The 72,089-nt window shown below is 42.9% G+C and overlaps 2 protein-coding genes across 3 annotated transcripts in view; both read right to left on the bottom strand.

Moving 5' to 3' along the window:
• The window catches only part of LOC309392606 (vomeronasal type-2 receptor 26-like), an 8,706-nt gene extending 7,471 nt beyond the window's left edge, over positions 1-1,235 (bottom strand). For both annotated transcript variants that reach the window (XM_081954033.1, XM_081954034.1), the window contains exon 1: positions 1,184-1,235. The gene's annotated coding sequence lies outside the window, so the exon portion shown is untranslated. The remainder of the gene's footprint in view (positions 1-1,183) is intronic.
• A 39,449-nt stretch (positions 1,236-40,684) lies between these two features.
• LOC309393759 (vomeronasal type-2 receptor 26-like) lies at positions 40,685-55,770 on the bottom strand (the record flags this gene model as incomplete). The annotated part of the gene is made up of 6 exons (XM_081956256.1): positions 40,685-41,595; positions 43,577-43,703; positions 44,218-44,240; positions 50,197-50,260; positions 54,572-54,698; positions 55,712-55,770. 6 exons carry the CDS (start codon positions 55,768-55,770, stop codon positions 40,685-40,687), a joined length of 1,311 nt encoding a protein of 436 aa, XP_081812382.1.
• Positions 55,771-72,089: the final 16,319 nt, after the last annotated feature.

The raw sequence follows: 72,089 nt of genomic DNA, 5'->3' as shown, positions 1-72,089 counted from the left end.
AGGTAGTTGTTATAGAACTGTCTAGAACTTATTATGTTTCTACAAGAAATAAATTGAGATTATAATCTTACGTAATTTACTGCCTCAAAAAAAGTTGGAAGTCTTTGCTTTTCTGTTTCTTCTTCTTTTCCACACTATTTCCCCCCTTTCCTAATTGTTTTTATTTCTATCTCTATTTTACATTGAGAAAATAATAATAAAAGTTATTTAAAAGAGAGTATATATGAAAATGAAATGGAAAAAAGGCAAATGCAGCCATAAGAATCTCAGGAAGTGAACCTTCTGATGTGGGGAGACCCCAACTCAAGAACCAGGTTCCCTTGCAGGCACCACACCTGGAGGAGAATTTGCACAAAATGTGGGTCAGGTTTAGGGAAGGGTAAAGAAGCCAAGGGAGAGGTCAAAGGAGCCACCTTGAGGAAAAAGTAAGAGCTGGAAATCTGGATCTGGGTGCTTTTCCAACTAAGGCAATCTCAAAATTGGCGAAAATATGATCTTCCAGCAACTGAAAGATGTTACACCCAAACTTAAGATCTGCTCATAAATATTCCAGAGTGTCAGACATGGGAAAATGGACTCGGTTACAAGAAAGGAGATTCTGGTTGAATGACAAGAAAAACATCCTACAAGATGGAGCAGTTTTAGAGCTGAACTAGTGAATGAACTTTCAGTCTCCTCTTCTGATTGTCTTCATGAAAAGATTGAGCAGCCATCAATCAGAGAAGCTTTGACTAAGATCCCTGCAGGGAATCTGTTGGCTAGATGGTCAAAGGGACTGCCGTGTCTTCAAGTATGAAGGCAAAGTTCAGCAATGCTAATCGCAAACCAAAGTATACAGAAATGTATTTCAAACTGCACGCAACCCATTTTAAAGTTAGCAGTGCTCAACGTCCAAATCAGAGGTGGGTTCCTCCCGGTCCGCCAGAAGTAATAGTGAAAATCTGGCATACCCGACCAGACCGGTAGTAATGGTGGCCTGGCCATGCCCCCCACCCCTCAACCTTCATCAGAAGCTGTTTTTTTTTAAAAGTCCTTTTTCCCTGCCGGTTCGGGCACGGGAAAAGAGATTTTAAAAACTAAGAGAGAGAGAGAGAGAGAGAGAGAGAGGGAGGGAGGGAGGGAGGGAGGGAGGGAGAAGAGAAGGGAGAAAGAAAGAGAAAGAAAAAGAAAGAAGGAAACTCACTTTTTACTCGGTAAATTCAGCAAAGGAGAAAAACAAATGCTGTCACTTTAAATCAGAACTGAGCATGCCTGGCTGTGGAATTCTGGGAGTTGAAGTCCACAAGTTTTAATGCTGCAAATTTTAAATGGAAAAGCTGCTCAAAAGGAAGTTTGCAAAGTGACATTCAGCAGTTTGTTTCTGAGTCAACTGAACAACAAACTGGACGAAAGGTAGGATTCTTATATGGTTCTATGTTTTTGAAGTTTTGGGCTTTGTGTTTCTAAAAGGGTTTGGATCATACCCTGCTTGTGAAGCTAAACTTTCTATAGGCTCATTATCTTATTATCTCTATCTGGCAGGAATGTGGAAGGAGCCTTTCTGGGAGTAATATTTTATTGTGTGTGGGGGTGTTGGTTGCTTCCCTCAGAGGGAAAGAAAGAGAGGGGGGAGGGAGGGAGAGAGAAAGAGAAACAGCACAGCAATTTAGGGCTAGAAGCCTACTAAGAGGTCATCTAGTCCAACCCCCTGCTGCGACAGGAAATCTTACATTGTCTGGATTATTTTGGTACCTCTAACAGAGAGGAAAATTCCAGAAAAGAGAAGGAGTTTACTAGGACAAGGCTGCCATGTAGAGAAAGGCAGAGATAGTCCTTGACTTATGATTATAATTGAGCCCAAAAATGTGGGTGCTAAGCAAGAGCATTGTTAAGTGAGCTTCACCACATTTTACCCAATCCATGACATCTCCTGGTGACCGCCAAGCCCACCCAGTCACATGACTGCCATGCCACGCCCACAAAATAGGCCATGCCCACAGAATAGGTAGCAATTTTTTTTGAAACCCACCCCTGGTCCAAATATATCTGTCAGGATGCCCACTCTTTGGAACCTTATCCCTGAGTGAATACATTGGTCAAAACCTTTGCCTATTTATACCACAAGGAGGTCCAGATGGTTCTTCTGCAGCTCCTTTGGATACTTCCGAAAGAGTTCCATGGATCCTGGCTTACCCCTACTAAGTTCGATGGATCCTGGCTTACCTCCCATGGCTGCAGCCTTGGAGCCCCCAGCCTCTCTTTGATCCCCTTCCTTCTCCTCCTCCATCTGGAGGAATATGCAGCCTCCAAGGCATGGGCCAGAATGTTCATGAAACTGGAATAATGTCTAGAATAAAAGATCAGCTTCCCATTCCTTTTCCATTGCGTCTCCAGTGGGGCTATTTGGGTGCATCTTCTCCGGCCTTTGACAGAAAAGACGGACTTTGAAAGAGAACAGCGAAAATAATGATCTTGAAACTGGGGTTCCATCAGGAAGTAGCGTTCAGAGGTATAATCTTTTGGCCTTTTTTTCTGCTGACAAGAAAATTTCCAAATACTATGGACGTATTTCAAAAATCTGTCCTTTCTCATTAACACATAACCCAAGACTATCATGATCCAGACTTTCCCTTCAATGGGTCCTGGCAAATCTTGAAGTCTTAAATGGAAAAGAAGAATTCTGTCCGAAATAAAATCATGTTCTATGAAGTGAACAAAGACGTTGACTTGTCTCCACTTAGAGAGGGCCTCCCTGAGGGCTGCTGCATGTCCAGTTGTTGAGACTCGTTGTGATATAACCACACAAATTCCATTGCTGACAAGCACAGGAGTGAAAGTCCTCATGAAATTCTCTCCCTTCTCTGTGTCTGAAGTAAAGAGGCCAATCAGGGTCCATCTGAAATGGAGGAGCAGTTGGACAATTGCTGGGTACTGGAATCCTTCTTTGGGGAGCAACAGGTGGAAAAAAGGGAATTTGCTTTTATCACTCAGAGCCTCTGAAGCTATTTCAATCCTGAACTGAAAAAGCAGTGAAGAAAGCTGTGTTATATTGGGGGTCAGATCCAGTTCAAATTATTAGCTTTTAATAACTCCAACCTTGTTCTCATGAACATACTACAATAATTTATTGTTGATGAGCGATTAAGCCATATCAAAATGCATGACACAGAACATTAATTAGCCTGAGATAAAAAACATAATGCAAGAAAAAATGAAATATAAAGAATAAGAATAAATATAATTCTGTACCACCCCTACCATTTACCACATATTCAAGTCTGATATGAACTGTTTTGCTCAAATAAGGAGCCATATTACATGTAATTTTTGAATTCTGACTGCACACTAAATATGTTATTTTTTATATGGATCCCAATGTGCAATCGAAGATATTGTTCTCTCTATTTCTTGGAAAATGGACATTCCTGTAATAGACATGTTAAGTCCTAATATAAATTGTCAGTTGTACAATCCAAGATGTCTTTAATTGAAGCTTTGCTTGTTCTGATTGAATTTTGGTTTTGCTCAGTTTCTATAGCTTTAATTTTAGATCCATAATAATGTTCTTATTTTAAAGAATTGTTTTTTAATATTAATTCCTTGATCAGCCTGAAGGGCAGCAGCTGAAGCCTTTTTATTCACTCCAAGATTCTTCTCACATGCTGTGATTGGGTTTGTTCTACAAGCGATACATTTTAAGTACCAAACCTCAGCGCCACATAAAGGCTTGGGAGTAACTTTGGTATTATATACTTTAATAAATGGAAAGAGGGTTTTTTTTTTTTTTAGGTTAAGCATTTAATTCACTTGTGTCCTTTCTCTAAGTGGCTCCTTTGATGATGTGGAAGCAACATCCAGTGTCAGATAAAACTTCCCCAGGTAAGGAAAGGTGCTACTTGCTTTATTGGGGACTGGAAGGGACAGGAGGCTAAAACATATGAAGAACAGTTGCAGGAACTGGGTACGTCTACTTTAATGAAAAGAAGGACAAGGGGAGACATGATAGCAGTCTTCCAATATCTCAGGGGTTGCCACAAAGAAGAGGGAGTCAAACTATTCTCCAAGGCACCTGAGGATAGGGCAAGAAGCAATGGGTGGAAACTAATCAAGGAGAGAAGCAACTTAGAACTGAGGAGAAACTTCCTGACAGTGAGAACAATTAATCAGTGAAACAGCTTGCCTCCAGAAGTTGTGAATGCCCCAACACTGGAAGTCTTTAAGAAGATGTTGGATAGCCATTGGTCTCAAGTGATGTAGGGTTTCCTGTCTAGGCAGGGGGTTGGACTAGACGACCTCCAAGGTCCCTTCCAACTCTGTTATTTTATGCTGATCAATTGGCTCACCACCAAATAGAGGTCTATGGCTATTATGTTGCTTTCCAAAAGATTTTTGAATTTAATTGGTCAATTGTTAAAGAATTATTATGTCAGTGGGAGCCACATCGTCTTAACAGCCTGCACAATCCAACATACAAGAATGATAATAGTATCATTTTATTAGTGTAAATCAGGATGTTCCAACATGTATTTAGCTCCTTAGACATGTGTATTTCAGGATCCTTCATTAGTGCAGATTAATCATTGCTATCTAGACTGAATAACAAGTGTTTAAATATGCATTCCTTCTATGCTACCTTTTGGTAAGTATCGATCCTTCTTGTGGCTCCATTGAGTCCAAACCTCCCTCTCAAACAAGGGCTTGGATCAGGGCCAACAGGCTGAATTTTAAATTAAGGGCAATCAATTTCCTCAAAATTTTCCCATTACTGACTGATACATGGTGTGGTTAAGAATTTGAAATCTTCTGTCAATATTAAATTAAATTATTTATTTATTTATTTATTTATTTATTTATTTATTTATTTATTTATTTATTTATTATTTATTTATTTATTTATTTATTTATTTATTTATTTATTTATTTTACCGTGCTTCTAGACCACCCCCTATCCCGAAAGGGACTCGGGACGGTGTACAGTCCATATAAAGAATATATCAAAATACAATAAATAGAAGGATTAAATATGTACAGTTAAATATGGAGGAGGTTAAAAAATAGAATTAAAAAGAACTGTACAGAGCCAGTATATATAAATATAGTTTTAAAACCCCTAGGACACACACAAATTAAATTAAAAACAATACCCCTAAAATAACCAGTTAATAGTATGTTTACCAGGAGGAACAGTTGTAATTATGCCAGGCCTGCTAATCGGAACAGGTGAGTCTTCAATTTTTGCCGGAAGGAGCGGAGGTCAGTGGTGGTTCTGATGTCGGGGGGGGAGGTCATTCCAGAGGGTTGAGCCCATCACAGAGAAGGCCCTACCCCTTGGTGTCGCCCGTTGGCATTGCCTAGTGGACGGCACCAGGAGAAGCCCCTCCCTGTGTGAGCGAATTGGCCGCAGGGATGTATGTGGGAGGATGCGATCCCGCAAGTAACTAGGTCCTGTGCCATGGAGCGCTTTAAAGATGGTAATCAGGACCTTGAAACGCACCCGAAAAACCACAGGTAGCCAGTGCAGCTCGCGCAGGAGAGGTGTTACGTGGGAGTACCTAGTACTCCCCATCACAGCCCGCGCGGCTGCGTTCTGAACTAACTGCAGTCTCCGGGCACGTCCCAAGGGCAGCCCCATGTAGAGAGCGTTGCAGTAGTCCAGGCAGGACGTCACCAGCGCATGAGTGACCGTGCGTAGGGCATCCCGGTCCAGTAGGGGGCGCAATTGGCGCACCAGGCGAACCTGGTGGAACGCCCCCCTTGCCACGGCTGCCACATGGTCATCCATTGACATCCGGGCATCAAGGAGGACGCCCAAATTAAATTATTAATATATGCATTATTTATTATACACATTTATATAACTTTGACAACGTATAATCTTCTTGTTCTGTAAGGAATGCACTTTTCTTCTACCTCTTCTCAAGTTTACTTAAAAGGAATGTAGCATATATTTTAGCCACAATATCTATTAGATTCACCGGCTTGTAATTCCTAGAGTCATTTTTATTCCATTTTAGATAGATGATTGATAGACAGACAGACAGACAGACAGTCAGACAGACAGACATAGGAGAGGGGGGCAGAAAGAGAGAGAGAGAGGGAAGAGAGAATGTGTACTATAGCCAACTTAAATTGAACAGGACATGGCAGGTATTGTTTCTATGTGAAAATGAATATGCTAATAGAGGACCGCAAAACTAGGAATATTTTTGGAATAGTTGAATAGTCAATAGAATATCCTCTCAAGTGACCTTATTGTTCTTCAGTTTTTTAGGATAAATTTGAACACAAATATATTAGGGTAAAAATAGTTGACAAGTTTACTAATATAGTCAAAACCAGCTCTTGAATTCAGTGGAGAAGATATGGTTGCATCTATCACTCACTCACTTTATCAATCAATCCATCAATCAATCAAAATACAGCTGAAAGGGACCTTGGAAATCTTCTAGTCCAACCCCCTGCTCAAGCAGGAAACCCTGTGCCAGTGGTGGGATATGACCGATATGCCCCAGTATGGGCGTACTGGTGCCTGCTGGGAGCACCAGGTACCGTTCCGGTACAGTGCTCCAGAGGGCCCGCCCGCCCGTCCGCCTTACCTGTATTTGAGCCAATCGGGGCTTCCACGCATGCACATGGGGCATATGGCACCTGTGAGATGCTCTGCCGAGCAGCTGGAACGTCACAGAGCACTGCAGGCAGTAAGGACACATGCACGTGCTGTGTGCATGCATGTGGTGGACACCTGGCCCCGTTGCACCATACCAGTTGCACTGGGATCTGGAACCCACCGCTGCCCTGTACCTATGCCATTTCAGACAAGTGGCTCTCAAGTCTCTTCTTCAAAAAAGCTAATAAAATCCTTGGTTGCATAAACAGAGGCATAGAATCAAAATCACGTGAAGTATTAGCACCACTTTATACAACCTTAGTAAGGCAACGCCTGGAATTCTGCATCCAGAATATGATGATGAACCCACAACCTCTGATGGCAAGCTGTTCCACTAGTTAGTTGTCCTCACTGTTAGGAAGTTTCTCCTTAATTCCAGGTTGATTATTTTCTATCCATTGCTCCTTGTCCTGCCCTCAGGTGCTTTGGAAAATAAATTGACCCCTCCTTCTTTGTGGCAGCCTCTCAAATACTGAAGTACTGCTATCCTGTCCCCTCCGCACTCCTTTTCTCTAGACTAGCCATGTACAAATCCTGTAACCAATCTTCATCTGTTCTAGTTTCCAGGCTTTTAATCATCTTAGTTGCTCTTCTTTGTACTTTTTCCAAAGTTCAACATCTTTTTTTGTAATGTGGTGACCAAAACTGGATGCGGTATTCCACGTGTGGCCTTACTAAGGCTTTATAAAGCGGCACTAATACTTCTTGTGATTTTGATTCCATGCCTCTGTTTGTACACCCGAGAATTGTCTATGGAGATTCTCAGTCATCCAGGTTATGGTTGCCCCAAAGGTGCTTTTTCAAGAGGCAGCTGGACTTTTGGGGTTTTCTTTGAAGACATTTTACTTCTCATCCAAAAAGCTTATTCAACACTGACAGGATAGTGGGGAATGGAAGAACTTATACTCCTTGCTGACAGCTCCTCATTTACATTCTTCTAGTGAATTGTTGAGGTCATTTGGAGTTTTAACCATTTCACCAGGGTCACCTGAGTGGTGCAAATGGGTGAGGAGCCTTTTTGGAATGGTTGAAAGGACTGTGCTGTAGATTGGAGATGGATGGTGTTGTATCCCCCTCCCCCTCTGTTGAGAGAGGGCCATTCAATGTTGTCTTTTAAATGCAGGTGGACTGCTGAATCTTGTCCTGATGGGTTTGTTCTCCTATGTTGTGCCATGTTTATGAAGTGGTTGTTTGTGCTAAAAGAATGCAAATGACCAGCTATCTGCAAGGAGTATAAATCCTTTCATTCTCCACTATCCTGTCAGAACTGAAGAAGCTTCTTGGATGAGAAGTGAAATTACTTCAAAGAAAAACCAGAAAGTCCAGTTGCCTCTTGAAAAAGCACCTTTGGGACAACCAAGGATTGTATTAGCTGTTTTGGCTGTTGCTGCACACTATTGGCTTATATTCAAGTGATCTTCCATTAGGACTCCAAGATCCCTCTCACAGTTACTGTTTTTGAACTAGGTTTCACCTAATCTGTTCTTGTACCTTTGGTTTTTCCTACCTAAGTGTAAAACCTTGCTTTTCTCCACATTAAATTTCATGTTGGATAGGGTCCATTGTTCAAATCCGTCAAGCTCTTTTTGGAGCTTGTCTTCTGGAGTGTTTATTCCTGCCAGCTTAGTATCATCTGCAGATTTGATGTTCCCCTTCTAATCCCTCATCTAAGTCATTTATGAAGATACTGAAGAGTAGTGGGCCTAAGACAGAGCCTTGTGGTACTCCACTATTTACTTCTCTCCATGTAGTTGTAGTACCTTTAAGGACAAGTCCATCTGGTGGTGATGCTATCTATCCCACATTCTTTTTAGCTTATGGAGAAGTAAGTTGTGGTCTACTTTGTCATATGCCTTGCTGAAGTCTAAATATACTGTGTCCACAGCATTTCGTTGGTCTACTAATTTAGTCACTTTGTCAGAGAATGAAATAAGATTGGTTTGATATGAAAAACATGATATGAATGCTGACTTTTAGTTATTACTTTGTTTTTTTCCTAGATGTTCACAGATCAGTTTTTAGTTTATTTTTTCCAGTATCTTCCTGGGTATTGATGTTAGGTTGATTGGTCTGTAGTTTCCTGGGCCAGTTTTTTTCTTCCTTTTTGGGGGATGGGAACCACATCAGCTCTTTTCCAATCTTCAGGTAATTTCCTGATGTTCCAGGATGTTTGAAATATTTCGTACAATGACATCTGCCAACTCCTTCAAAACTCTGGGATGTAATCCATCAGGTCCCAGTGATTTATGTTCATTAAAACAGACAAGGTGTTCTCTAACAATTGTCTTGCTTATTTTAATTTTTATTTCTAATCTGTCTTTTACAGTCATATTTTTGGAAGGTTTCTTTTTGCATGAAGACCGATGTAAAGGAAGAGTTATGGAGTTCTGCTTTCTCTCTGCTGCCTTTTATTTCCTTGCCATCTTCTCTCTTAAGTGGACCAACTGTTCTCTTGACCTTTTTCTTGTTATTTATATGTTGAAAGAAACTTTTTAAAATTACCTTTGACTCTTGTTGCAAGCCTTTGTTCATTCTGAGCCTTTGCTTTCTTGACTATGTCTTTGCAGATTCTGGTTATTTGCTGATATTCTGCCTTAGTTGTGTGTCCTTCTTTCCATTTTTTGTACTTGTCCTTTTTGACTTTCAATTTGTCAGAGAGATCTTTGTGCAGCCATGCTGATTTCTTCTTGGGTTTCTTGTTTTTCTTTCTCAGCAGTATTGTTCTGGTCTGGGCTTTTATGATCTTATTTTTCAGAATTTCCCATGCTTCTTGAATTGTTTTCCCCTTTAGGATTTTCATCCATGGAATTTTTCCTAGGCTCCCTCTGAGTTTGTTAAAATCAGCTCTTTTAAAGTTTAAGACACTGGCTGGGTTATGTACCATTGCTTGTGTTCACATTATTTTGAAAACCAACATGATGTGGTCACTCTCGCCCAAAGTTCCAGCAACTTCAACTCCCTCTATCACTTTTTCTCTATTAGTATGAATTAGGTCCAGTATAGCTTTTCCTCTACTTCCTTCCTCTACCTTTTAGATGACAAAGTTGTCACCTAAATTGGTTAGGAGTCTCCCACTTGCCGCAGAATTTGTCTCCCAGTTGATATCAGGGTAGTTAAAGTCTCCCATTACTACTGTGGTATGTTTCCATACATTTGTTAATTGATTAGCAAATAGTTCATCTATTTCTTCTGCTTGGTTGGATGGCCTGTAGTATATGTCTGTCGTTCTTTTTCATTTTATATTGACCCATATGAATTCTAGGAAGTTTTCATCCTTGGTTTGGTGTATGTCTGTAGAGATCTAGTGATCTTTTATATATAATGCAACTTCACCTCCTTTTTTGTTAGATCTGTTTCTTTTGAATACTTTGTATCCTTCCACCAGTACTTTCCAGTCATGAGTTTCATCCCACCAAGTTTCAGTAATGGCAAATATATCATATCTGCCTTCATGTATTAATACTTGGAATTCACCCTGTTTGTTCCCTAAATTTTGAACATTTGTGTTTATGCATTTGAGTCATTTATGGGTGCTGGGTATGTTTCTTATATCTCCTACTTTGTAACTGGGATTTCCAACCTTCCTATCACTCTCTACTTCATTATGTTTTTCTTTTCTTATTTCTTCTTTCTCTTTACTCCCTACCTTCCTATACAATTGATTATCTAGTAGTTTGTGCTTGGAATTAGGTTTCTAAAGGTCTTGAAGATTGGCTCCCCTCCCCCTCAATAGTTTAAAGCTCTTCTGATAAGATGAGCCATTCATTTTCCAAATATATTTCTTCCACTTCTTGTGAGGCTCACTCAATCCCTTGACAGTAGCCCTTCATGCAGAGAAAGAAAGATATCTATCAGATAGAAAAATATACACAAACTTGTAGGACTTTATAGATGCCTGCTAAGGGTGATATCTGGGTGGAGATTTCCTTGTTAGTTCCATCCAGAAAAGCCAGAAGGTTCTCCTTCCTTCCACAGCTGTAGTTGGGGACATTGGCTTCTCCAGTGGAGAGAATGTCCAGCAAAGCATCTGAAGTGCGCAAAGGGCTCAAAGAGTTGTCATGGATGTTGTAGCCAAGTGTGAGATTGTGCAGGAGCTGGGAATTCTTGCTGAGCAGTTGAAAGGTGTAAATGAAGTGTAAGATATTTGTAAAACCAACAGAAGCACTACTGTAAAAATAAAGTTCATGTTATTATCATCATCATCTACTATAATAACAAAATACCTTTTTTAAAAAAATTCAATCCTCTTTGCGTCCACAATCCTACTGAGTCTTAAGGAGTCTCTATTGATCCAAAGTAATAATCAGTTATACAAATATGGAAATGGGCTGTGTTGAGGAACAACTTTAATTTCAATCACTATTTTAAACAAAGTTCAGTATTCAAGTGATGAATTCAGATTTAACTGGGAGAAGAAAATAGGAAAATAATCTGGAGTTATTTCATCTTTGAATTCGAGTCTCTTTCACAAAATCAGACAAAAGGGAAAGCCATCAAAACAATAATAATAATAATAATAATAATAAATATTTATTTCTTAGCCGCACCCTCTCCCGAAGGACTCGGGGCGGCGTACAATGAAACATATGAAATAAATATGTAGACAAAACAGACATATAACGTATACATATACCGAGACACACACAGGAGGAGGTCGGCTGATACATAAAAACAATTAAAATACAGTATTTAAAAACCCCTAGATAATTAAATATAGTTAAAATACCCAGTTAAAAACCCATCAGGAGCGATATGGTTAGATCAAAGTTGAGCCAGGCCAGCTGCTTGGAATAGGTGGGTCTTAAGCTTAATACGAAAGCATTCAGATCCTACAGTATAGCCATAACTGAAATAAGAAGAAAAGGAGAGAACTGCAAATAAAAGGAATGCAACTCCATTGCCCTGAAAGACTTACGGATGAGAATGACTAGAAGGATCCATGTTGAAAGGCAACATTATAGGCGATATTAGTCTTTCAGTTGTGAATATGCCAATGAGATGGTCTCCTGGCCTGTAATAGCTCCATGGATAGTCTCCATCCTTCAAACTCAGAGGGCATTTCCTTCTCAGCTTCCCAGAGACCGACTGGGATAGCAGCAGCATCAGAAGCAGAAGCAAGAAGTACATAATTCATAGGGCTTTGTTAATCCCCTCCCCATTTCTAAACAAGAACAAAAAGAGCTGGAAGAATTCAAAGCAGTCTCAAGAGAAGGAATATCCGGTGCCTTTCCTGATTTAGAGATGAACCAAGCTTTACCTGGAAAAGAGAGAACATTCAAGAGCACAGCAACTGTCTGAAATATTTTGCCACACAGAGCCTGACCTGAGGCATTTATCCTTTTCTGACACAAGATGCCTTCCATGTTGCTTCACTTTGATGTTTACATCAAAGACAGTCACTGGAGAAGTAGCAGAAAAACATGTGAGTGAAAAACTACAGATACACCCCTGGGGATATTGTTCCTTAGAGGTTGTGGTGCTTCCTGTCAGGACATGTCTGGAAAGAGATGCTGGAGGGAGAGAGTTGAACAAGAGGGGAATTGACTTCTCCTGTCCTTCAAGATGGTCTTTTGTCTCCAGAGATGGCTGGGGAAGGTCGCCCAGAGCTATGAAGCTTTGTGACACTAAGGGTTGAGGTCACTTTCATGCTGCCTGTCTTGTAATACCAAGGAAGCCGTCAGCCCCCTTGAACCCTGCCTCATGTTGAAAGTTGGGCTTGTTTGTGGTTTTCTTTTATATCAAAACTCCATATAGCTCAACAGTTGTCTCAGCTGGAACTTGGTAAGAAATAAAACATATGAGGAACGGTTGCAGGAACTAGGTATGTCTAGTTTAATGAAAAGAAGGACTAGGGGAGATAGGATAGCAGTCTTCTAATATCTCAGGTGTTGCCACAAAGAAGAAGGAGTCAAACTATTCTCCAAAGCACCTGAGGGCAGAACAAGAAGCAATGGATGGAAACTAATCAAGGAGAGAAGCAATTTAGAACTGAGGAGAAATTTCCTGACAGCTAGAACAATTAATCAGTGGAACAGCTTGCCTCCAGAAGTTGTGAATGCCCCAACACTGGAAGTCTTTAAGAAGATGTTGGATGGCTATTTGTCTGAAATGGTATAGGGTTTCCTGCCTAGGCAGGGGGTTGGAGTAGAAGACCTCCAAGGTCCCTTCCAACTCTGTGATTGTATTGTATTGTATTGTATTGTATTGTATTGTATTGTATTGTATTGTATTGTATTGTATTGTATTGCATTGCATTGCATTGCATTGCATTGTATTGTAAAATATTGTCCTCTCATTTTTCTCACCAGCCTCTTTGAATTTTTTTAAATTCGGAAATCATCAGTTCAGTTATTTTGTCTTCCAACCATCTAAACTTTAGAGCTTCCCCTGCTTGTTTCAAATATTCACTGCACGATCTTCGTGGATCAATATTTTGGTATCAGGAAAAGGGATTATTATTATTATTATTATTATTATTATTATTATTATTATTATTATTATTATTATTATTATTATTATTATTATTATTATTATTATTATTATATACTTTATTCATTGAACATGAAACTCAGCCAACTGAACATTCAAAAATGCATTACAAATACCATTGACAGGTGCTAATGGTTGATACGGTTTGCTGCCAGTGTCCTAGGTATCAACCAAGTACCTTCTTAAAAATATAAGATGTTCCGAGTAGCACACTTTTTTGCAGTTCCTCTGGTGTTATTGCAGGAAGCTGCAATTTGTTGATGTATCTCGTAAAATTCTTGGACATGGTGCCAAGTGCCTTGACGACAATGAGTATCACTGTTACATGCTTCATCCATAGCTGTGTAGTTTCGATGGCCAGGTCGCGATATTTCATTATTTTTTCTAGTTCTTTTTCTTCAACTCTGGCATCTCCAGGAACAGCGATATCAATAAACTGTACACTTCGGCCCTCTACAACCGTGATATCTGGCATTCATATTCAAAAGTCCCATAAGATCTTCACCTTCTCATTTTCAATAACTTTTTCCACTTTATGTTCCCATGACTTTCTGGATACGGGTAAATCATATTTTTTACATAATAACCAGTGGATGTTGTTATTATTATTATGTGGTTAATCTTTGGTGAGATTCACAGCCTTTGGGGCTGGTTGGTAGCCTAACAGCTCGAGTCCTAACCAAGGACTAGGAACTCTTAAGGTAACATCGGAGGATATAAGTTGTTCCAAGTAGGGTGGTTTTTTGTAGAGTCAGAATGTTCAAGTCAGGTAAATTTAGAATTTTCAAATAGCGAGGTAGCCCTTTAGGTATTGCTCCAAGGGCTCCAATTACAATTGGGACAACACATGATTTCTTTTTCCAGTCGCTCAACCTCAATTTGTAAGTCCCGGTATTTTGTGATTTTTTTCTTGCTGTTTATCTTCAATTCGTGCATCACCAGGTATTGCAATGTCAATGAACCATACTTTTTTCTTTTCAATTATTGTTATGTCAGGTGTGTTGTAGGCCAAGTGCCTGTTAGTCTGGATTCTGAAGTCCCACAAGATTTTGCCTTTCTCATTCTCTAAAACCTTCTCAACCTGATGGTAGCAGTGGTTTTTGCTGTACTCAAATCCAAACCTTTGGCACAATTTCCAGTGAATAATCTTAGCAACAGTGAATAATCTTAGCAACAGTGAATAATTTTAGCATTGTAGGTAGTCAGTTTGTGAAATTTTGCTGCACCGGTCAACTGTCTCATCTTTCTCATTACAGAGGCAACATTTGCTGTTGGTGGTAACATGTTGAATTTTTGCCTTCATGCAGTTTGTGGCTAAGGCTTGTTCTTGAGCTGCCAAAATAAAGCCTTCTGTTTCTTTTTTCAGTACTCCTGATCTTAACCAGTCCCAAGCTAGTTTTTGGTCAGCTTTGCCTTCAATACCTATCAAGTATTGGCCATGCATAGCTTTGCTTTTTCAATTTTCAGCTCTCTTCTCAATTACTTCTTTCTTATTTTCAGCTTTTAACTTAGTTGCCTTCAAAAGGCCTCCTTTATTTACTTCCTTAATCATTGGTTCTTCAGTTTTCTGGATATAATCATTCAAGCTGTGTCTTTCTTCTTCCACAGTCTGCTTTACTTGTAGGAGTCCTCGACCACCCTCTGCTCTTGGTAGATACAATCGGTTAACATCACTTTTAGGGTGCAAAGCATGATTCATTGTCATAAGCTTCCTTGTTTTTCTGTCCAAATTGTCCAACTCTATCTGGGTCCAGTCAATTATTCGTGCAGAGTATCGAATTACAGGTATAGCCCAGGTATTTATGGCTTTTATGATGTTTCCTCCACTCAGTTTGGACTTTAATATCTTGCGAATTTGTCAAATGTACTTGGCTGAGGTTAATTCCTTGACTTCATTATGCATTAAGTCAGAGGCCTCTAAATTCCCCAAGTACTTGTAGCCTTCTTCTGGTTTTACTGCCTTTATCATTTCTTCATTCTCAAGTTGTATCCCATCATCTTCTAGGACCTTGCCTGCCTTGGTTGTCATTGTTGTACATTTGTCAATTCCAAACTGCATACCAATGTCTTGGCTAAATTCTTTTGTGCTTTCAATTAATAAATTCAGTTCAGCTTTTGTTTTACCAAACAGCTTCAAATCATCCATGTACACCAAGTGTGAAATTTTCAGTCCTAGCTTTGCAAGTTCGTATCCACAGTTCACCTTCTTCAAAATGGTTGTCAGTGGTAGCATTGAGAGTATAAAAAGTAGGGGTGAAAGGGAATCACCCTGGAAAATGCCTTGTTTAATTTCAACTTCACCCAGTTCTTCTCCATTAGCCATAAGCTTCATTTTCCAGAGGTTCATTGAAGTTTCCATGAATTTTTGTATGTTGCTGCTAATGCCAAAGATTTTCAGGAATTTCTTGATCCAGCTGTGGGGAACTGAATCAAACACTTTCTTATAGTCTATCCAAGCCATGAACAGCTTGGTTCGTCTTTTCTTTGAATTCTTTAGGATTAGCTTATCAATCAGCATTTGGTGCTTTGTTCCTCTTGAATTTTTGCAGCATACTTTCTGTTCTACAGGAAGCAAGTCATTTCTTTCCAAGTATCCGTAAATTTGGTTTGCAATGATACCAGTAAGGAGCTTGTATGTTGTTGGCAAACAGGTAATTGGCCTATAGTTTCCAGGGTCCTTTCCTTTTTCTTTCTCTTTTTGGATCAAAAATGTCCTTCCAGTTGTCATCCATTCATCATTGTCAGGTGTTTTTAAGTTCTGGTTCATTTGGGCTGCCAATCTTTCGTGCATACTTGTAAGTGCCTTTAGCCAGAAACCATGTAGGTCATCTGGTCCAGGTGCACTCCAATTCTTCACTTTCCTTGACTGCCTTTGCACCATTTCTTTTGTTATTTTCACATCTTCCATTTTATGCACTTTAATAGAATCCTCAATCTGTTTGATCCATTTTGCATTTCTGTTGTGGTTCTTGTTGTTTTCCCACAAATTCTTCCAGAATTTCAGAGTTTTCTCTTTATCAGGCTTTTCATTTGTTGTTACTCCATCTCTTTCTAAGCTCTTATAAAACTGGTGCTGATTTGCTCTGAACTGTGAGTTTTCCTTGAACTGAGTTACTCGATTTTCATACCGTTTAATCTTTTCAGCAATGGCAACAACTCTCTGCTTCAGCTCTTCAATTACTACCGCAATCCCCTTATTCTCCAAATTGTATCTTGCTTCCAGGCTGCTTTTGACCTTCTTGTTCTTTAGCTGACCTTGCCTTAAGTTCTTCAAGTTGCTCAAGTCTCCACGAAATTTTTTGATCTTCAATTCCAACCGAATTTTCCACTTAGGCTTCCCCTTCTTGCCTCTTTGGTTCCTTTGTATTTTCAAACCCAATTCATTGGTGGTTATGAAGGCTGCTGCATACATCAGCTGGTTTGTTTCAGCTAATGCAGTGGTTTGAATGGTTTGCACAGCCTCATTGACCTTTTTTTAGTACATTTCTCAATTCTTTCTTGGTTCAGCTTTGGCAAACGTGTTCTTTCAGCATCTTCCATTTGATGCTTTATTTTCTCAGCTAATTGAGCACCATTTGTTGATGCTTGCTCTTCAGTGCTTCCTTGTTCTTTATCTTCATCCATTTCAGCAGCCTTTTCCTCCCTTTCTTCCTCAGTTTGCTTTTCAGTCTGCAAATCATTCTTGATGTTACTCTTCTTTGTTGGTATATTCAGACCATTAGTTGCTTTCTCTTCGATTCCTCTTAATTCTGCTGTAGTGAAAAATTTGTGGCTCAGAATTACACGTCGCTGGTCCATTAACCTTTGTTCACTGATATCACAGTCTGTGTGGTTCACCTTCCAAATCTGATACATTTGTTTTTGAAATCCACGTTTTTCTGGCTCAGACTGATAGTAAGCTTCCATAATAGAGATGTTTTCTTCCCTGGTCTAGATTTTTCGCTTTTTTGCTTTTTCTTCCAGTAGCTTGTCAGCTCTATGCCCTGGTTGCCTAGCAGAGGGATCTGAGCCCTGTAGCTCATTTTGCACAGAATGCCCAGTAGCCATAGCATCCAACAGAACCCTTGTTAATCCGGGCGACGGTTCAGCCGGCATAAACTTCATTTTTCTTGTATTCACCATATTTGAATGGGTTGTGGAGCAAATTGTGTTGTGCCCTTCACCTAAAACCTGTCTGATATGGTTGCACCTGTTCAGCATAGCCCTTAGGATCACTAGAGTGCACAAGCCCCTCCACTGCGACAAGGTAAAGTTCCTCGGAGGGGTTATTATTATTATTATTCACCTGCTGCAACTTCCTGATGACCAATTTTGGGATTTGTTTAGGTCTGATTCAGATGCTGCAATTGGACTTGGCCCCTCTCTTGCCTCCCCCATTTTATGGTGGGACCACCTGACCTCCTACCAAAGGTCAACATAGCCAGAAAAGCGTAAAGGGGACCCAGCCTGAGACGCTGGGATGGGTTGGCTCTCAGGGAAGGGTTAGGGTCTCAGTTTGCAGGGAGCCCTTGCAGGACGGCAGGAAACCTGGGAATTAAATAGCCAACATTGCTTGTTCTTTCAATGTCTGGACAAAGCTTGATGGAGACTTGCAGAAATCTGTCCATGTGTCTTCAGAGGATCAACTGGGGACTTTGAGGCTCTTTCTCCTGCTTGGAGCCTCACAGATGTTTTTGGATGCTGGTTTCCAGAATTCCCAGTTAAGCCAGCCCTCAGAATACTGGGGTTCACAGATGGGTTGCTGCCTGTTTGGCCCAGTTCAGCCAAAATGGTAGTGGAATTCAGCTCTGGGTTGCAGAACCGGCAGTGACCTAGTACTGCCACACCCCTGAACTGGTTCCCTCACTGCTGCTGGGCCACCCCCATTTTGTTTTTTAGGGCCTGCGTGTGCGCAGTTCACTGTAAATTGTAGTAAAAGGGGCAGCAACCCACCCTTGCTGGGGTTCTCTCTCTCTCTCTCTGCCCAAGGGAGACCGGAGAAACCCTGGGGGCTTCATCCCCCCAAAATGCAACCCTTGGACCATAAACCAAGTTAGTCTCTTCCCAGGAATGGGGGTGGGTGGGGGCTGCCCTGGATCCTCTCCTCCTTCCTGGCCATCCTGGGCCTTCTCTCTGGATCCGGGCTTTGCTTTCTCCTGGATGGAACCTGGTGTCATGGGTCCAAACCAAGCCAGCAAAAGAAGAGGCCGCACTGTGAGCAGAAGGGGCCTCTTTACTGGAGTCTCAGCTTGGCACGTGGAGAATAATGGAGCAAAAGGGTTTCTAGCCAGCATTACTGGCTTCTGCTATACAGACTCAGCACCCTCCACCCTCCTGTTCCTGGTGCCTCCGGGGCTGGCACCAGCAAGCCCTCTTCAGGCCTGGGTGGCTTCTGAACTGACCTTCTTGGCTCCTCTCCCAGCATGAGTCCCATCACCCGACACACACCTGTGGCCCCATCCGTCCCCCTCCCCCTACACGTGTGTGGCAACTCTGAAATGGCACATTATGGCCACTTTGAATGGTGTGCTGTCTCGGACATTGGAGGGGGATTTTGCAGATCTGCTTCCCTTCCCCAACACGAGGCTTCCCTTGGTCACCACACTATAAATAAGAGGTTGAGACTCTAGAAAGAGTGCTGAGAAGAGCAACCAGGTTGATTAAGCGGACTGGAGGCTGAAACATACAATGAAAGGTTGCAGGAACTGGCCATGGCTAGTCTAGGGAAGAGAAGGACCAGGGGAGACAGGATAACAACCTTCCAATCAGTGACGTGCAGTCAGTGGAAGCAGGGGAGGCAGAGCCTCACCGCTCTCATCATGAAAAGAAAAAAAAATCTCCCCTTTTCTCTTTCATCTCTTTCTTGCGCGTGCAAGCAAAATACCCCAGGATCACGGTGGCGGGGAATGCAATTCCTTCCACTGCGCTGCGGAGAAGAGCCACAGGAAGGAGGGGAATGGGACCACATGTGGAGGAGGCTCCTCAGCGCAACTGCGATCCCCTTCGTGTTGGCTCAGGAAGGAGGGAGATGGGACCACGTGTGCAGGGGAGGGGGACCGCGGCTCGCGCTGATCTGAGGCTGGCGCTGAGGAGCCTCCTGCACATGTGGTCCCATTCCCCTCCTTCCTGAGCCAACATGAAGGGCTGCCTCCTGCACACGTGGTCCCATTCCCCTCCTTCCTGCGGCTCTTCTTTCTGCTGCACCGCGATCCTGGGGTATTTTGTTTGCATGCTTGCAAAGATCAAAGTTGTCACAGTCCTCCCTTCATGATGATAATTTAATGACGTCCCCAGCCTCACCAGCCCTAAACCTCACCGCACGTCACTGCTTCCAATATTTGAGGGGCTGCCACAGAGAGGAGGGGGTCAAGCTATTCTCCAAAACACCTGAAGGCCAGACAAGGAATAATGGATGGAAACTGACCAAGGAGAGATTCAACCTGGAAATAAGGAGGAATTTTCTGACAGTGAGAATCAACCAAAGGAACAGAAGTTGCCTTCGGAAGTAGTGGGAGCTTCATCACTGGAAGCTTTCAAGAGGAGACTGGACTGCACATCTGTCAGAAATGATGTAGGGTCTCCTGCTTGGGTGGGTGGTTGGACTAGGTGACCTACAGGTGACCTTCCAACTCTGTTAATCTGTTGATAGGTTATCCCCTTCCCTTTTTTCTTAACTCTACTTTAAAGTTGATTTTGTTCTTAGAAACTGGCCACACTATTGCATCAACCCTTTTGTGTGGTGCCTTTGAGCATTGCTTTCAAAATAAAATATTTTTTGGTTTCAACTCAGCAGGCAGCTATTTCAGATCTGTGACATGCTCCGGTATTAACTGGCCTCTGGGAGTTTTGTCTTTAACCACAATGCCAACAAACATCACACTTCTTTTGATTTTCAGCCACAGGTGCCGTGTATTCCCTCTGGGGCCAGTTTCAAGCATGGAGACCCCAAACCTTTCAGTTCTAGATGATGAATTTAATTCCAACTCTTCCTCTATTATTATGAATCACATGGGGATTATTTTCATTTCATTTCCCTCCAGAGAATTTCCCAACAACTAGTTCCCAAGAACTAGTTGAATTATCCAGGGATCCCTCTTGAGAGGGAGAATTATGATAAAAGTTTCAGCTCTGCTCCTTGGCAGAATCCTTCAGGGGAGACTTTGGGCAGAGAAATAGGGAGTTTTGGGACAGGCAGGGTCTGTGCTCTTGAATGTCCATCTCTCTCCTTTCCAGATGAAGCTGAGTGTTTCTCTGTGTTTCAATCAGAAAAGCAATTGGATCAAATTCCACCTTTGAATTCCTCCAATTCTTCTTTAGACACAGGAAAAGGATTGATTGACTCATGCCATGAATTATGGACCTCTTGCTTCTGCTTCTGATGCTGCTGGTGTCCCATCCTGTCTCTGGGAAGCTTAGAATGAAATGCCCACAGAGTTTGAAGCACCAGGATGGAAACAATCCATGGAGCTATTACAGCCCAGGAGACCATCTCATTGGTATAGTCATCACTGGAAATGAAACATTGCATATAAAGCTGCTTTTCAATGTGGCTCCTTCTGTTCAGTTTGTTTTCCATGAATTGTAAGTTATTCAAGGTAATGGAGTTGCACTCCCTCCATTCTAACACTCTCCTTTTCTGTTTTTTAATTTTTCATTTATTTCTTTGGAGAATATGTCTAACTTCTTGAATAATTTTTATTTTCATGGCTTCTCTGTTTTGTCTGATTTTGTGAAGAGACTCAAAATTGGTCTGAAAAAAAGCTGAAAGGGCTGCAGATTATTTTCCTCTCTCAGTTTGATTCTTAATTTATCACTTGAATAATGAATTTTATTTGAAGTGATGGTTGAACCAGTTGTAGTTGCCGTACCTCAGCCCATTTCCATATTTGTGTAACTGATCATTGCTTTTGGATCAATGTTGGCTTAAGGCTCTGTAGCCTTCTGGAGGATTATATATTTAAAAAGTATGTGTTGTTGCTGTTGATTATAATAACATTTTTTTACAATAGGAATTCTTATGGTTTTTTATATGGATTACGATTCATTTTCAATATTCAAGTTCTCAACAAGAATTCCCAGTTCCTGCACAATCTCACACTTGGCTACAACATCCATGACAACTATTGGAGCACACTTGGCACTTCAGATGCCTTGCTGGACATGCTCTCCACTGAAGAAGCCAATGTCCCCAACTATGGCTGTGGAATGAAGGAGAACCTTCTGGCTCTTCTTGATGCAGCTAGAAGGGACATCTCCATCCAGATGTCAACATTAGTGGGCACCTACAAAGTCCCACAGGTTTGTGTGGGTTTTTCTCCATCTGGTAAAGGGGTGAGGGGTGGGTGAGCAATAGATGCAATCATGTCTTTTCCATGGAATTCAAGAGCTGCTTTTCTCCATATTAACAAAAATGACAACTATATTTTAGCCCATTATGTTCATGTTGAGATTAATCATAAAAGGCCTGAAATGCAAGCAATACATTCCCTGGAGAAGACATTCTACCAACTATTTAATCCCTGCTTGTTGGGGCCTGCTTGTTGGGGCTTCTATTGGCATCTTCATTTTGACATATAAATAATGCCTGCCCTATCCAGTTGAATTGAAGTTGGCAATAGTAGCATTTTATCTATCTAAAAAATGGAATAAAAAGGACTCTAGCAATTATAGACTGCAGATATTGTGGCTGAAACATATGCCTTGATCCTCTTAGTTAAACCTGAGAAAAATGCTGACAAATCATATTAGGAACTGAGGGCTCCCTATTTCTTATACAACTGGAGAAGAAGCTAAAATGATTCCTCCACAAAGAATCTCAGGTTTAGATGCAGAAAAAGATGCAGCAACCCTCAAAACTTATAACAGGCCCTTTATTGGAATATAATACTTCAGTTGGTATTTGCACATGTTTATCTAACTGCGATAAATTGTAGGGGTGTTTCAGTACAGTAATGATACACTAATATGATTTTATTTTTATTGTTTTTTAATTTTTTTATTAATGTTCTATTTATTACATTTCTTACTGCTTAATAAGCATCGTGTTGTCTGGGTATTTAAGTTGCTTAACAATACAAATTCTGTTCTTACTCTCCACTTCTTTTTCCCAACCATTGGAAAGTTCCATGTTTGATAATGTTCTTTGTCTTCTTTCTTTTTGATTTTCTATGTAAGTCTATCCATTTCTGCACAAACGAAAATCTTCTTAATTATCTCTTAATCTTGTGGTGTTTCTTCATTTTTCCAATATTGTGGGAAAATAATCCTCGCTGCTGTTAAGACATGTAATATTAAATACATACTTTTCTTATCAATTTTTTTTCTGATATCATCTTTAATAAAAACAATTCAGGTTTAAAATCTACATGTTTCCCTATTATTTTTTCTATCTATCTGTGTATTTTTGCCCAACAATTTTTCGCTTTAACACAAGTCCACATGATAAATTATGTATTTTTAATTAAATTTCCAACATTTGCTAGACCTTTTTTTATATAAATTTTCTTTATAAGAAGTTGCTATTGTTAACCTATAGTTTCTTTCCCATAAATTTTGCCATTTCTCTAGTTCTATGTTATAGCCAAAAAAAATTCCCATTGTCCCATTGTATCTTTTATGTGTTCATCCTCCATTTTTAAATTTAATAAGACGTTATATACCTTCTTAATTAGTTTTTCAGCAGCGTTCAACAGTGTCTTATCAAAATGTGCTTGTCATTTATAAAAGCCCTACTTTTTCATACTTATATCATATCTAGATTGTATTTGGAATTGAGGCCATCACGGCAGTATAATGCTCTAGCCTTCAAGCTCTTGCTTCGATTTTAATTTCCTTCCCGTGTCCAAAATGTCTTCGTATGTCACATTTTTTTCAAATTTCACCAGATTTGAGTATGTGAAGACTTCCAGCATTGATAGCTATTTTGGAATTTTCAAGTATATTTTAGGTTTTATTTTTTCCCAGACAGACCATTAGTGAGTGATTTTGAAAGTATCTATGGACTTTATTTTTCTCATACCATAGGAAGATGTGCCATCCTAATTGTAGGTCATGTCCTTCTAAATATAACAATCTTTTGTGCTTGAGGGTTATCTATTTTTTTAACCATGTTATCACAAATGCTTCATAATATAAAAATCAATCTGGTAGCCCAAACCCTCTATTTTCTTTTGATTCTTGTATTATTTTCAATTTTATTCTCACTTTTTCCCCTTGCCAAATAAATTTCAAAGTCAATTTGTTCAAATCCTCAAAGAATTTCTTTTCAATTTTTGTAAGTAGTGTTTGGAACAGGAAAACCAGTTTTGGTAGGATATTCATTTTTATCATGGCAATGTTAGGTTTTTCCATCAATGTTAGGTTTTTCCATTTTTCCAAATCTAATTTTATTTGCTTAAGTGATTTTATATAATTGTCTTCTTTTATCATTGCACATCTGGCTGTAAAATATATTCCCAAATATTTAACTTTCTTTTGAAACTCCACTTTTTCTGCCAGATTTTCTTTTTATTTTTATGTAAGTTTTTAACTATAACTTTAGTTCTTTCTCTGTTTATTTTCAGTCCTGCTACCTTTTTAAATATGTATATTATTTTCCATATTTATTCTACAATCTTGCTAATATTCTGCCTTTAATATTTTAAACAACGTCTAATTAACAAACTATTTGTCAAGTTAAAGTGTGCTTATTTTGTCGCAGCCATTTTCTGCTTGCTACAAACTGAGTGTGCAGGAAAGGCCAGTTTGGCATGCCGTTCCCAGATGATACCACCACAAAGTCCCGTGGGAACCAAGGTCATCTCAACCGATGCTAGACACAGACCACAACATTTTCCATAATAATGGCTGGACACCTAATTGGACAATGTGAACCTGCACTAATGGGGGGAGGGAAGAATCTATTCTTTAATTATATGAAAACTCGTGGAAATTAATCAGTTGGTTTTGCTTTCATGCCATGTCGAAATGATGTTCTCAATAAAAGTTTGCATTAAGAGATTAGATCATCTCGAGTGTGCTGGCTTGGTTAGGTTCGTCAGTTGGAAATCTTGACCCTCTTCTAATACATTCATGAGAACCAAGTGGGATTTATTAAAATCTAATATTTTGAGCCACGGTGGCGCAGTGGTTAGAGTGCAGTATTGCAGGCTACTTCTGCTGACTTGCCGACTGTCTGCAATTTGGCCATTCAAATCTCACCAGGATCAGGTTTGACTCAGTCTTCCATCCTTCGGAGGTGGGTAAAATGAGGACCCAGATTGTTGGGGGCAAGAGGCTGACTCTGTAAACCGCTCAGAGAGGGCTGTAAAAGGACTGAAATGGTATATAAGTTTAGGTGTTATTGCTAAATGCTATTTGATCTGACCCCAAATATAGCACATCATTCTTCATTGCTTTTTCAGATCAATGATGAAACAGCTGCAGAGGCTCTGAGTGATAAAAGTCAATTCCCTTTTTTCCACCAGATGAATCCCAAAGAAGGATTCCAGTACCCAGCAATTGTCCAACTGCTCCTCCATTTCAGATGGATCCTGATTGGCCTCTTTGCTTCAGACACAGAGAAGGGAGAGAATTTCATGAGGACTTTCACTCCTATGCTTATCAAAAATGGAATTTGTGTGGTTATATCACAACGATTTTCAACAACTGGACATGCAGCATCCCTCATGGGGGCCCTCTCTAAGTGGAGACAAGTCAATGTCTTTGTTCACTTCATAGAATATGATTCCCTTTGGGAGAGAATCAGTCATTTCCACTTAACACTTATGCGTTTGCCAGGACCCATTGAAGGGGAAGTCTGGATCCTCACAAATTTTAAAGGGTATTCAATAAAAAAGAACCCAGACCTCAAATACATCCACAGTATTTCAAACTTTGGTTATCTGTTAAAAAAAAGGCCAAAGGATGATGCCTGTAAACCCCATTTCTTTGTAGATAATCAGTTTCAAGATCAACATTTTCACTGTTCTCTTTCAAAGAACGTCTTTTCTGTCAAAGGCCGCAGAAGATGCACTCAGAAAGCTACACTGGAGACCCAAAAGGAAAAAAACAGGATCCAGTTCTCAAATTCTGCCCGTGCATGCAGTTACATAAAGACTCTGGCCCAGGCCTTGAATGCTGCATATTCCTCCAGAACGAAGAGGAGAAAGAAGAAGAAAAAATATAGTTTGGGAACTCAAAGGCTGCAACCGTGGCAGGTAAGGGATCTAGATATGGATCCATTAATCTTAGATCCTCTGGAGAAGGAATCCAGAGGAGAAGGAGGGGAACTATCTCAACAGATTTGGCAAATTTAATTACTTTGGGAATAATGGCTCCATGACATTTTGATTTGAAAATGCTGTATTCTTTTTAAAATAAAATCCCATATGTATGGGCTCGTGATTGTGAAATTTTACCTTTATAAATTTGGAGGAGACCCTGAGACCATCCAGCCCAACCTTTCCTCTCTGCAGGAATCCCAATTAAAGCTTCTCTGACTGATGGCTGCTCCATCTTTGCATTCAGATAATCCATGAAGAGGAGGCTGAAAGTCTCTGCTTTGCTGGCTCAGCTCTAAAACAGCTCATTCTTATGCTATTTTTTCTCTCTTTCAGCTAAAATTCTCCTCTCTTGTAATTGAATTCATTTTTCCATGTCTGACACTCTGGAATAATAGAGAGCAGATATTATGCTTTTGTTTAACATGTGCCAGTGACTGGAAGAGGGCTATATCCTCCTCCAACCGAGAGATTATGTCAGTGGCTACCGGCACCTCGGTTCAGCCAGCTGATTCCATCACTGGCCATAGGGGGCGAACAATTGCCCCCTGTGGAACGGGCGCGCAATTTGGGCGTCCTCCTAGATGCCCGGCTGTCAATGGATGATCATGTGGCAGCCGTGGCAAGGGGGGCGTTCCACCAGGTTCGCCTGGTGCGCCAATTGCGCCCCCTTCTGGACCGGGATGCCCTACGCACGGTCACTCATGCACTGGTGACGTCTCGCCTGGACTACTGTAACGCTCTCTACATGGGGCTTCCCTTGGGACGCGCCCGAAGACTGCAGCTAGTCCAGAACGCAGCCGCGCGGGTAGTCATGGGGAGGTCTAGGTACTCCCACGTAACACCTCTCCTGCACGAGCTGCACTGGCTGCCTGTAGTCTTTCGGGTGCGTTTCAAGGTTCTGATTACCATCTTTAAAGCGCTCCATGGCATAGGGCCTAGTTACCTGCGGGATCGCATCCTCCCACATACATCCCTGCGGCCAATCCGCTCTCACAGGGAGGGGCTTCTCCTGGTGCCGTCCACTAGGCAATGCCAACGGGCGACACCGAGGAGTAGGGCCTTCTCTGTGATGGGCCCAACCCTCTGGAATGACCTCCCCCCCGACATTAGAACCACCACTGACCTCCGCTCCTTCCGACAGAAATTGAAGACACACCTGTTCCGACTGGCTGGTCTGGCATAATTTATAACGTCTACCTCCTGGCATACACATTCTTACTGGTTTTTAGAGGGATATTGTTTTAAATTTAACTTGATATTTTAAACTTTTGTATTGATTTATTTATTAGCTGTACAGTTTGGCATATTTTACCCTCCTCTTATACATGTATTTATATAGTTATTTCTACGTTTTAATCTGTTGTATTTTAATACGGACTGTACACCGCCCCGAGTCCCTTACCTTAAGCCATCCTAGAGCGACTGCTCCAATTCCTCCTTTACAAACTCAAGGAGGATCTATAGTCCAAGCTCTCCATCAGGCTAGACGGGAGGGTCAAATCGACCCTGAAGACCTTGAGACCTCTGCTCTGTTTCCAGTAAGTTGGGCAGCTCCACAGGGAGCTCCTGCCGGAGCAGCAGTCCAACCTGTCCACCATCATGTCAACTATAAAAATATAAGAGACATTAAAGCCGCTGTCAGGGATTATGGTCTTCATTCTCGCTATGTTCTTGGCTTGCTTACTTCACTTTCCTCGGCTATTGCTGAAATGCTTTTAGCTGACTGGCAATCTCTTTTCGGAATGATTTTAACTCCCTCTCAATATGTTATTTGGAATTCAGAATATGGAAAACAAATTGCCATTGCTGTCACTACTGGCCTTCCTCAAAACGTACTTTTAGATGATTTAATGGGGACTGGCACTCGTGCAACCATTGCACAACAGATTTTGTCTGACAGAGCAGCATTTCCAATAATTAAGGACGCTGCTTTCACTGCCTTTAGAAAGGTAGATGACAACCAAGGTGTTCCCCTACAAACATTCTCAAAAATTATGCAAAACCCAAATGAAGATTATGCATCTTTTATTAGTCGTCTTCAATTGGCTTTAGAACGACAAATTGACAATGTGGAGGCTCGCAATGAATTAATGATGAAATTGGCTTTTGAAAATGCAAATCCTGACTGTCAAAAGGTGCTTCAACCCATTGCCAATAAGCCTGGTACTGTTTTAGCGGATCTTTTACAGGCTTGCCGCATTGTGGGTACTACAAGTCATAAAATGGCTGCTTTAGCTTCTGCCATAACCACGTCTTTAGCTCCGTCTTCTTCTTCCTCTGCTTCTGAGGTGCTCCCACTTTCGCGCCCTACAGGAAATTGCTTTAACTGTGGTAAACCAGGACATTTTAAAAATCAATGCAAAGCACCAGGAGGTGGCGCTAATCGCTATTCCTCCCCAACCATGGCCAGACCTTCCACTGTTTGCCCTAAATGTAAAAAGGGTTTTCACTGGGCAAACCAGTGTCGCTCCACCAACCAGTCTCAGCCACATCAAAATTTTCCCAAAAGCCCATCATTTCAAAACCAGCAACAGTCGGGAAACTAGTTGAGGGGCCTACAGCTAGCCCCGCCCCAAAGGCTGAAATTGAACATTCTAAAGTTTGGTCACAGTCATACCCTATGGTTGCTAATGATACAATTGACTATGTAATTCCTGGAAAAGTTGATTTTCTTTTTATTTCTCCACAAACCTCTATCCAACTGCCTCCATCTCTGCCTGTCATCGTTATGCCTAATCTTGATCTTACTGCTCAGGGGGTGCTTGCTTCTCCTTTTTTGCGTTCCTCTGACTCTCTCTCTGACTTAGCCTTAGCAATCATAGTCAACTCTCCAGTTACTATAAAAAAGGGAGATGTTGTAGCCACTATGATTGCTCTGGATTCATCTTCTCAGGCGTTGGCCTTAGAACAAACTGTGGGGCACTTTCGCCCTACTGCTGAATTTCAACTCAATGGGCGTTCCTTTTTTGGTATTTTAGACACTGGAGCTGACGTGTCAGTAATCCGGTCTGCTGAGTGGCCCTCCCATTGGCCCACTGACTCCGCCCCGGCCGTCAGAGGGGTAGGTGGATCTCAGTCAGCTCGCATTAACAAGGATTGGCTTGCTGTCACTTCAGACTCCAGTACCATCACCGCCCACATTAAGCCTGTCATTTTGCCTTTTCACATCGTGGGGAAGAGATTTAATGTCACAACTTAAAGGCAAACTCACATTACAATGAACCCTCAACAATTTGTACTTCAATTGCAATTGAAGACTACGACCCCTATTTGGGTCGACCAGTGGCCACTACCTATAGAAAAACTACAAGCTTTAAAAGAATTAGTTGCTCAACAATTAGAAAAAGGCCACATTGAAACATCTGTTAGCCCATATAATTCACCTGTTTTTGTCATTAAAAAGAAATCAGGCCATTGGCGTCTTCTGAATGATTTGCGCCTCATCAACCACGTTTTACAACCCATGGGGGCCCTCCAGTGTGGCCTACCCAATCCTAACCTTATCCCTCAAGATTATGACTTAATGATTATTGATTTAAAAGACTGTTTCTTCTCTATTCCTTTACATCCTGCGGACAAACATCTTTTTGCTTTTACTGTCCCTGAACTCAACAATTCTAAACCTACTTCCAGATATCAATGGAAAGTCTTGCCCCAAGGAATGCTTAACTCACCTACCATGTGTCAATATTATGTTTCCCAAATTTTACAACCGTATCGAAAGGCATTTCCTCAATTTTTAATTTACCATTATATGGATGATATCTTAGTAGCAGCCCCTGGCCCCAAAGGGACTGTCCTCAAAACCTTTCCTACACTGCAAACCATATTACAACAAGGAGGTTTGCATATTGCCCCTGATAAAATTCAAACTTCATATCCTTTTTCTTATTTAGGACACAAGGTCCTTGCCTCTCAATCTGTTCCTGTCCTTCCCTTTTTAAAACTTCCTGATAATCCTACTCTTTTGCAGTTGCAACAATATTTGGGTTCCATTAACTGGACCTGTCCTTATTTAAGCCTTACTACTCATCAATTGTCTCCTCTTTTTTCTGCACTAACTTTAGGAAAACATCCTTCTGATAGAATAGGTTTAACTCAAGAACATCATGCTGTTATAAAATTAGTTAATGAAGCCTTATCAACAAAATGGGTAGATAGGATGCAAGAAAATATCCCTTTATCAATCTTAATCATCAACACCCCTGTCATTCCCACTGCTGCCCTTGTTCAGGTTGTTTCTCCTCCAAAACTTTTTATTTTAGAATGGATACATTTATCTCACACTCCTCGAACCTCTATCACTCAGAAATCTTCTCAGTTTGCCCATTTAATAATAAAATCTAGAAATCGCTCAAAAGCCCTCATGGGCTTCGAGCCTGTTGTGTTGTTTGTTCCTTGCTCTCTTGTTACTTGGGAATCTTTATTTTCCACTTGTGACCACCTACAGTTTGCTCTTGCGGATTGGCCTGGTAAAGTGTCTTGTCATGCTCCCCATGACCCTCGACTATCTCTCTTGAACTCTGTACCTTTTCAGTGGTCCTCCCCCTACTCACCTGTTCCCCTTGCTAATGCAGTCACTGTCTTTGCTGATGGCAGCAAGCAGTTTGGTGCATGCACTTGGCAACAAGATGGTGAATGGATAATTAAAACCACATCTGAACAAACTTCTGCTCAATGGTCTGAATTAGCTGCTTCCTTATTGGCCTTTCAACACTTTCAACATCAACCCTTTAATCTTATAGTAGATAGTTTGTATGTTTTCCAAGTTATTTCTTCCGTCTACATGTCTTATTTATCTCCCTCTATTGAATCTTCTTTGATGTCATTATTTTTAGCTTTACAATCTTTTATCAATACTAGGTCAAATCCATTTCATGTTTCTCACATTAGAAGTCATCAACCTTTTCCTGGCATCATCCAGGAAGACAATGACCGTGCTGATGCAGCTGCCACTGCTGCTTCTGTGTCTACAATTGTCTTTCCTCTTACCTCTCCCACTCCTTGGGAAAGTCATTCATACTTTCATCAAAACAAAAAGGCTCTCATTAGACAATTTGGCATCACTGCTGCCGAAGCCTCAGCAATTTTACAACAATGTCCTACTTGTAGTAAACAGTCTCATTCCATTCCTATGGGTGTCAATCCCAGAGGAACTGAATGTTGTCAAATTTGGCAAATGGATGTTACCCAATATCCTTCCTTTTCCCCATGGAAGTATATTCACGTATCTATTGATACTTTTTCTGGGTTCATCATGGCTTCACCCCAAAGGGGTGGATCCACCAAGCATGCTATTAATCACTGTATTCGTACCTTTGCATCGCTGGGACGTCCAAATGAACTCAAAACTGACAATGGCCCTGCTTATACCAGCAGTGCCTTTGCTGACTTTTGTTCGAAATGGGGAATCACTCATAAGTTTGGCATTCCCTATAACAGCCAAGGTCAAGCCTTGGTTGAAAGGGCTAACCAAACCTTAAAACATGCATTAGACAGACACATTGACAAAAAAGGGAAAAACCTCCCTAACCTCCCAACGGTGCAAAACATTTTGAACTTATGCTTATTTTCCTTGAATTTTTTAAACTTGACTGGCACTCCTGCCTCCTCTGCTGCCACAAGGCATTTTTCTTCCCCCTCCCTCTCTTTCCCCCACCCTCAGGTTTGGTATCGCCAACTCCCAGATCCTGCCTGGAGAGGGCCCGCTGATCTCATCACCTGGGGAAGAGGCTACGCAGCAGTCCAACTGCCTGACAAAGTCTTGTGGGTTCCTGGTCGCTGTATCCGGCCTTACTTTGCACCGGCACCCCACCCATCTCCGCTGCCAGCCTCCCCGTCTCCTGAGTCTGCAACCATTGATGTGTGACTTTATACTCCCAGGCTACCCCTTGTGAATTCCGGATCGCCATGTTTGCCAATTCCATCCCAAGTTACATCCACATGACTGTATTCCTAACAATACTTTGCCTAACATAACAATCTTTAACCTCCCTCTCAGAAGTGGTTTTGCAAAACAGAAGAGGACTCGATTTATTTTTTTTAAAAAGAAGGGGGGGTTATGTGTGGCCTTAAGGGAAGAATGTTGTTTTTATGCAGACCACTCTGACATAGTGCAGGACTCTATGACAAAACTCAGAGAAGGCCTGAATAAATGAAAACAGGAGAGGGAAGATCAACAAGGATGGTTTGGAAACTGGTATAACCTTTCCCCTTGGCTCAACACTTTGCTAAGTGCTCTTATAGGACCATTAATTTTGCTTGTATTAGCGTGTACAATTGGCCCATGCTTATTTAATCGCTTTTCTACATTTATCACATCTAGAATAGATTCATTGCAGACCATGCTGTTGCAATCCCAGAATACCCTCTGGGACCTCGAAAGCAGAGGGACCTACCAACCCATACCTCAGGATGAGGTGTCAAATAATTTCATCGTGAGTGAAGAGGATGAGTCAATCCTTTAGCTCACTTTGCAAACCATACAAACATCTCCTCAAAAAAACATCAGGGTAAGGTCAACGATACAGGCTGAGTCGGAGGACTTGACCTTGTGTCCAGTGGTCAGTGAGTGATAGTGAATCTCGGGCCCGGAGGGGCCTGGGCCACACTCTGGCTCCAACCGCCACAGCCTTTCCATTGAAATAAAAAAAGAAAGGAGGAGATGTTGGGATCTTTTGCAATGGTCAAATAACTTTGCTTCACATTAAATGAAAGTCAACCTGACAAGGTAGCCTTACGAGGACTTCCGGCGGATGCCACCAGGGCAATGGACGCTCCCTTTAGAGCGTCCGATCTACAGCTGATTGTTTCTCCGGGAATCGCGGACATCGGCGATCCCCAGGGGCGAAAATCCTCTGCCTTGGGCAAAGAGGCGGAGGAGAGCTTTTTCGGGCTGGGTTGAGCCCGTTTGGACCCTCCAGGAAGGAATTCTTGGAGGTAGAAGCGGTGCTCCCCAGGTGGCCCGAGAGGAAGCTCCAACAGCTGGATCCCCCTGCTTTGCAGGGCAAGCTCTGGAAGGCACGTCTCCGTTTACATTGTTGATTGGTGCTGAATTGTAACGGTCAGACTGAGACTGAAGCGGTGGCTGCAAGTATTTTTGGTTTTTTTTTTCTGCTTTCTCTTATTATTCTACAGCTTTATAACAAAGACTTTCACTTTGGGGGAAAAAAAAACGGAGAACTTTTTCCTTTTAAAATGGCTACTTTTCTTTCTCTGCTTGTTCTCCTTAATTGACTCTTACTGAAACCTTATACAACAGTGCCATCTGGTGGTTGGAATTGAAAAAGAGGGGGGAAAAACACCTTGGCAAGTTATGGCTGCACAGAGAGGTATCAAGCCCAAGGGCACCTCCTCTCCTTTACAACAATCTCAGCTGTCCTGGTTGGCACAACCTCAATCTCAATCCCAAAATCCACCACCTGCAGCAATTACCAATAAAGAAATATTGGAGACTTTGAACATTAAGTTTGGTGATATGGAGAAAAATATGTTGGATTTGAAACAACAAATGAGAAGCCAACAGGACCAAATGGATCAAATGAACCAAACTATGGAAGAGATGAGGGATCAGGCAGCTCGGGCTAATCAAGATATTAGAAAAGATGTAGTTTCTGCCCTTTCTGGACTGGTTGTAAATTTGGAATTCCTGGATGATGCGGTTAAAGATACTCAGAAGGATGTTGGAAAATTGGAATACCGGGCAGACAAGATGGAAGAGAGGGCGGATAGAATTGAGCTTGAGCAGTTGCTATTCCAGTACAAGCAGTTAGAGGCTGTTCTGCGGGTAAGGGGTTTGCCAGAGGATAAAGACAGCGGGAAAGGAGAAGATTTGAGGGTGATTTGCGCGGAGGCTTTTGCCCCCCTTCTACAAGTGGATCCAAAAGAGATTCTCCAACAGATTGAGAAAGCCTACAGAGTTAACTCCTGGTATGCAAGACAGCGAAACTTGCCAAGAGATGTGGTGGTTCATCTGGAAAGGAGATACCTGCGTAATGAGATTGTACAGGCTGCATATCATCAGAGATGTACTGTGCGAGATCAGGAGGTGAAAGTTTTGAAAGAAATACCATTGAAAATGCTTAGGCTGCGCAAAGAGTTTAAATTTTTGACGGATGAGCTGAAGAAACGTAACCTGCAATTTAGATGGGAGTTGCCAATTGGCGTTACTTTGATTTACTCTGGGAAAAGATATCGATTGGATTCTACTCAGAAGGCCAGAGATTTTTATTCCAAGGTTCTGAATGCCGACGAGCCAGGATTGGAATCAGAAAAGACCCAGCCTGTTCAGCAGGAGCCAATAGAGATAGCAGCATCGGCACTTGCGTCAGTTGATAAACAGCTTGTGGAGAGACTGGAAGAAGCAGTAGGCTTGGGATTGGAATTTAAAGAACAGAGAATTACTAGAGCAACGGCAAAGAAAATGGAGAAGACTATACAGTAAACTTCGAGTATCTCTGTTGATGTACCTACACAATCTGAAGCCGTGGGAGGAGCAAGGCCTAAGAGATTTCCTACTGATATGAGGGCTATGCTTCAGAAGTTTCAAACTAAGCTTGACGATGGTCAGGCTGCGGACCTGGAATGTTAATGGACTCAATTCCCCACAAAAAAGAAGAAAGGTTTTCTATTATTTGAAACAGCATAAAAATGATGTAATTTGCCTGTAGATTTATGAAAGTTAAGGCTTTATGGATTAAAATATGGTGGATAATGCAGAAGAAGATTCTTAAAAGAAAAATTAAATTTGCTCCCCAATTTTTTCTATTGGGCATAGTACCTGTCTGCACTGTTGCTGAAACTAAATTAATATTGTATATGATTACAGCAGCTAGACTGCTGGTAGCACAATATTGGAAGAAAGCAGAATTATGCTCTATAGAAGAATGGATACTTAAGGTAGCAAATCTTGCCGAAATGGATAAAATTTCTGTATATCTAAAAGATCACTCTTACGATAAGTATATTATAGATTGGTATCCCTGGATTGATTTTGTAAAATTAAGGTACGGTTCAAAGGAAGTGTCTATGGGATTTGGTTGAGAAATGTTTCATAAATATGTAGTAATGGTTTTGGAAAGGAGGTTATGATGGTTTTTTTTCCTTTTTTGTCTTTTTTGTATTATCCTGTTCTTATTCTGATATATGCATATTATTATTGGGATATTTGTTTTTCAGATTTGCTGGTAACTGTGCTTCTGTCCCTATCTGGGAAGTCAGGGGTTGGGTTAGGGAGGGTTAGGGTGGGGAAACGGGGGGGTGGGTGTTTAAAATTTTTTTTTGTTTTGTGTAAAACTTTTCAATTAAAAAAAAAAAACAAGGTAGCCTTACGACATTGAATACCACATCCTTTGTTGCACTTGAACACCTGCTGTTTATGCAAGAAATGCTAACCACAGAGCCTGTCCAGAGAACTCCGGACAGGAGAGAAAAAACCACATCCTATGGAAAGCTTTAACCAATTATATAGCTGTATGCTAACCTGTTTAGTTCTGCCCTGCCACAAGCAGGTAACCAATCATGTAATCACATGCTGTATAACGGAAACTTTTTGAATGCCTTCTGACTTAATAAAAGCAGGCTCCAGAACACATTCGGGGCTCATATCATCTCAAGGAAACTTTGCTGTCATTCTGTTATTTCATCCCATGTATGAGCCCACCCTAATGCAGCTGGCGACGCTGCAGAGGCGGGAGCTGGTCTGCAGGGGATGGCTCTGGTGGAGCTGGGTGTGAGGGAGGGGGTAGGTGAGGGGTGGGTGCCACGGCTGTCTCTTTGGGCCAGGTGAGAGGACAGCAGATTTTGTCTGTGAGAAGTTGTGTCCGCTGGCAATTGTGGCTGTTAGTTGCAAAGTTGTGTCCGACCCATTGTGACCCCCATGGACCACGTTCCTCCAGGCCTTCCTGTCCTCTACCATCCTCCGGAGTCCATTTAAGTTCACACCTTCTGCTTCGGTGATTCCATCTAGCCACCTCCTTCTCTGTGATCCTTTTCTTCTTTTGCCCTCCATCGTTCTCAGCATGAGGCTCTTCTCCAGGGAGTCCTTCCTTCTCATTATATGGCCAAAGTATTTGAATTTCCTCTTCAGGATCTGGTCTTCTAAAAAGCAGTCAGGGTTGATCTCCTCTAGGAACTGACCGGTTGGATGGCCTTGCAGTCCAAGGGACTCACAAGAGCCTTCTCCAGCACCAGAGTTCAAAGGCCTCCATTCTTTGGTGCTCAGCCTTTCTTATGGTCCAACCTTCATAGCCATAAATTGCAGCTGGAAAAACCAGAGCCTTGACTATACACACTTTCGTTGGCAGTGTGATGTCTCTGCTTTTTAGTAGGCTGTCTAGATTTGCCATCGCTTTCCTCCCCAGGAGCAAGCCTCCTTTCATTCCTTGGCTTCGGTCCCCATCTGCAGTGATCTTGGAGCCCAGGAAAATAAAATCTATTACTACCTCCATTTTCTCCCTATCTATTTGCCAGGGATTGAGAGGTCTGGATGCCATGATCTTAGTTTCCTGGTGATGATAAGGGGAATCAAAGCCACCCGATCGACTTTGTGCCAATCACTGGAGTTGTAATCCCACCTTCCAACAAAAAGCCAAATGGGGGACTTGGAGCCAATCATCACAGGAGTTCTAGTCCTATTGTAGATGTCAAAGGCAGTTGGTTCTGAGTTCTAATCCTCCCTTAGGCATGAAAGCTTCCTGGGGGACTTTGGGCCAATCGCCAGGAGACTCTTGAGTTCCAGTCCTGCCTTAGGACTTTATAATGGGAGGAGTAAAACTTGGAAACATTTTCTCATATGAATGTTCTCATATTAATGACTTATTGCTTTGCCCAACACGCAAGGGGTGTTTCCCCACAACTGAACTTTCCTCCATCACATCAGACAGTGTTGGACACCCAGCCATCCCTCCATCTGGGAATCCCCAATTCTGGTATCAGAACGTCTGATCAATGCCCTCCCCATTGACATCCACAGCGATTCTTGAGCCCCAAACCGAGCTTTTATTTGCGGTGGGTCAGAAAACCACACAGCCCTGCGGGTACAAGCGGCCCTCTGGCAGCCCCTTTGCCAGAAAGGGATCAAAGTCAGAAGCTTCCGGGAGGGAGGGGGAGGGCAGGGGCCCCATGGGGTTGGGGGAGGGGCACTCCCAAGGATGAAGTGTGTGTGTTTGTGCGTGCGTGTGTAGGTGCCCAAGGACCCCCCAACCAGCTTGCTCAGAGACCCCCAAGTCCACTGCAGCCCCACTGCATGCAGGATTGGGGGGAGGGGAAAAGGAAGTCTCCCCTCCCCTCTAGGACTGGCAGGAACCCCTTTGAGCAGCGGCCCCCCAAGACTGAAAAGATTCCCCCTTCCTCCCTTCTCTCTCTGCACCTAACTCTCTCCTCCATAGGGTGAAGTCAATGGAGACTCTGCCCGGAGATCGATGACGCTACAGAAAGGAGACTTCCTATTGGTCCGATGGAGCTTCCTCGATTCCTGGGAAAATGGAATTCCCTGGTTATAGCCTGCATTTCTCTGCACATCTGGCTTTTCTCAGGCATTGCGTCGTCTGAAGCCCCGTTCTGGGCTCGGCAGCCTTTCTGCGATCCCTTCGCTTTGCAGAGAGGGAAGCAGCGTGGAATTGGACTGCCTGAGCCAAAGGGTTCCACGGGATCCTGAGACTTGATTTTTGAGCCCTACCATTCCACTCCACTCCACTCCACTCCTTTCCTTTTCTGTCCTTCTATCTTCTTTTCCTTTTCCTTTCTTTTCTTTTCTTTCCCCCTTTATTCCACCCTACTCCTTTCCCTTTCTTTCCCTTTCCCATTTATTTACTAACTTTATTTTCTTTTATGCCATGATAATCTTAATATAATAATAATAAAAAGGAGCCTTTTGTTTTAGGAGCACTTCTTGTTCCACAGCCGAAATATGCAAATTCCTGGGGGGGGGGAGAGGAAACTCATCATAATTCCACTCCCATCTGCACTTTTACACTGGCAAAATTTCTTCCTGGTCCAACGAAAGAGGGGTGGGGGTTTCTTCACATTTGGGGTTGAGGGACAGAGAATTGGAGGAACCACCTGGGCTAGGAGGGATCCCTGCAGATCCTCTCCGCCTCTTCCTGATTTAGTTTCCCTTCGGATTGGGGGGTGGCTGTGACCCCCAGGTCCTCGCTGGCTGAGAGGCTTCCCCTCCTCCCCCTGTCATCCAGTGCAGTAACTCTTCCTTCGGCAGTGTCCGGCCAGATGCTTCCAGCTCCGAAGGAGGAATCTGCGGCTCTGCATTGGGGGGGGGGGGGCGTTTATCTCGGACTTGAGATGGGAGGGGCCAGAACTAGTGGCAGCACCAATATGAATTCTCCCTTTGAGCGTCATCGGTCTCCGGGCAGAGTCCCTTGGGGCTTCAGCTGAAGGAGGAGAGCCAGTTCTACGGGGGAGAGGGAGAGAGAGGCGGAGAAAGTGGGAGGGGGATCTTGGCCTGAAGAACCAACGGGGCTTCTTCTCTGCTTGGAATGCTCTCCTGCATTGGGTGAAGTCAAGGGAGACTCTACCAGGAGACCGATGATGCTGAAGCAGAAAGAATTCCTATTGGTCCTCCTCCTTTCTGGGCCCTCCCAATCCCAAAGTTCGAGGACGCCCCATTCTGGGCTCGGCAGAGATTCCTTTGCTTGGCGGAGAGAGAATTAACCTCGTGGAATTCCGTTGCTTGAGCTAAAGAGATCCATGAGATCTTGAGACAGGTCGTTTTCGGGGGGGGGGCACACCCTCAGGAGGGGGTTGGAGGGCAGGCCGAAGCAATTCAGCCGGTTCTCATAACTGCTCATACAATTAACAAGAGGTTCTAGCAAACCCGTGGAAACTAGCTGAATCCCACCCCTGCCACGTTCCATGTTGGGGCAAGTGATGTCCCCCCCCTCCCCACTGCTTGTGGGCAGACCAGAGGCATCTGGGGGATCAGCGTCGAGTTTAGATTGATCTTGGTCTGATCCATCAAACCTTTTTTACCTGCTTAAAATGGAATTTGCAAAGGGATCCGAGTGGCAACCAGAAGCCATTCTGAAACCTCAGGCTGACTCCTGATCCACCCACAATCTCTGTGGTTGGAAGGCGGAAGACTTTCCATGTGTGCCTCTTGCTAGAAACCTGGATGTCCCCTCCCCCTTACTCCCCTCCCTTCTTGGATCTGGATGAATAGGCAGCATTGAACTCTCATGCCCCAATCCAGAGCATTTGGTCAAAGATGAGGCTGCCTCTACACAGGATCCCCTCAACCTCCTGCTGGAGAGAATCTCAAGAGCTTTTTTCCCTGGGCCTCTTCTCCAGCCTTTCACACACACAAGCCCACTTGGGACAGAAGCAGGGAAAGGCTTTATGGACAAATGATAGAGTGGGAAATTAAAGGGACAGATTAGATGTTGCCATTTTCATTCTCTGGATGAAGAAGGAAAAAAAGTGGGGATTTCTAAAGAGTAGATACGGAAATAATAACAAACCCAAAGTGAAACCCCAGACAGCTATTTTGATCAAAGCTTTCTGTGAAAGGGGTTTTATCAGGAAATCAAGAAAGAAGGACATAATAGTGATGGAGAGCAGGTCAATCTCTCCATTCCAGGTCATTCTGCCATTCCAAGGCTTCTCATGGAGATTATGCAACAACCCAATTGGAGCAAGGCTCCTACAGCTCCCACCTTACCTCTTATGATCTTACTCTCTCTCACACACACAAACACTTTTTAAGGGTACTTCAGAAGACATTATATATATGAGGCTTTGCTATTAAGCTGGGAGAAGATTAAAAGGCATCATTATTTAAAAATTCCAGTCTGCTTATCAACAATTGAAGCTTTTTCATATCCAATAACATATAAAAAGGAACAAACAGTTAGATATGGTGAAATATTGAATGCAGAGGCTGAACGTAAATCTATGCAAGAACTGGAAGAACAAATATAAGGATGAACTGGTTTTCATATGTGCAAATACATTCTAGATATGATAAAGATTTTAAAATAGAAGGTTTTTATGACAAATTGACTGATTTAGATAAAATCCTGACAGGTACCGACGGAAAGGTGATTAAAAAACTATATGGCTACTTACTAGAGGTTAGGCTAGAGGAAGAACAAGTTAAAAAAACAATGATTACTTGTGGGGAAAATTTTGGACATTCTCTTGATTTAGAGAAATGGCAAAAATTTTGGTCTCAAAATTATAAAATGACAATGTCAACAGCATATAAAGAAAATTTGTATAAGATATTTTACAGGTAGCACCTACCCCTGACGAGAATAGCAAGAATGTTTGAGAATAAATCTGAAAAATGTTGGAAATGTCATTAGATACCGGGCTCATATTACCACATGTGGTGGACGTGTGCAGAAGCTAAAAGATACTGGACTAAAATTCACACATGGGTGGAAAAAATGATAGAAAAACATATAGACTTTAAACCAGAGATATTCTTATTAGGGATTTTATTGGAAATATATAGTAGAGAATTGAAATATTTGATTGTAAATGTGCTAACAATGGCTAGAATTGTATTTGCAAAAAATTAGAAAAATGAGAAAAAAAACCAACGCAGAGGAAGTTATTCAGAAAATAATGGAATGTGCCAAAATGAGCAAATTGACATTTCAAAGTAAAGAACAAGAAGATAAACAATTTTATAAGATATGGGATTTATTTCATCAATGGTTAGACAAAAAATATGGAAATGAAATATGCTAGAGAATTTACAATACAAGGGTAATGGAATGATACAGAATATAATATAAAGATGTACTACTACTGGATGGATTTAGGATGATGTAATGAAATGCCATAATATAAATTAATTCAAAATTTGGAATATCTCACATAAAATAAAGTAATAATAGTTATAGTCTAAACAATTAACAATGATAATAACGTATACATATATACTAGTTTGATAATATGAGATTTTATATAAATTGTAAGTGAAGACTATGGAGAGGATGCACAAAAGTTTTATAACTAACAGACACACTGTATGTAACTGGAAGATGGTTTTATGTTTTATGTTTTGTTTGTGTTTGTCTGTTTAAACATAAAAAATTCTTTTACAAAAAGCAAACACTTTTAGTTGCTGTCAGTAGGAACAAGTGCCTCAATTATTTTTCAGAAGATGTCTGATTCATTGGTACTTGCTGAATATTACATTCCTCTGAATGACTTTCACAGAGTTCTTTTTAGCTAGATTTATTGGGATGAATAGGGAGATAAAAGAAGTACAGTCATGGAGAATATCTCCTTTCAAATAAAATAAACTTTAACAAGTATTCCAATATCATAATGGTATTATATCTCATGCTTTTACATTTATTCTGGCTGTGAGATGCTCCTTTGTGTTCAGGTCTGGCCTCAGAAGGATAATGTAGCACTTGGGGATGAAGATGCAGCCCAGCAGACCAGCACTGGAGGCCAGGATGGAGAAGACCTGAACAGCCACCATGTATTTCCCTTTGGTGCTCAGGTAGGTGGGCACAAAAGTCACCCAGACGCTGCAGAAGACCAGCATGCTGAAGGTGATCAGCTTGGCTTCATTGAAGGCTCCAGGCAGATTCCTGGCCAGGAAAGCCACCGTGAAGCAAATGGCAGCCAGGAAGCCCATGTAGCTGAGGGTGACGTAGAACATGACAACAGCCCCTTCGTTGCATTGCAGGATGATCTCTCCAGGCTGGGAGTGGAGGTCAGAGTCAGGGAATGGGGTAGAAACTCCCAGCCAGATGGAGCAGATGATAATTTGGACTGTAGAACAAAAGAGGATGATGGAGTTGGCCAAGCTCTTCCCCAACCATCTCTTCACTCGGTTTCCTGGTTTTGTGGCCAGGAAAGCCAGCACCACCGTGATGGTTTTGGCCAAGAGAGAAGAAATGGCAACTGAGAAGGTGATGCTGAAAACCGTTTGTCGGAGAAGGCAGGTGGCTTTCCTTGGTTGACCAATGAAGAGAGAAGAAGATAAGAAGCAAAGCAGGAGGGAGACCAGGAGGATATAGGAGAGATCCCGGTTGTTGGCTTTGACAATGGGAGTTTCTCGGTATTTAATGAAGATGACTAAAACAAGGTCTATGGTGAGGAACAAGATTAGGGCAAAAGAGACCAAGATGATGGTCAGATATTCTTCATAAGATAGATAGGTTACAACTTTGGGGATGCATTGGATTCGGTCCTCATTTGGATATTTATCATCTGGACACTTGGTGCATTTTTCTGTATCTGAAAAAGTCAATTTCCCTTTAATATTCTATCATTTTATCTTTAAAGAAATATCTTCTTGGAATAACTTATATCAGGACTTTTTAAATTTGTGTGATGATGTAAAAAATCTGAATGTCTCTAACCCATATGATTTGATCTTGTCTGGCTTGAACTTCATTTTGCTTTTGAAACCATGTCTATTAATACACTTTGAAAATAAATATAATAGTTATATTTACTTGTAAGTGTGATGTTGAATTATATTTCTACAACTGTGTCATATGTCATTTAATGAAGAGTTTTGGCTGAACTGATTTTAGGGTTCACCAAAGAGGTATAATGTTATGCACATTTAAAGAAATATTAAGGAAGATTAATTCCTTAAGTTATAATCAGGGAGAATATCAGGCTTTGTTTTGACAAAATCTTTATATTCTAAGAATGATCAGATGAAGCAATTTGGTCCCATGCTGTCTAGATTCAGAAATTTGTTCAAGCACTGAACTAATTCCATATAAATCAACAATGTACAGTTTCTTATTTTTACTAATTCTCCATTTTGACATCCTTTTTTAAGGTCTATGGAATAATAGGAAAACAGATTTGGAAGGGATCTTGGAGGTCTTCTAGTCCAACTGTCTGCTGAAGCAGGAAACCCTATAACATTTCAAACAAATGAACCATCTCTTTTTCAAAACCTCCAGTGATGGAGCACCCACAAGTTCTGTAGGTAAGTTGTTCCACTGGTCAATTGTTCTAACTGTCTGGAAAATTTTTCTTAGTTTTAGGTTGCTTCTCTCCTTGATTAGTTTCCACTCACTGCTTCTTGTCCTGCCCTAAGGTGCTTTGGAGAATAGCTTGACTCCCTCTTCTTTGTGGCAGCCCCGAGATATTGGAACACTGCTGTCATGTCTCCCAGAGGGGTGAAGTTGTACACATTTCCTATTTAACAACAACAAAGGAGATAAAAAGAAATGGAAGACACAGTACCTATGATAAAGGAATTTGAACTGGGTTAAAATAAATATTAGTGTTTTACCTTTTAGTCCATAACATGAATAATTAAAGGACTGGAGAAAAATGAACATATTTTGTCCCCAGTATTTTTACATTTAGTTTACCATTCTCATCTCACAGCTATAGCATTCTCCTTGGTTTTATGGTAATGCATTTCTTTTCTTTAATTCCCTTTTCTCTTTTCTTTTCTTTTTTTCCTTCCTTCCTTCCTTCCTTCCTTCCTTCCTTTCTTCCTTCCTTCCTTCCTTTCTTCCTTCCTTCCTTCTTTCCTTCCTTCCTTCCTTCTTGTTCTATTGAGCCCAAAATCTCTCCTCAATAGAAATTGATTGCTTGTTATATCTTTTTAGGCATCAGTTTGGGGGGATGACAAACCATAAATCTGCTTGAGATGAGCAAAAAGAATGGACCTAAGAGAGCTCCTAAAATGTCAAAGAACTAGAAGAGTAAACATGGAAGGAACACATTCAAACTAACAAGCAGAAGAATGAGTTTCCCTGCCAATGATAAAGGTTGCCCAATCTGCCATACCTTCCTTTCTCTTCCTATCCCTCCTTCAAGATTTTTTTGATTATTATTCTGTCCAGATAAGAATTTGTGCACTTTGGAACTAAACAAGAATACAGTTAACCTTCAATGTCCCTTTCAACATGCACTTCCATGAAAATGTTCTCGATCAGAGGTGGTATTCAACAGGTTCTGACCAGTTCTAGAGAACTGGTAGTGGAAGTTTTGAGTAGTTCAGAGAATCGGCAAATACCACCTCTGGCTGGCCCCGCCCCCATCTATTCTCTGCCTCCTGAGTCCCAGCTGATCAGGAGGGAATGGGGATTTTGCAGTATCCTTCCCCTGCCACGCCCACCAAGCCAAACCACGTTCACTAAACCATGCCTACAGAACCGGTAGTAAAAAAAAAATGAATCCCACCACTGCTCTGGATTGATCCAGTTCCACAAAGCCTCCCATTTTCCTCAGTGTGACCCACCTTCCTGAGTGGAGAAGGTCCCCTCCGGACAAGGAACGCAGTCATAGCAGCAAACTGGCTCCCCTTCTCGAACCCTCTTGACAAATCCAGGATGACAACTTTCCACACATTTGGACTGAGGCAGGGACTGAGCAGAAAAACAAGGAATGCCAAAGAAAATGTGTTAGGACTCTCCGTCCATGGAATATGGAGGGAGAAATGGATATTAACCAAATAGTCTCTAGACTTCATTTAGGTGAATATGAAATTTCTGGCTCATTCAAAAGAGATGCAGGAAATATAACTACAGGCAGATACTTCTGTCATACCACATTGGAAAAAAGTATTTAGGTAGGATGGAATAGCAAAAAGATTTAAGCATTAAGTGACAGTCAGTGGGTTCCTCCTGATGCCCTTACTCTGATGAGGGAGACAGGCAGCACATAAGTTTGGAGAAGTTCAATTCTAATTCCAAAGCTTATATTCCACCGGGGACCACAGGACCTCCATCCAGTCTTGAATAAACTTCATTGCATCCAAACCTGAACTCAGGCACCGATCAACAGATTTGCCTTCTTCTTCCCTTCTATTTGAGGACAAGGAACAAGGCGAACTTGAGGCTATCAGTACCATAAACTCCAGCCCTTGATGGCCTCTCTCACCAGGTTTCTGGAGATAATAAACACTGAGGGGACACAAAAGGACCCTCGTTTATGTCCTAAACCAGTGGTGGGCAACCTTTTTTTTCAACTGAGCCAAATCTCGCCAAAACCACGATTGAAATTTACTTTGAGAGCCACATTTTTAAAACCGAAAATACATAGGATGGTACACTGTTTTTAGTTTCAATAAGTTTTTATTGAGAATATTCTGCATGCAAGTATCCACATAGGTCGGGAGGATACAAATAACACAACTAATAAAACAAAAACTTTAGAACGATATTATTTATCGATAATGTTAAATTCCGTAAAATTTGCCTTACAATGTAGAGAAAATTACATCCTGACATTGACTGACAAAGTCACAACCACTAATGTGAACATTGGCCTTGCATTTCCTTGGATAGTTTGAGTAAGTCAGGTTTGTATGTTGTTGTTTTTAATTTCATCTCTCTCTCCCACTTTTTTTCTTTTTCTTTCTCTCTCTCTCTCTGGCTCTTTGTCTCTCTCTCCCTCCCTCCCCCATCTCTGTCACTCTGTGTGTGTGTCTGTCTGTCTGTCTCTCACTCACTCTGTGTGTGTGTGTGTGTCTGTCTCTGTCTCTCCCTCTGTCTCTCTCCCCTCCCTTCCTCTCTCTCTGTCACTCTGTGTATGTGGGTGTGTCTGTCTCTCACTCATTCACTTAATCACTCACTCTGTGTGTGTCTCTCTGTCTGTCTATCTGTCTCTCCCTCCCTCCCCCTCTCTGTCTCTCTCTGTCTGTGTCTGTGTGTGTGTGTGTGTGTCTGTCTGTCAGTCTCTCTCTGATTCCCTCCCTCACTCCCTCTCTCTGTTCCTCTCTCTGTCTGTCTTTCTCACTCACACACACACACACACACACTGTGGTCACCTTGTTGAGTGTTCCAATCACATTTGAAACACTCAACAACTGGCCTGCATTTATGGTATTTTGCAGCATTCTGCAGTCATAGGACCAAAATTGGTTGTCACTCGCCCGGGCTTTTGCAGAAGCTTCCCTCCGAAGCCCGAGAGGAGGGAGGGGAGCGGGCACCCGGCACACAGAAGAGCCGCATTAAAGGGTGTAAAGAGCCGCATGTGGCTCCCGAGCCGCGGGTTGCCCACCACTGTCCTAAACAATTGTCATTCCAGATCCCAGATTGTCTGAATCAGCTTAGAATCAATTGGTCCATCATTCTAGCATCTGAAGGACACTTTTTCCATTACTACTGAAGCCTCCCAAGCAGTCTATGAAACTATCGCTCCCCACTTTCAATTCTCACTGAAGGACATTCACCATGGTGCCTAGGCTTAGCCCACTGGAAATGGCTCCTAAGACTTTGGAAAACAGAGAAAAGATGCCAATAGTTCACCCACCTTTAGCCATGAATGAGCATCTTGGTTGATAATAAGTCTCCCTCTTTCAAAAGTCCCTGGGTGCTGAAAGCTGAAATGCAGGTTTGGGAGCATCACCCAGGTCCTGATCTTCAGATCTGCTGCTACATCTCCATTTTGGTCCAGATACAAAATAAAGGTGGAAAGATTGCAAAACTCATTCTTTGCCAGAAAGGGATGAAACTACAATGGAAAATCCAGAAATATTAAAAGCTATTTTGCAAAGCACCTGAAGGCCAGACAAGGAATAATGGATGGAAACTGACCAAGGAGAGATTCAATCTAGAAATAAGGAGAAATTTTCTGACAGTGAGAACAACCAACCAAAGGAAAAGAAGTTGCCTTCAGGAGTTGTGGGAGCTTCATCATTGGAAGCTTTGAAGAAGAGACTGGATTGCCAACTGTCAGAAATGGTGTAGGGTCTCCTGCTTGGTTGGGTGGGGTTGGATTAGATGACCTACAAGGTGCCTTCCAACTGTTATTCTGTATTCTGTTAAGTTCTGTTAAGAAATTTTGGTTTCATATCTCATGAGGTTTGAATCTTTCCTCTACAATTATGTGACTTGCAAATATTCTTAGTTGGGAGAACAAGAGTTAACTACTATCTTCAAAAATGAAAAACAAAGATTTAGTAAAATTTGCCAATCATACCTTGAAAAAACAAAATTGACAAAATTTCTCAATTATATAGAACATTGTAGAACAGTCATAACACGTTGAATGAACAAACCTATAAAGAAATTATTCCTAAACTCTTTGAAAACAACCTGGAATGGATTTGTTTAGATGTAAGTTCCCAGGTTAATATTCTTTCAGGTAAACAGATGGGACACCTGACCAGAGGAGCAAATTCTAATTTATTGTAAGTCTACATTATCTGATCCTTGCAGGTCTGAAAGCAGAAATCTCCCACCAACAGTTTCTACAGCCTGAAATGTTAGACAGCATCCTTTCTTCTTTCTCTGCCTGTTGTGCAACTGAGGTCTCCCTCTCTCTTGGCTGAACATTTCTAGTCATCATCCCCAAGGTCATTCTCCTATATCATTACACTTCGTTAATAGATTGTGGGGATGCTTTTAATATAACTTGATTTCCTCAAAGTGTTAACAAACATCTTCATGAAATCATGATTAGCAACCTAGCTAAGTGAAGTTTGGATGGTGTGGTCATTATTAATTGTACTCAAATAATTTTCAATGTTCCTCATAGAAATGGGAATGCCAACTATCCTATTTGGCACATTCATCAAAAGAAACTCCCGGCTCTTTAGGATGACCAAGAGTGTAGCTTTATTGAAAGACCCTTCTAGGCACAGCAGAAGCAAAGTCAGTTCTGAGATTTCTCCACAAAAACCCACATGGGTAACTCCCCTTTTCCCCTCTGGGCCATCCACAGTTCATAGTTCACCAATTGAGTTTGGTTCTTTTGTTTTGGGAAAAGCTGTCTGTTTTGGTCAAAACATTTTTCATTATTTGACCTTGATAGATAATGCCTCCCTAGCAACAGATGGTTCACTTTCATTCCAATACCTTCCTCCACCCTTAGTTACCTCCACCAGCCTGCCCCCCTCCACCCACATCACTATTGGCCAAACTGGGAGCAAAAGCAGGTGCAGGCAACTATGGAGTCAAGTTTGACCTGCCAACCATCCAGAGGAATGATAGCCCTGGAAAATAAAACACAACAGTGCACACATTAGACCTTACTGCCCACTTCCACAATCACCCTCACTTGAGCCAGGATGGATGCTTGGCATGAAATCTTCACACTAACCTAGCTGCCTTCACATCTGTTGCTTTGGCATTGGCTAGAGGGTAGCCTCTCCCTAATACTAAATACCGCAGTTTCCCTCTATGGTACAGGGAGTTAAGAATTTCCATAATCTCATAGTGCTCCTCTCCTTTGACCAGGAGAGGAGGAGGAAGAGGAGGAGGAGGAGGAGGCGGTGGCGGTGGCGCTTCTGTAGCAGGTCTTCATCCCGGCTGCAGAAAGCATTCAGCAGGCTGCAATGAAACTTGCTCAAGGCTTTTTGGCATAATTGGAAAAGGCCCTACATACTTTGGAGCCAACTTTCTACAAGGCTAGTTTGAGAAATGTTGTAGCCAGGTACACTGCCTCCCACCTTGAATTCCCTCTGTGGTGCCCCCTTTTTGTCTGCTTGCTTCTTTTGTGTTTCCCTAGCTTTCTGTAACACTCTGTGCAGGACTCCCCACAGTTCCCTTAAGGTTTTCATCCACTCAGCCAATGATACCCAGGACGGTCATCCCTGAGGAACCTCTGATCATCAGCACAAACTCCACCACACTACCTATCCTCATTAGTGTAAATCCCATGCTACTATGCATGGAGTTATTATATGCCATTTCTGCAAAAGGCAGGAGTTCAGCCCAATTGGTCTGTTGGTAATTCATAAAACCTCAGGTACTGCTCTAACACTGAATTGGTTCATTCATAGGCTCCATTGGTACTGGGATGGTTGGCAGAGCTAAAGCCTTTTGAGGAGCCAATCAGTTTAAGGAATTCCCACCAATACCATATTTCCTGGAAAATAAGACCGGGTCTTATTTTGTTTTGACCCCAGAAAAAATGGCTAGGGCTTCTTTTAGGGAGGGTCTTATTTTTTACCCCATGTACCCTTATGAGGCAGGGGGGCAAGGCAAGCAGCCCCTTGCACCAGCTTCCTGAAGGGTCGCACAGGCCATCCCACAATCCACGAAACATTTGCTACACAGGTGCCGCTCAGGCTGCCGCCTTCAGCAAGCATGGCTGCTTTTTCAGCCAACTGTGGCTTCAAAATCAGCAGGAGGCCAAGTGAAGCACCCCACACACCCCACACCCTCCTTACCAAACAGTGACGGTCGCAGCAGGTAATTCCATCCACGGAACATCTGCCTTATAGGTGCTGCTCCAGCCACCTCTTCAAGCAAACAAAAGATTACCGTAGCTGCAGAGGTCTCCTTTTGCAACACTCTGCCGCAGCTTCAGAGCAAACCTCTGCCTTCCCTGCACAGGATTGCAAGACTGGAGCCTCTGAAGCCCTGGAGGGAGCATTTTTTGGATATGCATATGTGCGGGGCTCCTCTTTGAAAGGACGATGTGCAGGAAATCTCTCCCCCCCCCCTGCAGATAATCCTTTCACAATGATGAAAAGGTGGCTGGAGGCAGTGTTTGTATTGGGTTGGGCTTTCTTCACAAAGGGGATGATCTGGGGAGCAAGAGATATCATATCCCACAATTGCAATGCTGACGGCTCTGCAGGAAAATGGCGGAGGGGATTTTCCTGCATGTTCTCCTTTTCTCAGTCTGTGATGAACTTGAGAAAAAGGAGGATAGGCAGGAAAATCCCCCTCCCCATTTTTCTGCAGGTTGCCAAAAAGGTTCTACCCTAAGCCTTCAGCGTATCCCAGGATTGCAACACTGAAGGCTTTCGGGGTAGGTCATATTTTGGGCAAAACATGGTATTTTGATGTGAACTGCACCCCATGGTCAGAGATGATGCACTTCGGGGCTCTATGCAGTCGTTAGATATGTTGTATGAACAGCTTTGCCAGGGATCAGGTAGGGAAAATCTTTGGGCATGCCACAAAATGCTCCTTCTTGGAGAATAGCTGATGGTCCAAATTACAGTGCTCCCTCTGGCAGGTCCACGATAAAGTCTAAGAAGATTTCCTTCCAGGGTTCATCAGGTTGGTTGCTGGCTGCAGTAACCGGGTGTGTGTGTGTGTGTGTGTTTCATTGAAGCATACACTGACTTTGCTTGTGCTGTGCCTAAATGGGACTTTCAATAAAGCTACACTCTTGGTCATCCTAAAAAGCTGGGGATTTCTTTTGTTGAATGGGCCAAATGGGATGGTTGCCATTAAGTCAGTTCTGGGATTTTCCAGTGGAAACCCACAGGGGTAAAACCCCTTTTCTCCTCCAGGCCACCAACTGATTTCAGTTCTTTTTTTTTGGGGGGGGGGAACTTTCTGACAGGGGAGATATGAATAACAGTTATTTTTTATTCTTCAGTTAATTCATTAATGCAGGCAGTTAGAATCAATAAATGATAAATTACTAGCTTCCAGAAAAAAATATGATTTCTCAATAGAGAGAGTTGAATAAATAAGATCCAGTAGAAAAACATCTGATGTTTAGCTATTTGGTCTTGACAAACTGTGGTATTTTGTATAAGAACAGAGGGATGGGAATCCCAATGTAGCTCTATCATTAAGGTTTCTTTTGTATGTTTTTTATATTATTATATATGTATACTGGTTACTGTAGTAAATTGGTTGGAGTAACTGAATTATTAGATTAATAAGCATATAATTAACTTCAGAATAATTTCATTAACAATGCAGTGGAAAAAATATGAGGGATAAAACTTGAAAATAATCTTTATGAAAATGATCTGCTGGAAACTTATATTGAATTCTAATATACTTATAAGAAGTATGTAGTGAATTTGTATACAGTGATGTACTTTCGGTATTTAAGACCTGATATATAAAGGTGTTTCAAATGTTTGTTGGAAATATAATGTAAAATAAATTTATATAAAATATAAAGAAGGTACTTTTATCATATCCCATCAGTAATTTTTACCTGCCATGATTGCAGACTTGCAGCCCCCAAAATCTCTTTGGCCTCCTTGTTTCTCCTCCTCGATCTGGAGGAATATGCAGCATTTAAAACGTGGGCCAGAGTGTTAATGAAACTGTATAAATAGGGATAATTTTCAATCCGGATCCTGTTCTTTTTCCATTGGGTCTCCAGTGGGGCTTTCTGGGTGCATCTTCTCCGTCCTTTGACAGAAAATACATTCTTTGAAAGAGAACAGTGAAAAGGCTGATCTTTGACCTGGGGTTCCAAAAATATATTGGGTTCAAAGGGATAATAGTTTTGCCTATATTTCTCCTGAAAAGCAAAGGCCCAAACACTATGGACATATTTGAAAAATCTGTGCCTTTTAAGCATCAACTGACCTAAAACTGACATGATCCAGACTTTCCCTTCAATGGGTCCTGGCAAATCTCCAAGTGTTGAATGGAAAGGAAGGATTCTCTCCCAGATGGAATCATATTCCATGAAGTGAACAAAGACGTTGACTTGTCTCCACTTAGAGAGGGAATCCTTGAGGGCTGCTGTATGTCTAGTTGTTGAGAATTGTTGTGATATAGCCACACAAATTCCATTCCTAACAAGCATAGGAGTGAAAATCCTCATGAAATTGTCTCCATTATCTGTGTCTGAAGCAAAGAGGCCAATCAGGGTCCATCTGAAGTGGAGGAGCAGTTGGACAATTCCTGGGTAATGGATCCCTTGTTTGGGGAGCATCAGGTGGAAAAAGGGGAATTGGTTCTTGTCAGTCAGAATCTCTGAAACAGGCTCAGCACTGATCTGAAAAAGCAACGAAGAAGACTGTGTTAGATTTGGGGTCAGATCAAGGCCCAAATACTAGATTTTAATAACTCCATATTTAATTTATTGTTGACTGGCATTAAGACATAACAAAATGCATAATGTAGTACCCAAAATATTAACAAGTCTGTGTAGAGAAGCAGAATGCAAGAATAAATTAAGTAAGAAAGAGAAAGAATAACGAATGTGAATCATTTCTGTATCATCCCTACAATTTACTGCAATGAGACCCACGTATTCAGATCTCTACTGAACTGTTTTGTTCAAATAATGGATTGTATTAGATATACTTTTTAAAATTCTGACAGCTCAGTGTACTTGTTATTTTAATATATGGATCCCAATAGATCATTTGTGTAACATTTAGTCTAAGATTATCAGTCAGATCTTTCTTTCTTTAATGTTAACAATTGATATTCCAATATTAGATCTATTCTCCAGTTGTCCAAGAGAATGTGAGAAAAGCTCTCCTAGTATAATTTGTTAGTTGTTCAATCCAAGATGTCTTTAATTGAAATTTTACTGTGCTAAAAAAGGGAATAATTATACACTGTTTTTAAGCAAAGGACAAATTGTACATTTGAACTTGATATTTCTCTGTGCTATATAAGTGTGGAAATGTGGGTATACAGGGCTTTCAAGGTGCTGCAGAGAAACCCTTTGAGAGCTGAATGCAATGAAATTTCATTTTAAGATATGCTGATCAGTGTACATTTAAAGTGACAATAAAGTTTTATTCGATTCCATTCTAATCCTTTTTATTCCATTTTATATAAAGAGACGCTACTATTGCCAACTTGAATCCAGCTGGATATTGCAGATATTATGTCTGGGTGAAAATGATCATACCTTCTAGGGATATTTTTTGAATAGTTGAACATCCATTGGAAAATCCTCTCCAGGGACTTTATTGCTTTTCAGGCCTTTTATGGTGAATTTGAACATGAACATAATAGGGTAAAACATAGTTGTCATGTTCACTAGTGTGATGAAAAGCATCTCCTGAAGTATACGGAGAAGATAGGATTGTATTTATTGCTCATGAACTTTTATTTCCATTATCAGACAGAGAAAAACAGACACAAACCTGGGGGATTTTGTAGGTGGCTAATAATGTTGACATCTGGGTGGAGATGTCCCTGGCAGCTCCATCAAAAATCACGAAAAGGTTGTCCTTCCTTCCACAGCCGTAGTTGGGGACATTGGCTTCTCCAGTACAGAGAATATCCATCAAGGCTTCTGAAGTGTGTAAAATGCTCATAGAGTTGTCATGGATGTTGTAGCCAAGTGTGAGATTGTGCAGGAGCTGGTGATACTTGTTGATAAGTTGAATGGCAAAAATGAGGCGTAGTCTTTTTGAAAAACCAAAAGAAAGGCTACTATAAAAAAAAAGAAAATTTTCATGTTATAATCAACAGCAACAACAAATCCTTTTTTAAAAAAAGCAGTTCTCTTTATCTCCACAAGCCTACTGAGCCTTAAGCCAACATTGATCCAAAACCAAACATCAGCTAGTTTAGTAGTCAAGTGATGGACCTTGGATTGTACAGAAGAGGAAAATAATGTCAGCTACTTTCAGGGTTTTTTTTTTTTTCCGGTCTCATCTTTGGATTTTAGTCTTCCACAAATCAAGAGAAAAGAGGTCAACAATGGAATTCAAAATCATTCAGGAAATTAGAAAGATCTTATAATATAGAATCAAGTGAAATAATTTTAAAAAATACAAGATAGTGTTAGAACTGCAAATGGAGGGAATGCAACTCCATTATCGGGAATGACTTACGAATGAGATGGACTAGAAGGAGGACTGTTGAAAGGAAACGTTATAGGCGATATTTCTGTTCCAGTGATGACTATACCAATGAGATGGTCTCCTGGCCTGTAGTAGCTCCATGGTTGTTTTCCATCCTGGTGCTCCAAACTCAGCGGGCATTTCATTCTCAGCTTCCCAGACAATGGATGGGATACCAGCAGCATCAGAAGCAGAAGCAGGAGGTCCATAATTCATGGGGCTGTTTCAATCCCCTTCCCAAGTCTTAACAAAAAAAAAACAAGTGGAGTTAGATGAATTCAAAGCACTCTCACAAGCTGGGATATCCGGTGTCTTTCCTGATTCAGACAGAGACACTCCAAGCTTCACCTGGAAAAGAAAGAACGGTACACTCAAGAGCACAGACATCGCCTGTCTGAAAATTGTGCCACTCAGAATGTGACCTAAGATATTTATTCAACATGGCATCTTGTCTCCAGAGACTGCTGGGGAGGGTCACTCAGAGCTATGGAGTTTGATGCCACTCCATAATAACTCTTGTGCTGCCTGACTTCTAATGCCAAGGAAGCCATCACCACCCTTGAACCCTGCCTAATGGTAAGAGCAGGGCCTCTTGGGGATTTCCTTCTGCATAAAAACTCGGTATACGAATCCTAAATTGGAGTTGATTTTTCAATTGCTTGTGCTTGAAGTGAAATTTCATTTTTCATCATTTCTCCCAATATAGATCTTTGAATGAGTGGCAGGAAAGTGGCAACCTTTGGACTATATCATTGGGTAAATAGTGAGAAAGTTGTAGAGTGGATATAATTTTTATTTTATTTTACCACTCTATCTGTTGTCCTTCCGTGTTCGTGTAGGGCACTCAGCTCCTTTGCATTTTTTTAAAAAAATAGTTTTTATTGAACATTTTAATCTTTAAAAACAGAAAGAAAAACACAACAAGAAAAAACAAAACACAAAACATACATCATAATGTAAAGCAATTATACAACCTTCTGTATTGGCTTTCATATTTAGCCTTTCTAGTTCTCCATTTTGCATTGCCTTCCTATTTTTTACTTTGTCCTATAGTATAACAACAGTAGTAGTAACAGTTATAATAATATTAATTATTTATATCACCTTTATATTTACATTCTCTATTTTCGGTTTGGGTTCTGTTTTCTAGCCCCTTATAAATTCTATTCCAAATTTTATAGAAATCCAATTTTTCTCTTTCTTTTAGTTCTGTTGTCATTTTGTCCATCTCTGCACATTCGAGTACTTTTCTAATTATTGTTAGAATACTCATCTGTGAGTGTATTGATTTTTTTCCAGTTTTGGGCGAAAGCAATCCTGGCTGCAGTAAGTATGTGTATGATTATGTATTGAAGGCTGCTTTCCATTCTGAAGTTCATTAGGTGTTCTGTGAGGTGGGCAGCTGAGATCGTGGAGGTGCCCTCAGTGTGGTGGATGGTGCAAAGTTATTTTTTGCCACACACACCTAGAACATTGTTTGGGAGAAGTGGTGGCCCTTCCTCTGGTTGTGTGGATGTAGTTGGTGGGGTGGGAACCCTTAGACATTCCCACCTACGAGGTTGTGGTGTGAGCCCCTTCCCCAAAAGACCTCCAAGTCCTTTGAGGGTGCTGGGGAGAGTCCTGTGTTCCTGGTTTACTGCAATCAATTGTTGAGCGATTGTGTTTCTTTTTCTTATCTGGACGAGGGACATTAATATGTCCACCTGGGTCTAGAAGGCAGAACTGGAGTTACGGGAGAGCTGAGGGGTTAGGCAGGTGTATCCTTACAGTAAGAACAGAGTATGGTCCATATCCCAGGTCCTTTACTTGAACGTTCTCAGCTTCTGAAGGGAGAGACCAAAAACCCAACTCGTTCAAGTATCCAGTGCTTTGTGAGTCTGGAGTCTGGGTCAATCTTTGGTGGTTCAAAAAAAGGGGGGAAATACTCTGAACAATGGGTGGCAGAGGTGGGGTTGACTGAGACTCCAGGAGACCCCTAAGTGCTCCCAGTGCAAAGGAAAAGAGCCTCAGCTGTTGGGGGGGGAGAGAATTTGGTCCACGGGGATCTTATCCCTTCTAGGCAATGGCCTCCGAAATGCCCAGAGCTCCTCCTGGACCATCCAAGATGGAAGAGGCCGAAGGGGGAGCTGCTCCTGTGGATGTCAGGATCGGCCTCTGCTTGATGGAGAGTCCCAGGAAGGAGGGAAGACTCTGAAAAGGGCCCTGATCGTGATCCTTGGCCTCACAGGATCCCAGAAGCCTCAGGAGGAAGACAGAGCTCGCTTCATCAAGGAGGAGGAGGAGGGGTGGGGGGTTGGAGGGAGGTGGAGGATCCCTTGGAAGGCTGAAGGGTGAGAGAATAGTTTTGGGGGTTGCTGGATCTCATCAAGGGGACCCAGGCTCAGAGAGACGCCCCTTCTCCTCCAGCAGCTACTGAGCTAGATAGGAAGGGGGTGGGGTCCCAAAGGGTTTAAAATATGCCAACAGAGAAGGAAGACATTGAAGCATTTTTACCATAGTTGAGGGAGTTTCTGCCTGCTGTAAATGGCCCTCCCCCATCCTCAGGACAACCACCTGCCAATCAAAGGGCAGTGATGGACAGGCTGGGTGGAGGGCCAAGATGGGAAGAAGAACACAGGGGCTTCTCACCTGCTTAGGCCTCCCAGAGGCCACGTAGCCAGTCCCACAAAAGATGAGCGAAGCAGGAAGTCCTTGTCAGAAATTGCCAGCACACTTAAACAGCTTCACCAGTTGAATTGTCGCCTGAGGCTTATCATGTGAAGCTTTAAAATGGAAATGAGATAATATCACTCAACAAGGTTCCCACCATTAAATCCAGTGGAGCTTTGTCTGACTGAAAAACTTCCTATGAACCACACATAAAACCACAGAGTTAAAAAAATGAGCCCCGAGGTCATCTAGTCTGACCCACACTCATACATGGCTTGGCTCCCAGTCCCAGAATCTGCAAGCTGCAGCAGGAGCATCCCTCGTCTATAACAACTCTCTGACATTTTCAGCAGAGAAATTGATCAAGGAACTACTTAATGGACCCGAGAAGACTAATTTCCCAATGCGATGCTTTTCAGAAATATCAGAACTACAAGTCCCATCCTCCTGAGCCACAATGGGCAATGGAATGCTGTAAGAGAAGGTGGGGAAGTAAACCCAAAGGTTGGGGGGGTCATTTAATAAAATGATGTGTGATTTTCTCAAAGATTTGGCCTTTGAGTGACAAGCTAGGAGTAGGACTCAGCCAAGTAGGCAGGGCCATGAGAAATAAATAGAGGGGCCAATTGAGCCCAATGACAGCAAATTAAAACTACATCAGATTCAATATTGGTGCACAGCCCAGGGAAATCTGTTGATTATTTACCTTTGCCTCTCCACTGCTGCATGAGATGGGAAAAATATATCATTATTTCTTAGTGTTTACCTTTTTCTCTAGTCTTCCTCGTCTCTCTCTCGTTTTCTGAGTCTAACGGAACTCGGACCCACTTAGGGATGAAAACAAACCTCCGTCTTTTGTGGAAAAACAAGAATGGCCTAGCAAGGAGGGCTTAAATTGTCTGGCACGGGACCCTCTTCTGGGTCCCCAGGGGGCTGGTGGGGAGGGAGAAACTGGGGGGTCACGAAGGGAGGTGTGGCCGAAGGAGACTCAATAGCTCTTTCCCAAAGACAGGGGTTCTCAGAACTGAAGGACCTCCAAGGAGGGGCAGGTTCAAATCCCAGGTCACCTTTTCCTTCATTGGATGGTGGCAGAAGTGGGATATTGAACACTAAAACATACCAGGGAATCAAGGAGTTTTCTCTCTTCTTTTATAGAAGACTATTTATTTTCATTGTCAGATAGCAGAACTTGTCCTTTTTCATAAATTGGGTATGCTTCAACTTATGACTGCAACAATTTATGATGGGAATTCCAGTCCCAATTGTGTCTGTACGTCGAGGAAGCCCAGTAAACAAAATTTGAAAGGGGTCCCCTTAATTTTGAACCAGGAAATACGTGAGCCTAGTGCCTTTTGGCCCTTTGCAGGTCAGCTGGGGAAGGTCTTCTCCCTCTGGGCCTCCAGGGCAGGGCTGCTGGGCTGCAGGTTCCTCCCCAAATGTTACAGGATTTCACTAAGACTGAGTGTGAACACAAAACAAAATCTGATAATAAAAGTAAGATAGAAAACCTAACTCTTCTGGATTTATTTTTCAGGAATGTAATTTAATGTGTTTAATTTAATGCATTGCAAGGAATTTAAAATGGGCTTGGGAGGGATAACATGTACAAAGCTATCTGCAAAGAAAATATGTTGTGTGTCTATTTTCCTTTTGTATATTATTTCACAGTCTATTGTGGAGTCATAATCAGCCTCTCACTGATTTCATCAGAGCAATGAGGTCTTCTAGTCCAACCCGCGGCAGGAAATCCTATACCATTCCAGAGAGATGACTGTCCATATCTCTTCTTGAAAACTCCATTATTGGAGCATCCACAATTTCTAAAGGCAAGCCATTCCACTGATTAATTGTTTTTATTGTAAAATTTTCTAGGTTTCTGGGTTTGTTTTCTCCTTGATTAGTTTCCATCCATTGCTTCTTGTTCTGCCTTCAGGTGCTTTGGAGAGTAACTTGATTCCCTCTTCTTTGTGGCATCCCTGAGATATTGGAAGACTGATATCATGTCACCCCTCGTCCTTCTTTTCCTTAAGCTGGACATACCCAATTCCTGCAACTGTTCTTCATACACTATATTGCCAAAAGTATTCGCTCACCCATCCACATAATCAGAAGCAGTTGTGAGCGAATACTTTTGGCAATATAGTGCATGTTTTAGCCTCCATCCCCCTAAATATCTTTGTGGCTCTTCTTTGCACTCTTTCCAGAGTCTCAACATCTTTTTTTTTTTTAGATCATGGCAATTAAAACTGGATGCAGTATTCCAAGTGTGGCCTTACCAAAGCGTTATAAAGTGGTACTAAGACCAAAAGAAATTGGAAGTCACTGTTTATTTGTTTCTTTTTTTTCTTCACTGTATTCCTCTTTCCCCTATTTTCCATTGTCTTTATTTTCATTTGTATTTTATATTAAGAAAAAAAATATTTTAAATAGACATCAACTAAGGAGGGGAGGTTGGAAAAAACAACTGGTTATTATTGCCCCAAATTAATTCTACCTTTATCCATTTCTGTTTATTTGTTAGGCCATGGGCCAGAAATCTTTAACAATACTCAACTTTCTTTATTATTTTTCTGCCATTCACAGGGAGTTTCATCCTGCTGCATTCCTTCCTCTGGATCTGAAGAGCTGCAAAACCCACAAAAGCCGATGCCTCCCATTAAAATTTCAGAGGCAGAATAGGTGGCTCCGGACTCCAAGAGGCTAACATGCCTCTCCTCCAAACAGTGAAAAACAAATAGTGATTGGAATGGATACGAGAGATGCTACTCTTCTGTTTTTCAGATACAGTTCTGTCCCAGGTGTCCAGAAGGTTAGCATTCCTACAAGAGAAGAGGTCAATGTGTACCCCAAAATCACAACCTTTCTGCCCTAGGAGGAACATCTGGGAACATCCTGGTTCTCAGGCCTGCAGCCATATTCCTTTTGGATCTTTGGCCTGCCACACTTTCTATTATTCTACTATGCCATTTCTATTATGGGAAAATGGGAGGGGGGATGGTATGGAGTTGAATGCTATGTAGCCAAAATAAAATTCCTTTTAGATTGCCAAGGTCATCCTTTGTCTCTACATCTCTGCACCTGACTAGAACTGGGTGGGTGGAACTGCCAGCGTAGCAGTGGAAGATTGGACCATGGGATGGTTTTGTGGGCGTGGGGGCAAGATCTTGAACTTTCAACTGGGTGGGGAAAACCGGGAAGCTTTCAGATTCAGGTTTTCCCAGATGTGCCAACATGGCTCTCTTAATAAATTGGAACTTAGAGCAATATTTTGCCTTGGACTCTGATTTAATGTTGGATGCTATTTGGAACCCTGACATTAACCCGAATCTCCCTTAAAATACTTCACCAGCTACCCCAAAATTTGGGGTGCTGTTCTGGGTTCTGAGTCACAGCACTGACCTGAACTTGGGCAGTGCAAAAACTCAGTGAAGATGGAGGAGGAGGAGAAAGCCATGGGGAAAGCAGCAGATGACAGATCGCCTATCTATGTTGAGACCATCTACGTGCCTTCCAAAGCCGTGGTAGAGGCGGCAGAGGCTGCAGATAGGGAACTAGCTCTGCAAGATGAAGCCTCAGGATTTATTCCTCTAGGAAGCTGTTGGAGCCACAGGGAGGTGCGAGGGCAGCTTCAACACAGGACTGGAGGAGGCCAAAGCAAATGTCAAATGGCCACCGCTATGACTTGGGATCCCAGCCACCCTCATGCAGGCAGCCTCTGACCGGCCTTCCAGACCAATTTGGAAAGCTGAATGTGAGTAAAATCAACCCTTGCCTTAGCTCTGAACCACCCAAGTGGCTCATGGCCCAGCCCAAGTTCACCTTCCCTGGTAGAGACTCTGCAACGCACTGGAGTGGAGATTTATGCTCCTTCCCTCAATCAGTTGCAATGCCCCAACAGGGAGAACCAGAAGACCTGAGAACAGCAGCTGAAGATCTGGGAACAGCAGCTGAGCTGCCCTTTTCCTCGCCCCCACCCACGCCAGCACAAAACCAGCGTCAGGCATGGGGGCTCTGCCCCCCTTCACAAAGCAGCAGGGGGAAAAACCTTGGGAAGCTGGAAGGGGAAAGGGCTCCCCCTTCCAAAGATGATTCCCTGCCAATAGCAAGACAGGGGAAAGTGCTGAAGGGACAGCTCCTCCAGGAACCTCAGCCGGCAGAGAGGCAAATGAAGCTGCCTGGGAAAAGACAAGCTGCTAAATTTTCCAGACAAGGCTCAACCACATAACCTTTTCCCCAGGGATCAATGGAGGCCCAGCTGAAAGGCCCTTGTCAAGCCCAGATGAAGGAAGCGGTGAGGATGATGACCCAATGGTAAGCGCACCCATCCGCCCCTTTGCCATCAAAGCCAAGCTCATAGTGCCCGAGACGGGGGCAGAAGGGGAAGTTGAGGCAATCGTGTACAACGGCTGCACCCGATGCTTAATCAGCATGTCTATTGTGGAGCAGCTAGGCATACGCACAAGACCCCTAGACCATCCCATTCGGTTTGACCAGGTGGATGGGACACTAATTGGTGGGGCCCCGGCCAAACTAATTACCGACTTGGTAAAGTTGCAGATAGGGCGCCACTATGAACTCCTCAGATTCGTCATAGCTCCAAAGATACATGAATCAATTATCTTGGGGCTTGCATGGCTGGACAAGTAGACACCTACCATAATGTGGGAGGACGGCGTGCGGAAATTGATCATAAGCTTTGGGCCACTACCACCCATGAAGCCAGAGGGCCACCTGGGGACTATCAAGCACAATAAAGCAGACCTCCCAGTGCCTGCAGCCCCTATAGCAGACACAAGATCCCCAGGAATCCAGGAAGTGCCGAAAGAGTACTGGGACTTTGCAGGGTTTTCAGTGAGGAAGATTGCAACTATCTCCCCTCTCATTGGCCCACCTTTTGCGCAATAGAGTTCATACCTGGGGCTAACCTACCAAAGCCGAAAATGTACTCCATGACTCCCAAAGAGATGGTAGAATTAAGGAAGTACATTGACATCAATTTGAAGTGGGGCTTTATTGAACCAGCTAAGTCAGAAATAGCGGCCCCAGTGCTCTTCAAGGAGAAGAAAGATGGTGGAGTTTGTCTCTGCATTGATCTGCACGGGATAAAAGCCATATGTATAAAAAACATCTACCCCATCGCCCTCCTGAAGGATATGTTGAACCACTTGGCTAAAGGCAAGGTGTCCATCCAACTATGCTTGAGAGAGGTGTATTACCGCATACGTATCAGGGAGGGAGATGAATGGAAGACCACATTTAACTGCCCCCTTGGCAGTTTCCAATTCAAAGCTATGTCATTTGGGCTACAAGAGGCCCCTGTAGTCTTCATGTAGTACATAAATGAGATGCCTGGGCCACAGAGGGTTTATCTATTTCTTTGGGAAAGATTCCTTCCCCAGTCAGAACACCATCATCTACTTCCCTCCATGCCAAGGATCAGCTTTGGGAATCTCTCCATTAAGATAATAGGAACAAAGGAGTTTGAACAGAGTTTCCAGGTCAGCCTCCCTTCTTTGACACAGAAAGGTCACACTGAGCCCTCCAAAAGCAAACTCCCCCCGGGATTCCTGGACACCAACGGCCCTTGCTCAGCTGGGCTCAGAGCAGGGCCAGGACAGCTGAGAGTTGGGAAGGAAGGGACCATACCTGTGATGACCTTGGCATCAAACAAAGACAAACAGCAAAGAGCTTAACCAAAGCTTGTCTTTATTCAGCGGCAGCCATCTGTAAAAACTAACTTCTGCCCTGGATGACATCATTAAAAAGGTTGACTGTTTCCTAGCCTTAAAGAGCTAAGCACAGCAATTGCACTTAAAATATAACATAAAACTTACACATCATTACAATACCCATTCAACAAACCATGCCAGCCACAATAGACTCTTAGACACAGACTGTGGTCTCACAGATATTCCTCAATGGTGCCTTTAAGTGGCAATGGGAAGGGATGTGGGATCAAAGATTGTGAATCCCACTCCTGACCCCACTTTCTGTGGAAACAACCACATAACCCCAAAAAACAATAAACAAGGTTTACTGCAATTATTATTTATTCATTGTCCACTGAAGGAATTTCCCTCTGTAAAATAGTGGGAGGAAATCCCACAGACAAAAGGATGCACTCATATTTTAACATTTCTGGAAAGGAGGACAAAATGATAACCCTCAAGAAGCATATCTAATAAAGGATATAAGCATGAATGTACATAATTAGCACACATCAAGGCACTTTCATGCCCACCCTCTGCTACCATCTCAAGAAAGAGACATTGTCTAAATAAAAAAAAAACGTATTTCCACAGCAGTTTGGGTAAAATGTATTGAGAAATGAAGGCATAAAGGTTGCCCATGCATTAACTTTTTATTTCTACCTTGTTAACACATTCTCATTCCCCCAAGAAATCTTCAGAGAGATCTTCCAGATAATCTTTATTGATTTGAATAAAAATTGTTGCCCCCTATCATGTACAGAAAATAGATTGGAGTTGAAATTCCTCTTTCTCACATTTCCACATTTCTTCTGGCTGTGAGATGCTCCTTTGTGTTCAGGTCTGGCCTCAGAAGGATAATGTAGCACTTGGGGATGAAGATGCAGCCCAGCAGACCAGCACTGGAGGCCAGGATGGAGAAGACCTGCACAGCCACCATGTATTTCCCTTTGGTGCTCAGGTAGGTGGGCACAAAAGTCACCCAGACGCTGCAGAAGACCAGCATGCTGAAGGTGATCAGCTTGGCTTCGTTGAAGGCCCCAGGCAGATTCCTGGCCAGGAAAGCCACCGTGAAGCAGATGGCAGCCAGGAAGCCCATGTAGCTGAGGGTGACATAGAACATGACAACGGCCCCTTCGTTGCATTGCAGGATGATCTCTCCAGGCTGGGAGTGGAGGTCAGAGTCAGGGAAGGGGGGAGAAACTCCCAGCCAGATGGAGCAGATGATAATTTGGAGAGCAGAAGAAGAAAGGATGATGGAGTTGGCCAAGCTCTTCCCTAAGCATCTCTTCACTCGGTTTCCTGGTTTTGTGGCCAGGAAAGCCAGCACCACCGTGATGGTTTTGGCCAAGAGAGAAGAAACGGCAACTGAGAAGATGATGCTGAAGACTGTTTGTCGGAGAAGGCAGGTGGTTTTCCTTGGTTGACCAATGAAGAGAGAAGGAGACAAGAAGCAAAGCAGGAGGGAGACCAGGAGGATGTAGGAGAGGTCCCGGTTGTTGGCTTTGACAAGGGGAGTTTCTCGGTATTTAATGAAGATGATTAAAACAAGGCCTGTAGTTAGGAACAATAGTAGGGCAAAAGAGACCAGGATGATGCCCAGATGTTCTCCATAAGACAGGAAGGTTATAACTTTGGGGATACATTGGACTCTCTCCTCATTTGGAGATTTGTCATCCGGACACTTGGTGCATTTTTCCACATCTGAGAAAGCAAAAAGCAACTTTCTTTAACATTCTGTCCTTTTATCTTACAGGAAATACGTTTTTTGGAGAACAGCTGATACCATGGGCATTTTCCAAGAAGTATTTCTTAATGAGTTCATTAAAAAGAGCATAAGAAGGATATTTTTTTAAAAAAATAGCTAGGTATTTGAAGTTGAGGGAAGTCCTGGGATGTGAATTATTTCCTGTGTAATGTGTAGAATCTTCATAGCAACCTCCATTATTAGAGGCTAATAATGAATCATGTAATCCTTTTAGGAAAACCCCTGGAGTCATTCCTCAGGGCAGTTAATATACTGGACCTCCCATGTGTTGCACCCCCCTCCCGCCGGCTGCAGCCCGGACTCCACCTGGTCAGTGAGGCAGCCAGCTGGGAAATCGGCAAGCAAGCGGGTGAGCCTGGCCTCCAATGCTCCATTTGGCAGGGGCCTCATGCTTGCTATGTAAACATAAGAAGTTTTAGAAAAATTCTCATGGAAAGTTTAAAAGGAAGATGGTGAATTTCTATTTATAAAGGTCACGTGGGGGTGGCATGCAGGCTGCTCACCGACCCAGAGCGGCAGGGCTGACCCAGAGGGTCTCCCAGCTGGGAAGAGGCACCTGGAGGAAGTGGGGCCATCCAAGGGCCAACTGCAGCCCGCAATGGGGTGCAAAAGATGGCCACCCAGCATAGCTGGGAGCGTCCCCAGGTCAGTGGGGTGGCGGGGAAGTTGCGCGGAGCTGGGGGTGGTAGGGAGGCAGAGGTCGAGGCCACCCTGGGTGCCTGCAACAGGATGCTTCTTCCTGCCGTCAAGCCTGCACAAAGCCCCCCCCAGCCTGGGTTTCTGTGGCGTCCCAGGGGGAAAGCACCACAGATCACCGAATGGAGTGGTTTTTTAGCTTTCCCGACTCAGGACACCACTAATATGTGTTTCTTGTTCGAAACTGAGTTCTGGGTCAAAAGTAACGTTTTCTGGCTGAATTGAGTCCTTTTGCCAATTCTGAGCTTTCCATGAGGAGTTAGACCAAAGCCTGGTCTAAAGGAATCAGAAGAGAGCTGGGGAAGGTGAGGCTGAGCCACGATGCTTCTGAAAAGGCTGCCCAGCAGGCAGGATCCTAGCCAAAGCCTCTCATGGGAATGGCGGTTCGGCTTTTCCAGCAGGGAAGCCTCTACACAGCTCTGGGACAGCTCAGCAAAGCCTCCCGAGGCCCTTCCCCAGGAAAACAGCCAGGGAGAAGGTGGGCGGCAGCGAGTGGTAAGGGAAGGGAGGCTGCCTCGTTCCTCCAGCTCTCACGTGGAAGGCAAGGGTGCAGCGGCCGGGGAGGCTGGCCATCCCCCAAGATGGCTCTCAGAGGAAGGAGGCAGAGATGCTGGCATGGGGCTCACTTCCCTTACAGTCCCCTCCATGATGGCTGCAACCCAGGCCCTGCCTGCTTAGCTGGGTGGCTGGCCAGGAAAGTGGTGAGAGGGCGAGCGGTGGCGAGCGGTATGGGATGCGCAGCCTGCTCTCTGCCCAGAGACACTGGCCTGGCCCAGCTGAGACCGATGCCGACCTTCACACACAAGGGCTGGCAAGGTGGGAATGGAATCCAGGAGGAGGGGACGTCATAAACGGGGGCAGGCTAGCAGCACCCAGCTGCGGCTTTAAAGATGGGAAAAGGGTGCTGGCTCTGCTGAACCACGCATGCCCACCCTGGGTGTCAGGCTCAGAGAAAGCCCTCACTCGTCAGCCGATCTCCCCCCTTCTCCCTCTCTCTCTCTCAGAAGTGTGTGTGTGTGTGTGTCTCAACCTCTCTCTCTGTTTTGGAGTCTCTTTCGAAAAGCTGCCTACTGGGCCAAGCCAGCAAGCTCACCTTGGGATGCTTGCCAGCCATGGCGGAGGATTCCTTTTGGGCAGCCCTCCTCCTTCTCCTCTCGCGACCCCCTGGCTGGCTGTGGCAGGGCCGGGAGGGTGCGCACAATTAGGGAGACCACCCCCCCCTGCTCAAGCGAGTGCCAAACTGCAGCAAAGGTGCGCATGGAGTGGCCAGCTGCTCACGTAAGGAGGGTCTTAGCAGGACGCATAAGGGCACGGCTTCTCTCCTGCACAATGGCCCTAGTCATCACCTTGCCATGTCACCCCCTGCAGTTCCTCAGCCAAGCGCGGAGGGCGCAAGCTCCAGCCCGAAGCAGCAGGAAGCTAAGGCTGCCTTACGCACAAATGTGGCATGAAGGGAGCTACACATCTGCTTCGCTCCTGCACTAAGGCGACCCTCCTCCTCCGCCCTCCTCCTCCTCTCATGGGGTGGGGGGATAACACAGCAAGGCAATGGCTGGAGCCTTAGTGCAAGGAGAGAAGCCCCGTCCTTTTGCATCCTGTTAAGACCCTCCTTAAACGATCAGCCACCCGCTCCATGTGCTTTTGATGTGTTTTGGCACTCACTTGAGGGGTGTCTCCCCACGCACGTGCACCCTCCTGGCCACACAAAGCAGCTAGATGGGGAGTGTGTGTGTGTGTGTTTGTATATCTTCTGCGGTGGCAGGGAAAGCGAGGCTTCTTTGCTAGCCTCCCAGCTGGCAAAACAGAAATTTTCACTGGTTCTTTGGGCGTGGCTAGGTGTGTGTGTGTTTGTGGGGGACATACTGTATGACTGAATGGGCATGTGCATGAGTGACATCAAGTTGACCATGACCAGCCAGTCACATGCCCCCCCCCTAGGGATACCCAAAGAACTGGTAGTAAAAAAATTTTGAAACCCACCCCTGACCTGCAGTATCTTATATCTTGAAGCAATGTGGAATTAAAGGGAAATTTACTAACAGTGAGAACCATTAACCAATGGAGCAGCTTGCGTCCAGAGTTTTGGGTTCTTCAACACTGAATGTTTTAAAGAAGAGACTGGACAGTCACTTGTCTGAAATGGTATAGGTTCTCCTGCTTGAGCAGGGGTAGAAGATCTCCCAGGTCCCTTCCAGCTCTACTCTGATTGATTGATCTATACGACTGGCAGAATATTTGCATAATGAGTTCCCCCCATAACTATCCACAGCACCACATTATGGACCAGTGACACCTTCTCAGTGATCCTCAAGGGGATAAACCAATATATTGCAAGGAAGTGGACCTAAAACAATTCATCAAGTTTCAAAGAACTCAAATATTCCTAGAAAGGTGAACTTAGCAGCACAAGTCGAAACTAAAAAGCAGGAGAGATGTTTCCTCAGGGCTTTTAGTAAAGCTTGCCCAGTCTGCCACCCCCTCCTCCCATCTCCTCCCAGCACCTCCTTCAAGTCTTTTTGGTTTACTTCCTTTTAGATAAGAATTTGTGCAGGGTAAAAATTAAAAAACCAGATGAACTTCTAACTTGCACTTTCATGAAAATGTTCTGGATGGATCCAGTTCCACAAAGCCTCCCATTTTCCTCAGTGTGACCCACCTTCCTGAGTGGAGAAGGTCCCCTCCGGACAAGGAATGCAGTCATAGCAGCAAACTGGCTCTCCTTCTCGAGCCCTCTTGACAAATCCAGGATGACAATTTTCCGCACAGTTGGACTGAGGCAGGGACTGAGCAGAAAAACAAGGAATGCCAAAGAAAAGATGTTAGGACTCTCCGTCCATGGAAAATGGAGGGAGAAATGGATGGAGACAAGGAGCCTCTGGTCTTCACTGAGGTAAATATGAAACCTCTGACTACTTCTAAACAGATGCAGGAGGGATAACAACTGGAAGATTCTTCATTTAGTTCCTTCCTTTTCCTTTTGGAATTTAACATTGCAATAAGGTACTTTTCTACTTAATAGTCTAGCGGGATGGAATTGAAAAGTTTTAAGTATGATGATATATTTTTATTAAAACTGATAACAGTTTTCTATAAAATATTTAGGAAACTTTTACTCCATTAGATTTTTTAAATACAGAATAAAACTGTGATGAAGAAAGAAACCTCTGACCCCTAAGATCTTGAAAGGTTTCCATAAAACATGGCAAAGCCCCTCCACTTAGGTCCCATCTATTAAAGAACTTCCATTAGACGATACCAACTGGCATGGAAGGCCAACCACCCTGGAGACTGTAGGCTTTGCCCACTTGACATGGGACCTCAGGCTTTGCGAAACTGAGAAAAGACACCAAAATTTCTCTCACCTTATTGAGCAACTTTAGCCGTGAAAGAGCATCTTGATTGATAGAAAGTCTCTGTCTTTCAAAATAGGCCAGTTTCTCTGTCTTGGCATCCTCCTTGGGGGGAAGCAAGTAGCCGTGAATGCCTATATCTGCTTTTATCTCTCCATTTTGGTCCAAGTACAGTTTAAAGTGGGAAATATTCCAAAATTCATTCTTCTTCAGAAAGGGATGAAACTAGAAAGGGAACATCCAGGAATATGAAAAGTAAAAAACTTAGTTTCTTATCTCACTTTGAATCTTTCTTCTACAATTGTTTAATTTCCAAATATGATTAAATAGGTACAAATACTGCCATTATCTTTATAAGCGAATGAAAAAGTTTGAGAAAAAATTGTCAATCGTATATTGACAGTATATAGAGAAAATATAATGGACAGAATTGGTCAATTATAGGGAACATTCTAGAGCAGATGACAAATAAAATGAACAGAGAAAAAAAAAGTAATAGTTTTTTCTTTGAAACATTGTATTTTACCTTTTTGAATAAAATAAAATGTTATAAGAAGAATACCAAGTTTCCAGAAACAATATTTATGATTAGCACGCAGCGAAGGGTGCATAAGTAAAAAGCAGTAGAAAAATATCTGATTTTTAGCTACTAGGACTTGACTAACAATAGAGTCTCAAATAACACTCAAATAAATGATGGACTGGAAAAAAGATGAGGGATACCAAACTTGATATCCATGTTTGTTAAAACGATCTCAAAATTGTAGTTAACTGGAAACAGCATCTGAGTCAGCAGGAAGATGTCCATGGAAAGAAGGCAAATGCAGCCATAAGAATCTCAGGAAGTGAACGTTCTGGTTTGGGGAGAGCCCAACTCAAGGACCAGGTCCCCTTGCAGGCATCACACGTGGAGGAGAATTTGCACACAATCTACGTGAACTTCAGGGAAGGACAAGGAAGCCAAGGAAGAGATCAAAGGAGCTGCTCTAAGCCTTGAGGAAAGACCACAAGGAGAAGAGCTGAAGACCAGGAGGAGTCTGGGAGCCCCTTTTCCAACTGACACAGTCAGCCTTTGGAGAAGTCGGAAGAAGCCGTTGTGACCGAGACCCCTGGTCATCCAGAGACGGCCTCCGTCCCTCACACGGAGCATCGCTGTAGAGGTTCCAGCTGCTTCTTTGCTGGCTGTTAGTTAATGCTGCCTATCTCGTCTTTCTATTTGATTTCCACTCTTTGCATCTCCTCAGTTTCACCTGCCCCCTTCTCCCAATAAAGCATCCAGATCCACGCCAGGCTCCCTTTCATTGGAGGAGAATAGGGGGGCTTAGCTGCCTCTCCAGCTGCACACAGACCCACCTGACCGAAAATGGAGTCTGGCTTCAGACCTAATAGTGAGGCTTATCTGTCCCTGGCAGATAATTATTCAGCTAAAATCTTCTCTCTTGTAAATGAATTCATTTTTCCATGTCTGACACTGTGGAATAATAGTGAGCAGATCTTACATTCATGTGTAACATGAGTCAGTTATTGGAAGAGGGCTGTATCCAGTGGTGGGATTCAAATTTTTTGCTACCGGCTCTGTGGGCATGGCTTGGTGGTCTTCTTATTGGGTGGGTGTGGCTTAGTGGTCATGTGAATGGGTGGGTGTGGCCAACTTGACATCACTCACATCAAGGGATACCTTGCCTGGCCTCTCTTTGCCTCAAGGAGATCCAATTTCCCTGTCTATTTATTTATTACTACTGAACATCCAAAATACACAATTTAATCCTATATACTGTATATATGCCATATGTGTACATACATATTACATAGTATAGTGTGTGTATAGGTACACAGAAAAATACATTATCTACTATATATACTGCATGTGCATGTACCAGGGGTGGGTTTCAGCTGGTACGGACAGGTACGGGAGTACCGGATGGTGAAATTTAGCTTGCCTTAGTGTACCTGTTCGTTCGAAGGTCCCGACAAGCCCATGTGGCGTGTGCTGCCTTTTTCTCTTTGATAGCCGCTTCGTTTCCAATGAAGGGGGGGGGGGAAATCCCTGCAGAGGGAGGAAATCGTATGGATTCCCCACCCCCTTCATTGGAAAAGAGGCAGCTGTCAGAGGAGAGAGCAGCGTGTGCCTGTGGGCTTGTCCAACAAATCCTCGCCTCCTGTTCCTTCTTCGCCTGTTTGAAGAACAGTGGCAGACATGAGGAAAATGGTGTGTGTGTGAGAGAGAGAAAGAGAGAGAAAGAAAAACTGAGAAAGAAGGAAAGAGAAAGAAAGAAAGTTGGAGAGAGAGAGAGACAAGAAAGAAGGAAGGAAGAGAAAGAAAAAAATAATGGGAGAGAGACACACAAAGAAAGAAGGAAGGAAGGAAGAAAATAAGAAAAAGAAAGAGAACTTATGACCACAATTGAGCCCAAAGTTTTGGTTGTTAAGTAAGAGCATTGTTAAGTGAATTTCACCACATTTTTCAACTTGGCCACACCCACCCGGTCACATGACTACCAAGCCACTCCCACAAAACAGGCCACACCTACAGAATAGGTTCTAATTTTTTTTGAAACCCACCACTGGTATGTGTACACACACACACACACACACACACACACACACACACACACACAGGTCTTCTAAAACTATACACGTTCAACCTCACTTACTTTGTTTGGAAAAGCACAGTCCACTTTCTCCCATATATCTAACTATAACTTCTTACACACACCTTCAGATGCTCTTCCCTAGCCTGCACATGACTGTTAGAGCCAGGAGATGTCATGGATTGAGTAAAATGTGGTGAAACTCACTTAACAACGCTCTTGCTTAGCAACCAAAATGTTGTGCTCAATTGTCATAAGTCAAAGACTATCTCTGCCTTCCTCTGCAGGGCAGCCTTGTCCTAGTAAACTCCTTCCCTTTTCTGGCAATTTTCCTCTCTCTTAGAGGCACCAAAATAATCCAGAGGATATAAGGTCTCCTGCTGGACCAGGGGGTTGGACTAGATGGCCTCCAAGGTCCCTTCTAACCCTGCTGGAGCTGGAGGAGAATAGAGGGGCTTAGCTGCCTCTCCAGCTGCACACAGACCCACCTGCAATGGGGACGGAAGGAAAGTGGAATTCCACCAGGCTAATCACAAGCCCACAAATATGAGGATTCATTTAAAAATGAACTCAGCATATTCAAATTATCAGTGCAAAATATCAAAATGCCATAGTATCTACTCTTTGGAACCATTATCCCCTGAGTAATTAAATTGGCCAGATCTGTTGATATGGTTCCCCTCCTTCTCCTCTGGATTCCTACTCCAAAGGATCTAAGATAAAAGGATCCCTATCAGGACCCCCCTACCTGCCATGGCTGCAGTCTTGGAGACCCCAACGTCTTTTCATCCTCCTTTCTTCTCCTCCTCGGTCTGGAGGAATAAGTGGCATTCAAGGCCTGGGCCAGAGTCTTAATAAAACTGTAAGGTTGGTAGTAATTTGGGACCCTTCTTGTGTTCCTTTTCCTTTGAGTTTCCAGTGGGGCTTTCTGGGTGCATCTTCTGCGGACTTTGACAGAAAAGATATTCTTTGAAAGATAACAATGAAAATAATGATCTTGAAAGTTTTCTTTCACAAAGAAATGGGGTTCAAAGGCATCATCCCTTGGCCTTTCCTTCACCAGATAACGAAAGTTCCAAATACTATGGATGTATTTGAAAGTTTTGTATTTATCTATTGTATACCCAAAAAAATTTGTGAGGATCCAGACTTTTCTTTCAATGGGTTCTGGGAGATGCATAAGTGTTAAATGGAAAGGAATGGTTCTCTCCCAAATGAAATCAAATTCTATGAAGTGAACAAAGACGTTGACTTGTCTCCACTTAGTGAGGGCATCCCTGAGGGGGGCTGCATGTTTGATTGTTGAGAATTGCTGTGATATAACCACACAAATTCCATTCCTGACAAACATAGGAGGAAAAATCCTCATGAAATTCTCTCCCTTCTCTGTGTCTGAAGCAAAGAGGCCAATCAGGGTCCATCTGAAATGGAGGAGCAGCTGGACAATTGCTGGGTAGTGGAATCCTTCTTTTGGCTCCATCCTGTGGAAAAAGGGGAACCGACTTTTATCACTCAGAGCCTCTGAAGCTGTTACATGATTGATCTGAAAAAGCAATTGAAAGGATTAGAGCCGTGATGGGGAAACTGTGGCATGCAGAGCGTCCTCTCTCCCGGCACTCCAGCCGCCCCAGCCCAGCTCCACTAGTATCCACATGCAGGAGCCCCTCCTGCCGGCCAGCAGGTTTTTGGCCCTATGCTGAGGGCCAGGGCGGGGGGCGCGTGAGTATGCAAGGAAACTCCAGTGGGCTGGAAGTGAGTGTGAATGGCCTGGAACACCCCACCCCACCCCATGCTTCCTTGTTCAGTTAGAGGCTTCCTTCAGCCTCCAAACAGTTGCAGGGTTTTTTTCTTTGCTTTGAGGTTGGTGCAGGAGGCTTTCCAGGGCCAAAAAGGAATAAAAACACCCTGCGCCTTCCGCACCCCATTTTGGCCCTTAAAAGCCTCTAGTCCAACCTGGAAGGAAAGAAAAAAAAACCCTGCAACTGTTTGAAGGCTGAAGGAAGCCTCCAACTGAGCCAGGAAGCACTGGAGAGCCAGGCCATTCACATTCACTTCCAGCCCACCGGAGTTCGCTGCCCCAGGGCAGAAATGAGAGCCTGTCCTGTGGAGCCCACTGCCACTTGGATGAGGAGGACAATGAAACGAAGAAGAGGAGGAGGAGGAGAATGGCGAGGCTTTGCAGGAGCCAGCAGGGAGCAGGTCAGGTGGGGCTGGAAGGCTGGCTGGGGAGGGGGCAATCACGGTGCTTGGGTGGCAGCAGCCTTCATGCCCCAACTGTGTCGGGGGGGGGGGGGATGAGAGGCCCTGCTTGAATGGGGATGAAAGTACACACACACCCTGCCTCCCTGCTCAGGTGTCGCCCACACCATTGGCAGCAATTTGGGTACACACACACACACACACGGATTGCTCTCTTACCCTCTCTGTCTCTGTCTTGCCCAATTTGCTGCTCCATGAGAGAAAGAGCCCCATTAAGTAGTTAAGTGGAAAGTAGTTGGGGGAAGGGGAGGAGCAGGAGACTGG

The sequence above is a fragment of the Natrix helvetica genome, assembly GCF_964273705.1.
Source record: "Natrix helvetica genome assembly, chromosome: 5".
NCBI classification, from domain to species: Eukaryota; Metazoa; Chordata; class Lepidosauria; order Squamata; family Natricidae; genus Natrix; species Natrix helvetica.
Note: the sequence above shows the minus strand (reverse complement) of the source record. Positions and strands in the feature narration are given on the sequence as shown.